Consider the following 71,240-nt stretch of genomic DNA (forward strand, 5'->3'; position numbering starts at 1 on the left):
ACTGGCAGGAGTGAGCGCTCTCGGTGCTGTGGGGCAGCCTTGTGTTGGAGATGAAGGTCCGTGGGCAGGTTTGAGATATATTAAGGTGGAAGCTACAGGCCCTGCTGATGGATAAAGGCGGGGTGTGTGTGTAGGGGGGATGGAGATGAAATACCACAGTTTGATTTCTAGATTTTGGCATAAGTGGGCAGATAGAAGATGGTTCCCTGTTTTGAGATGATGATGAAAACTGGATTTCAGGACATGCCAGTTACCTTCCTCTCCTATTGGCACCCCCTCCTCACCCCATGGGTCCCCATCTAGAATATTCGATGAGGACAAGCTTTAAAGAGGTGCTCCAAATGTTATGTGACCCATGTAATTTATTTTTCTTCTAGTTTTATTGTGATATATTCAACGCACAGCATTGTGTAAGGTTAAGGTGTATAGTGTAATGGTTGACTTAGAAAACGATCATGAAGTGATCATAGTAAGTTTAGTGAACACCCATCATCTCATACGGACACACACACACAGGCAGATTTTCTCTTGTGACCAGTACTCAGGATTTACTGTTTTGCTTTCATAGATAACATTAACTACATCAGTCATGTTAATTGTATCAGTCGTGTTAATTAGATCAATCGTGGTGCATACTACATCCCTCGTACCTGTTTATATATATATGTCAATACCTATATTTGAGGTATGGCTGATGTACCGTATTGTATGTTTCAGGCATACAAAGTGACTCAAAGCTTTTAAGCCCGTTTATGGTGGGTGGAGAATGCCGGCCCTGTCCTCTGGCTTGTACACTACATGCTTGTACCTTGTTTACTTCCCGGTGGAGTACTTTGCAGCCCTCATCTTCCTCCCCCGTCTTGCCCCTCCCCCTCTCCCCTGCCCCTCCCCGTCCCGCACTGATAACCACCAGCTCCTTGTCTGTATCTGAGTGTTTCTTTTTTTTTGCTATATCCTCTAGTTTGTTTTATTTGTGACCCGTGTAATTTGTCAAGAAAGTTTAATTGACACTTTGAGTGGAGACCTCCATGGACCAATCGTGCAGGATAGTGGAGGGGGCTGTGGATAAGTTGTGCTTGTAGGGTGGGGGAGGGTCCTCAGTCAAGTTACCAGTCATGATTGGTTAGTCAAGTCGGGATTGCATCTAACCTCTATTTATATTGAGCCTTATTCGTGGCTCCTCCCTTTTTTGGTTTGCTTATAAAAACCAGCAATCACATCTCTTCCAGCATTGTTCCGAGTCAGGTGGACGGGGCCAACTCAGGGAGAAAGAGGCCCCCCCTGGTTCCAGACCCTGTCTACCCTTCTCAAAGGTAATGTCTGCTATTTGTTTTCTATCATGTACTGCTGTGAGGTTTTACACAGCATTTAGAATTGTGAGATGACTTCAGGGGATCAAGAAACTTCATAGAAAAGAGAAGTTTCGTGTTCCCTGGAGTGGTTGGTGATCCCTGCTTCCTTTAGGGCTTCAGTCTTGTTAAAAGAGCTGCCCCGGCTTCCTTCTCAAATGTCGCTTGTAGTTTGCAGAGCTGGCAAGGGTTTGCCTAACTTTTTCATTTTCTTTTCCTGCTAACTCCTCATTGCAGTTTTTCAGGTTTTCCTGCTCTGAACACTGAATTCTTTTAAGTCTGTCTTGGCACCGTTTCAGCCCCTGGATTTACATACAGTTTCCAAATCGCTTCTCTATAATAGTTCCACAGTAAAACAAATACTTGCGAAAGTAAGATAGTACTGGCATTCTCTTCTTCTCATTAAGGCTAACTCAAATGGTGATTCCAATGGATGTTAAACATAGCAAATCAGAAGGGGTTTGGTTTTGTTTTGTTAGAAAGCTGAGAATGCGGTGGCAGGCAGGAGGAGCTGGAGAGAAAATCAGAAGTTAGCTAAAGGCAGAGGGCTCCTATCACGAGGATTAGATCAGAGATAATGGTGCGATTTTATAAGCATACATTGGGAAATAGATCTTAAGGAGGGCTGGTCTGCTTGGATAATTGTGAAAAATGAGGTGTAGCTGATGTGTGTGGCATTAAGAAGGGGTGAAGTGGGGTCTTCCCTCTCTCCCCGAATAACGCGTGAGCAGGAGCATCAGCTCACATTGGAAGGGACATTTCTGGCTCCATTGTTTGTGTCGCCTGCGTCTCTGCAGCACCTGACTCGTTTAGAGAGAGTCTAGCTGGGGGGTGGTGATGGCAAAACAGGATTACGCGTGGGCGGAGCTAAGTATATGGAGCCAACGCTCGATTTTCGATTTTCATTTCATAAGATAATAATGAGTTCTTAGCTTTACTACAAAACCGAGTGTTCCCAGTGTCCTCCTGTTGCTTCTGGAGTTTTCATTCTTAATTGTTTTAACCATACATGCTTTCCAAGGAAATCTGAAGTGTGGGTCTCCGCCTTCTATAAGGGACGAATGTGGCTCACGAGACGCCCTTACGGCGCATTCAGCTCACTCTGTTGTCCATTTAAAAACACAGTACGTGTTTGCAACCCAGCTCTCAGACACTGGCAGAATTTTGCAACGACTTCCCAGTTTTGTTGGCACGTCTCCAGGAACAAGGTTCTTTGTAATTCTTTGCTCAAACATAAGGATCGCCTATAAAACTCTTAGCGGACAGTTTAGTTAATACAATTATCTTTCAATTTAAAAGCCACAGCATAATAAGGTTTTTTGTTGTTGTTTTGGCCAGGCCGGAGTGTGGGGAGGGGAGAGTAACAACCATATGATGTAACTAACAAACCAGTAACTAACAAACCATATGATGCTATTAGGCTCACAAAGTAGCAGCTCTGTGAGGGAATAGGAAAAAGCACCATTTTTTTTTTTTTGCTCAGAAAATAATTCAGTAGCAACAAGGTCTGAGAGCCGAGAGCCTCATTGTTCTTAGTGAAACGATGATTTGTCCAACATTTTGATCGTTTCCCTATTCCTCCTGAAAAGTTTGGACTTTTCTTTTTGCTGCATTTGACACTAGGAGTTTTAACTCTCAGTGCTATTGTGTTTACAGCATTCAAGGTTTCGGAGTTCAAAGGTTATCCATTAACATGTAGAGTGAGGCTACACTTCGGTGAGGACTCAATTTGGTTTCACTTGCTCATTGTTTCTTTGTTTTGTAGTTCTGCCCAGAGTCATTTGTTTTGATAAGTTAAATGAAGGTTCTGGTTTAGGAAGAGTGTGTCTTTGGACTGTGTTTTGGGACGTGACTATCAAGACTTTAAAAAATTTTTTAAGAATGATATTCATCTTTCCTGAGAAAAGGAACTCTAGTACTGGAAGTGATGAAGTGATCAATATCAGTGTACTTGAGCGAAAAAAAGTTCTGGCTTAAGACTACTTCTGGCACTGCTAATTAACGAAGAATGAGAAAGTAATTGGTTCACTTCCTTTTAAAAAAAGACTAACCAGACCATATGTGGGGTTAGTAGTTATATATAAAATGACAGCAAAACATCACACTTGGGCAAATTTGTCCCCTTTGCTAAGAAACTGTCTCTCAAATTCCATTTCCTATTTTATTAAGGATTGCACTGCTCACCAGCGGAGCATTTAGGTAGGGCTTTTTGGGGTACTGACTTATTAAATATATACTTGAAGGGCCTTTCTTGATACGTTTTAAGTTTTTCCATTTTGGATACATTGAAGGCCAATAAAAAAACACACTTAGCTATTCGTTTGTGGGGACTTGCATAGCTTTTACTTTTGCATTCGTTTGCATCTTGAGGCAGAGAACTTGGTGAATGTGATTACTGCTTCTGTGGTTCCTCCTTGGGATTTACGTAAACTGGGGGGGAATATCCCTGGCCTTCGGAATCATAACCTTTGTGCGTGTGTGTGAACAAATAAAAAGAATAGTTGGGAAACGCTTTCAGTTAAGGGGAGGGAGAAGGCTTATTTTGCTTTTGGTCGCCAGCTTTAAGTCTGATTTCACCCATGTGGATTTCTATCAAAGCCAAGATGATTCTTGGAACCTAGGCCAAGTTTAGAAATTTCAAGTTGGACCAGCGCAAGCTCAGCCCTTTCAGAAAAACAGTGACAGTTAAAAGAAAGTTGTGTGCAGATGCACATTTGAGAGACATTTAATCATCTCATCTCATGGACCTTTCTCATGCCTGAGGAAGACCTGAACAAAACGTGCACAGCTGCCTCCTGACCCCCCCGATGGGCGTCAAGGCCCGTCCTGGCCGGGGGCAGCGCCGCTGACCCGGCGTCCGGGCACACCTTGCGGGGGCGGGGCGGCGGCACTGCGCCTGCGCGCGGCCCTAGCGGCCCCCGCCCCGCGTACCTGTCACTGAACCGCCGGCGCGCGGGCCGCGTGAGGCCGGATGGCGGGAGCGGAGGGGGGCGGGGCGGGCAAGGGCGCGCGCGTGCGCCGGCGGCGCGGGGTCCGCGGGCGCGCGCCCGCGCCCACGTCCGGGGCGGGCGGGGGCGCGCCGCGCGCGTCACGTGGCCCGGGGGCGGGCTTGTGGGCGGGACCGGCGGCCGGCGGGGCGGGGCGGGGCGTAGCGGAGCCGCGGGGCCGAGGGCGGGCGCAACAGCTGCTCCGCGAGCACTTTCTGACCCAACAGTCCCCGTGCGCCGGACGCGCCGCGGCCCTGCGGCCCTGGGGACCCCCGCGCCTGCACTGTCCCCGCGCGGACGAGTAGGGGGCGCCCGTGCCTCGGCCCCCCGTGAGCACCCCCGCCCCGCTCACCTTAGCCCCGCGCCCGAGGTGAGCCCGGCCCCCAAATTCTCCGGGCGGGGGTGGGCTGGGGTGGGGGCCGCCGCCTTCGGTGGGGGGGGCTCCCCGGTGCGGGGTCCCCAGGCGGTCTCGCCCGCGGGCTCTGGCCCGGCGAGGGGCCCCGTGCGGGCGCGGGGCCCGGAGGTACCGGCACAAAAGGCCGAGGGGGGGCTCGCCGTGGCCCCCGCCCCGGCCTCCCCGCCCCTGCTCCCGCGGACCCCGGCCGCCGCAGGTAGAGGGGCGCCGCGCCCCCGAGCCCGCCCCCTACCCCTGCCTTCCACCCCGCCCCTCTCGGGCGCCCCCTCCCCGCCCGGCTGCGCGCGATCCCACCGGCGCGGTGCCGGGGAGCCCCGGGTGTGCACCGGCGGTGTGGACGTCGCGCTCACTCCGGGGGACCTCAGCACGGCCGGGGTCGCGGGCGAGCCCGGGGCCCTGCGGGGGGCTGGGCGGGGGCTCCTCTGAAAAGTTGGGTGGCTCCGCCCGGCGGGTCCCCACGGTGGCTGGCCTGGCCGTGGGGGGCGGGCGGGCGGGCGGGGGGAGGCGGGCCGGCGCGGGGTCCCCGGCGATGGCCCGGGAGGGGCCGGCGCAAGTTGGAAACGGGCAAAACAGTGCGTCCTAACAGGCGTCCCCCGCAGACAATGGCCGGGACCGAGCGCACGGGCCGGCGGAGGGCGCGTCTACCGGGCCGAGGGAGGGGCTTGGCCGCGCCGCAGACCCGGGCGCGCACCCCGGCCAGCCCCCGGGGGCCCCCAGACCCGTCTCCGGGAGTCCCGGCTTTTGCCCATCCCAGAGCAGGCGGTGCACCGGGCCGCGTTTCCTGGATGTGTGTGATACGGTTTTTTTTTTTTTTTCCCTTTTTAATTTTAAGAGATTAAAAAAAAAGCAGCTTAAAAAAAGTAACCCTTAAACGTTTTAAGATTGTATCACTCAATTCTAGTGGGACGCGAAAAGCCAGCTGGAAGCAGAAGTAGGAACTCTAAAGGGCAGGAGGGATTGAAATGTTAGCCTAAAAGTGTTTCTTTCTTTTTTTTAAAAGGGAAGTTTCTGCCAGGAGGCGCTGAGTGGCGAAACCGCTCAGTTTCAGATGTAGAGCCCTCTTCACTCTTGATTTGGCCCCAAAAGGCGAGCCCCAGGGGGTGGGCAGGGGGCCAGAGAGGAGGGCGCTGCTGGGGTCTCCGGGAGGCTGCTGGATTTGGGGCGGCCCGGGCGGTCTTGCTCGGAGGGGGCCAGACCTGGCCTGCGGGGTGCACAGGCCGGGACCGGCGCCCCGGGGTCGGGATAGATGTCCAGGTCCGGGGTTGAAACCCACGTTTTAGGATTCAGGGTAGGGCCACCGAGGACGGGAAGCCGCATTCTTGGGCGGGTGGGTGGGGGTGGGGTGGGCCGGGGCTGGGGAGGGGAAGTTTTCGAGCAAGGCTTATTAACAGGAGCAGGAAAAGGCCATCACTGGCCACTTCTGGGCCCCCAAGTCTGTTCACACTTGGAGCAGTGTAAACTTTTCTTCTCTTTTTGTTGTGTTTTCCAAGAAAAGAATCGTCACTTCAGAGTGTGAGGCTTTGGTGCGCTGGTTCTCCTTTGAAATTCCTTGAGCCTCAATTTATCTTTCTGGATCAGCCTATAGGCCTTGGAGTGTTGAGCTTGAACATTCCTTAACGTGTATTGAAGACATGGCGGGTCCAGTGATCCTTTGGCAGGTCTGGGGGCCTGTGTTACTGAGCCCCGTGCAAGCTAGCTGGTTTCCTAGTTTTCTAGATCGTTTGGAAACATTAAGCTGTATGTTTTAAGAACCCTAGGTCTGATTTAGTTCAGGTTGATTCAATTAATGTCTTCATCGCTTTTGAGTTGGTTGAATGAGTTGACATGAGATTAAGCTCAACAAAAGAAAAGGCAGGGGGACAGCAGCTGCCCGCCGGGCCTGGCCACTAGGTAGGGGTCTGGAAGGAAGCCTTTCACCTTCTCTTTTGTATGTGTCAAGAAGTACGTTTAAAATGTTCCGTACTGTACTTTTTCCCCCTCCTGGGACTGATGGACTGCCTTGATTGATTGAAATCAAATAAGATTTAAAATAATGAATTTGGTAATACTTTGAGAATGAGTAATAGACCTAGGTTTTCCATAAAGCCTTTAGAGCCCTAGTGACATGAGCAGAGTGGTAACCTAATTGCTTTTTGTCTGAAAAATATAACAGTCAAACCCCTAGTTTGTGCCTGCTTAGTTAATGTGTGCTAAGGACTTCTTAAGGTGTGTCCTTAATGGTAGATGACTTTTTCTGAGAAGTCCTATTTATTTTAAATAGTGTTTTGTTTCATATTCTAAAGACTGTAGTGATGTGTGTGTGTGTGTTTGTGTTTAATCCTGGTGTTTTAGTGGAAGTCGACCCCCACCCCAAATTGCTGCCATTTTGAATCAGTTATGTAAGTATTGAAATCAAGAGGCAGTGACTTATTTAAAAATGCAGTGGTTGTTAGTTACAAGCCAGATTGACCATTTTTTGGCTTGTTTGGTAGAAGAGGGTTTATAATTTCATTGTCTGGAATTTTAATTATTTGGTGAGAAGGGGGAGGCTGCTCCTTTAGAACTGCACGTTCATTTGCGTGCTGCAGGAGGAAGTGGGGGAGAGCATGGCTTTTCTAGGTAAAGGACACATACTTTTTTCTTTCATGTCCAACCTCAGTGCTTTTCTCTTCACAACACCATCAAACACTGCTGTTTGACCTTTGCTGGTTTTTTTTTTAATTTGTGAGACCTAGGTTTAGTACTTGGGTTCATATTATTCCCTTTCACTTCTTAATCAAAAAAAGGAACTGATAACACCATTCAGATAAAGCTTGCAGAAAATATTGCCCCGGTCACCCTGAAGAATTGATTTAGATAACAGCTTGATCCCCCGCCTCCCAGGTAAGGGAGGAAGACGGAGGGTTAGGGTTAGCTTTTGCCAGTAAAGGTTTAAGCAGAGGCTGGTCAGAGTTCTCTTCCTAATCCTCCATTTTTGGCCTGTTTTAATAAAAGCCCAGTGGTCCTTTTCAGAGGAAATCTGAAAATAGAACTCAGTCATCAAGTCACTTACAAAGTGATGAAATAATTAAGGAATATAATGGCCTGGCAAGGCCAGGGTCCCTCTGTCTCCTCATTCCAGATAAATGCTAATCACTTCTCTGTCTTTTAACAACATTTATGATGAAATGGCCTGTTTTTGCCACAGCAGGGTTGCCTGCCCAACCCTGGAGCACTCTTAATTCTGCTGTGCTTGATTAGAGCCTCGGGGGTCCCAAAAGATGTGCTGTTTTCCCACTTTGTAAAATTATATTCTCTTCTCACAGTTGTTCCAGACATGATATTGGTTGGAAAGAACTTTCGAGTAGTTTTAATGACTCTTGACTGCTTAAAATCTACTACTTAAAAAAAAAAGGCCTTTTCTTAGGACTGTAAAGGATTGGACCTTTTTTTTTTTTTTTTTTTTTTTTGTTCTACATGAAGCTTTGTTTCCATTTGGTTAAAAAAAAAACTCAGATTGTTCCAGCTCACAGATGCCACTACTGCCTGTGTTTTAAATTGTTCGTTTCTAATTTCTTATTTTAGCTTAATTGTGTAGTGGTGTGTTTAATAGATGAATTGGAAAGGTGCTGTCAAAGAACTGAACAATGGCTGTGTATTTTCAGGCTAAGAATTACACAGCAAGAGTGAAACACAGGAGACAGTGTTATCAACTGATGAGTATTTGTTCCACTAGAATAAAATAAATGTAAGGAGACTTTAAGTTAAATGACTTCATGTGGAATACACTGAGTAGTTTTCAAATTACTGAGATGTGTTACAAAATGAAAAAAAACAGCCTGGAAGATATTTACAGAACAGCCACTGAAGTGGAATTGAAGGAATCCCAATCATATTAAATATTCTAACTAGTGAAGGGTTTGGTTACAGCATGTAAATGGAAGTGGTGGCCGTGGAAGGGTCCTGATTCGCCGCCTCCTCTCCAGGTCTTTGGGGGAGGGGTGCTGACTGGCTTAAATGCACGTGGAAGAAAGGATGAGTTGCACAAAGACTGCAGGAAATTTCTTAAATTTGGGGGAGGGAAGCTTGAGCCTTACAGCTGAAGAGCCTGACTTTGAGGGGGCAGTGTTAACCCTTCCGACATGCTGGTGGAATGGTGACTTTGGGGAGGAAGGTGATGTGGATTCTTTGCTCCAGCTTTTTCCTATAGTTAGGCAAATTTGCAGTGGTATGTAGGGCGGAGGATTTGGAATGGAGGCCGTGAGGGCAGATAGAAATCTGACTTTGAGGAAGTGGGAGGGCTGTGGGGGGGTGGGTAGAGAACCATCCTTTCCTAAAATCTGCAGCTCATGGTGAGTAAGCTCAATTCTTACAGAAATCTTCCCAACACACGGAGGGGCACCCCTGCCGGCCAGGTGCCACAACGCACCCCTCCTTTACACCGGAACGCCCATCAGAACCCCTTAGAAAGTTAGAGCGTTGTTGGCGGGCTGTTCTGAACAGCCTCATTACTTCCTGCCCAGGGTCACAGCATAACTGAGTTACTGGAAATCTGGGGCCAGTTTGGTAATTTTATGATAAAGTTGAGAAATAAAATTACCAAACCCGAAAAGACAGCTGAATAAGTTGTGTACGAGAGAAGGAGTTTAATCCTGTGGCCTTTGGCCTGCAGGGTCCCCTGCTTCTGCAGGAGAGCAGGCCTGCAGTCAGCTGCCAGGGTCTCGGGGGCTCCCAGAGAGCCGGCCGTGCTCTCTCTCGCTGCCAGGGTCAGGGAGCCTCAGTTTAGCATACGGGTCTATGGGCTGGAGAGGGAGAGTCCAGGTATGTTTTGTTCCCCAGTCAGCATTTAGGAGAAACGCTTGTTTCTTGCTGTATTTCCTGCCTGTAACAAATCAGGATAACCTCAGAACTGTTCAGTTACACCAGAAGAAGTATTTTTGTGTTTTTTAGGTCGGCGGATAAGTTCAGTTCAGTGTGTAAGTCTACTGAGCAGTGATTATATTAACTGAATGAAGGTAGACTTTTTTTCTTCTTCTTTTTGAAAGCAAATAGGTGATTTGAAAGAGCCAGACGTACAGCTTTAGTATTTACTCAACAGATAGGGAGGGGAATATTTAAATGTGGCTAAAGAAAGGTCTTGTGCCTTAAAAGGCATTGCCCTTGTTTATATATAATCTGAAGTTGGGTTAAATTGGGTGTAATTAAGAACACTCATCACTTGGCTCTGTGGAAAAAGAGGTGTGTGTAGGGGGTAATGGGTAATATAATGGTTATGGTGATTTGTTTATGTGTGTATACATGTACATACAGAAATACAAATATATATATATTTATATACACAGTTATCTGTGTGTGCAGCATTTTCTCTGTATAGTTAAAAATACACTTTTTTTTGTTGTTGTTGTTGAAATTATCTTTAGTCCTCTTCAAAATCTTTTCTAAATACTTAAGGTAATACTGGTTAAGTGGTAATAATAGAAACTCACTGATAGCAATGCTTCTTGCTTAATTAAAAATAAAAAAATTAATTTCCCTTACAGTTCTCTTTCACATCAAGATGGAATTTTTAAAAGCCAGTTTACAGGCCACAGTATCTGTTAATGTTGATATTACTGAAACTAAAGCTAATACGTGGTGCTTTTAAGTTTATAGTAAGATCCTTTATTGATCTTAATTGATTTAGGAGGAATCAGGCTGAGTTCGTCATCATAACCTGCAAATGTGCTAGCAGGATTATATTTCTATCCTATCTTGGTCTCCCATGTAGAACTGAGCACCTACACTGAATTTCAACAGTGAGACTGTCTTGTCACAGCTTCTCAGGCTCTGCCTTTAAATAATCATTCACTTTCGAATAGGTTGTGGTGTTGAATATAAGCTGAATATTTTAATCTTTCTCTTTAACTTTTAAACATCCTTCCACAGCTATATTAGGAAAGTCAGGTTGACCATCTGCTCAGTGGGTGTGACCTTGGTGATTTCCTTGAAATAGTGTTGAAGGATTTAGTCGGTGGGTTTTATCACCACTGTAGGTTGCTATGAAGAGTTCTCTTCACTTGTCAGACTAAGGAAAAAATAGTGTGTGTCAAATAGACAAGGAAAATCCTGGAAAAATTGTCAGTTTCCTAACCAGATCTTGGAGATAATTTTGAAGTTTAAAGGATACAAATGAATCGGCCAGAGACTAGCAGTTTGTTTAGACTGAATGTTTCAACATCTATTTAGATACCTTAGTAGCTTGGATGACTTGCTGTAATACTGCAAATTACTTGGCTATAAATAGAATTTTTATGTGTTTTTAACAGGTTTTGAGGACTTTGAATACTTGATTGCTGCACACCATGCTAGATTTTCCATGTCAGATAACCTGTTCAGTTGGGGTGTGCTGTCTTTGAGGTCACTGGTTTGAGAACAACTGTACATAAAGAACGGTATTTCCAAGTCACTTGGTCAGCAGGGTGGCATTCACCTGTAATTTCTATGAGTATGTGCGTAAGCACAAAGTATGTGCTTCTCATTGAGCGTTACAGAGTGGGTAGTAGTTGCTAATTTCCAGGTCTGTAGGCATTGGCAGAATTCATAGTAACTTTACTCACAGATGAGTATCTGCTTTTTAAAAAAATAAATGGCTTAAAGAACACCAGACTTGCATTTTATTTTAGGTGGTTACAGCAGTATGGTTCTTTCTTTTCAAAGCTTGTGTTGTGGTAAATTAAAAAAAAAAGTATCTACTGAAGTGATCACAATATAACTTGGTTAGTTTTCTCTCCAAGTAGAAAGTTATACTGAATAACCTGTTGCTTCAGGTGCCTGAGGAGTAAATGGCTGACAGTTGAGTGCTGTCGTTTAACCTGAGGAAAAGTTAAAAAAAATTTAGATACTGGAAAACTTTTTTGCTGAGCACCTTTCGCTCAGCTTAGCGTGTTCAGAAGGCTACCTCTTCTGCAAACTAGCGTTTAGAGTGAGCCTGTTGGTTCATGACGTCTCCCCCTGCACCATCTCCTGTTCTTTGTTGAGACAGACAGGTCTCTTCAGCCCCATCGGTTACTGTTGGATTCTGGGAGTCTGTGCGCTCACACTTCCCTCAGGTGGGCTGGGGCTCTGTCACCATGAGCAGGAGGGAGGTTAGAATGTCTGTTTTTCATAAGTTGTTATTCAGGTCTTTGGGAGTACGGGCACTCTATATAAAGATTTTTGTTTTTTGGTGAGCAGTCTAGTCTTGGAAGTTACTGGTTTATAGTTTAAGGAAGTGTTTTGTCTGCATCGAGTGTCTGTCAAGAGTTGAGGGCAGGGACTTCCTGGGGGTCCAGGGCTTAAGACCCCGCACTCCTGAGGCGGGGGCCCAGGTTCCGTCCCTGGTCAGGGAGCTAAGGTCCCACGTGCTGCCGCCGCACGACTTAGGCAAAAGTAAATAAGTAAGTAAAATGGAAAGGAGTTGACAGCGTTTGCTGTGAGAGATGGCCCTGGGAGGCCTTGCATTTTAGGCTTGGCAGGTCAGTGAGAAAAGTGGTTATAAGTCCAAGTGATGCAGTTTTGCTTCTACTCGTCAACTTTATGGTACGATTATATACGATTCGCTTTTTATTATCCTCTTAACAATGTAGAAAATGGTCATTAGGTGGCAGCCACAGACAGCCATGTAGAAGGCTTGATGAACATTCAAGTTAATCTTAGTGTCAAGTCCGTTACGGTTGGTGAGTGGCCAGAGACCGGCACAGTCCTTCTGCACACCTGTCCTGCTGAGCCCGTTTCCTGAGAGGCTGACCCTGTGGCCCTTTCTGGGCACTGGGGGGCAGCAGTGAGCCAGCAGGCAGGAGGTCTGCCCCTGGGGGCTGGAGGCACGGTGCCTTCTGAGAGGACAGAAAGGACTGCTGTGACCCTGGGCCGCGGGCAGTTGGGCGCAGCTAGTGACTGTCAGGCTCTGTCCCTTGGCTGGAAGTTTTGCCACCAGAAGACCCCCGGCCTGGGACGTCCATCCCCCAGCTTCCCGCCCCATCCTGTTCACCCTCTCGGGCAAAACCGAAGCCCTTCTTTCTCTGAAGACTTTTTTCCAGCGTCCTCCTGTACCACTCCTTTGGGACTTGTGTTGGAAGCTGATGACGACTTACTTAACCCAGATATTTGAACATTTCAAAGATAAAAGTTGAAACTAAATTGTCAGAAGACAGGAATTTCCAGTATATGCCGTTACCCCGTGAGGGAAGTGCACCCACATCGCTGTCTTCCATCCAGAGTTGTTGGGAGTTTAGGATTGGTGTCTTTGGGGAGAGATTATTTACAGAAAAGTGGAGTTCCCCAAAGCTGACAAATGTCAGATTATTGTCAGATTTAAAAAAAAAGTTGAGGTCTGACATGCAGGACTTTGATTTTTGTCAAATTGGGACATTAAAAAAAAACACCCCAAAACCCTTTCCTATTGCCACTCTTTTCATTTTATAAGAGGGGTACTTTGGCACCCAAAAAGTAGAAAGGGTCTTAAATAAAGGGCAGGCTTTATTCAAATGGAGATGAATTCCTGTAGCTGTGCGTACTGCTCATGGAGTCACCTCTCTCACTTCTCACTCAGCTGTCGGCCAGTGAAAAGTGTCGTCAGGGTTTGAGAGCTGCTTTTCCAGAGTGTGTGCTATGACTTTCTTCAGTTACAGTATTACCTGGGACACTCACGTTCAGTAAATATTTGCTGAATGAGTAAATGACTACACGGAAACCTGAAGAATCACTCAACAAATCCAAGTATCATCTCACATCTTGATCAGCGTGATCACAGAGTTACGTCTACCCATGAAGTGTGTCTAACCCCAGGACATGGATATTTTGAACTCTGCAAGTGGTCCTGTAATTTAACCACCTGCATTGAGTAGACGGAGGAAGATGGGGTATGTGGTGGTGACAGCTTCAAGGCTGTAACTCAGCCAGGACTGGAACTCGGGCCTCTGGAGTGCTCTGTGCTGCCCAGCAGCTGGCAGCCCAGTCTGCATGTTTCTCCTCCATTGTGACTGCAACAAAAGGCTAAGAAACTAAAGATAAAACACTTCAGTCCATTCTTTCTTTACCCTAAACTTTGATCTGCAGGCTTGGGTAGAAAACCTTAACGTTAAAGATCTAGTTTACTCCTAACTAAAAGATAACAGGGAGTAGGAGGATTTTCTTTTTCTGGGTGTGAAGAAGGGGAAGAAATGTTTCCTCCTGTTCTGAGCCCACTGCTCCTGCTCTTTGAGGAAGTGGAGAGAAGGAAAGGAGAGGTGTGTGTGTGTGTGTGTCTGTTAACTGTTGACTCTGGTGGGAGCGGCTTGCATGTCTTTGTGTTTTCTTGGGTGGACTTGACTGACTTCAGTTAAAGTAGCTGGGACTGTGTAAAAACAGTTCCTGTGCTCACCTTGAAGGTGGAGGGTGTTGGCTTCACAGGTTAATCCTTCTGCAAGTGTGAAAATTCGCTTCCAGCTCAGAGCCTGCAGTTCAATCAGGTCATCCATTTTGCACCTGGCCAATGCATACGTGAATTAGAAATGAGAAAGTCTGTTTTCTGATGGAAGCCTAGGCCATGTTGAACCAGCCGTGTTGAGGATCTTACTTAAAATGTGTGCATTCACAGAGTAGCTTTGTGTCTGTATTTCCTTATTTGTAGTCTGGGCAAGGAAGTCCTACCCTGGTGCCCACTGAAGGCAGAAGGTTGTTAAAAGCAAACGGGTTTGGGCAGTGGAATGAGGGGCACAGTGTCCAGTGGTTCAAAATATATTAAGGTTCTGCGTGGCTAGGATGAGAAACTGTTCCAAAATGGGTTTCTTGAGTGGGGATTTTAGGAGAGGTTCCTGTTTTTCAGTGATGTTGGTGATTAGGGTATGTGTAATCGCAGTGTGCTTTTAAGCATTTGCGTTTCTTGTGTATTTGTCTATAAGAAAATGTGAAGCTCTGGCTTTTAAAGTTTTGCCTCAGATGCTTTCATGGTTGTTCTTTTTTTTTTTTACAAGTCTGTAGACTCGTAGAGATTGTAAGGATACACATCATGCACTTTAGTGGCAGTTAAAACATACTAAGCTGAATTTGATCATTTCTGTTCTGAAACTTGACATTTTTGATTTAAATCATCGAAGCACCAGGTTTTCAGTTTAACTGTGCACTTCTTGTGGTTTGATAAGGTTTATTGGATAAAACGCTAATGGTCTAATTAATGAGCATGCGTAGCAGGATGCTCTGTACACAGTAATACTAGCTAAAAGGAAAGCCACTGAATCGGGGACCTTCTCTGCTTCGTGGGGAAGACCAGTGAGTCATCGGCCCGCCTTCTCTCCTTTCTGACGGAGCTCACCTTTTTTTTTCTCCTCTAGGTTTTGGAAGTCCCTTGTCTCCAGGTTGCTGGAAGTGACTTCTTGCTCAGCTGGATCAGCCACTCGGTGAAGACAACTCATGCTTTGTGCTGGCTCGGCTCTGCATCCACCGCCGGGCAGTCTCTGTGCCTGGTCCTAGAGAGACCCAGCGATCGGCGTTGTGACTGAGCTTCCTGGACTTGTGAAGAGACGACGGTAGAGGAATACACACTTTCTTTTGAATTTTTACAACAAATATTTGCTCTAGTTTTGAAGCCTCGGGCTGCTGGGTGTGTAAGTGACAAGTCTTTTATAAGTGGCCTTATTCCAACTCCAGAGATTCCTCAAGCAGATTCTAATTTTATATACAATCCTCAGGAGACAGGAAACATGCCAACCCAATCCCTCTTGGTGTATATGGATGGACCGGAAGTGATCGGCAATTCCCTTGGCACCCAAATGGAGCTTGATGACGCCATGACGATCAAAGGGGCCGCCGCGGTCCCCTTCCGAGCGGCGCAGGAGAAGAGCATCACCCAGATGGAGGGGTGCATGCCCCTGGACTGCATGTTCTGCAGTCAGAGCTTCACGCGCTCCGAGGACCTCAGCAAGCACGTCCTCCTGCAGCACCGGCCCACCCTCTGTGAGCCTGCCGTCCTGCGCGTCGAGGCGGAGTATCTCAGCCCTCTGGATAAAGTCCAGGTGCGCAGCGAGCCTCCCAAGGACAAGAGCTGCAAGGAGAACGAAGAGCTGAGCTGTGAAGTGTGCGGGCAGACGTTCCGCGTGGCTTTCGACGTCGAGATCCACATGAAGAAACACAAGGACTCGTTCACGTACGGGTGTCACATGTGCGGCCGGCGGTTCAAGGAGCCCTGGTTTCTGAAGAATCACATGCGGACGCACACGGGCAAGTCGGGGGCGAAGAGCAGGCTGCAGCCCGGCCTGGAGAGCCCGGCGACCATCAACGAGGTGGTGCAGGAGCCCGCGGCCGAGGGCGTCTCCTCGCCGTATAAGATATGCATGGTCTGCGGCTTTCTGTTTCCAAATAAAGAAAGTCTCATCGATCACCGGAAGATGCACACCAAAGAAGCTGCTTCCGGGCCCCGTGGCCCGCAGATCGAAGCCCCACAGGAAGGCATGCTGTCGCCGGGGGCGGAGCTGCTGCAGTTCCTGAATCTGAGACCCACGTCCCCCGCCGAGATCGCCAAGAAGCCGGCCAAGTGGATACCTCAGCTGGACCCGTTCACCACCTACCAGGCCTGGCAGCTGGCCACCAAGGGCAAGGTGGCTGTGTGCCGAGAGGTGAAGGAGCAGCAGCCGGGCCAGGAGGGCAGCACCGACAATGATGAGTCATGCTCCGACAAGGAGGAGCCGGGGGAGATCTGGAGCGGTAGCAAGAGCCAGCCCGAAGGTTCTGGAAAGCCCAGGACAAGTAAAAGCGGTTGCCCCGGCCTCTCCCAAGACAAGGAGAAGTCCAGACACCCCCATGGTGAAGTGCCTTCTGTGGACGCGGACCCCAAGTTGGCCAGTAGTAAGGACAAGCCGACGCACTGCGCCGAGTGTGGCAAAGCCTTCCGGACCTACCACCAGCTGGTGCTGCACTCGCGCGTGCACAAGAAGGAGCGCAGGCCCGACGCCGGCTCGCCCCCCGCCGCCGCGGACGGCAGGCAGCCCAGGACGTGCTCCCCGGAGCTGCCGCCCGCCCTGGAGGACAGCGGGGCCCTGGACCGGGAAGCTGGCTCCGAAGACGGTTCCGAGGACGGGCTCCCGGACGGGCTGCACCTGGGTGAGCTGCCCCCCGACCCCCGACCCCCGCCTGGTCCTGCAGGGAGGACATGGCCCACTGAGGGCGGGTCTGGGTGCTGGCTCCTGGTCTCACCCTGTTGTAAAAGTCCCTAAGCTCTCAGGGCCTTCGTCTCCTTTCTGTAACAGTAGGGTGGCCTTAAAAGGCCTGTCGCGGTTTCTTCCTGCTCTGAGAGTGACGTGATGTCATATTTTGCTAACAGAAGCCCCACGTTAGCTCACCTGGCTCATGTGCTGTGTCACAGCGGGGCAGAGGCCTGGGGTGCTGCTGCATGCCCCCGGGCCCAGGGCGGCCCCCAATGTCTGCAAGGGGAGAGACGGGGCCTCCATTTACATCCCAGCATCCCAGTCCTAGTCTGTAAAAGCAGGGTTCCCTGAAAGGCAGTACACTTGCCTTTCTGTCAAGAGCCAGCTCGCACACACGTACTCCACGTGTGTATCTGCGGGCAGAGATCAGGATGGGAGTGACCGTCCATGAGAAAGGGTGTGACCGGGAGGCCCCTGGGTGCTGCCTGGCCCCCAATCTGTGCGTCTGGGGGCAGGTACTTGTTAACTCAGTCACTCCAGCACCTGGTAAAGTATAGAGAATGAACACATCAAAGCTAATTGAAAGATCTAATCTGCTCAGTCACAATTCTAGTGTTTTGATGGCACTTTGAGGAAACGGCGGGGAAGGTGATGGCACCCCACTCCAGTACTCTTGCCTGGAAAATCCCATGGACAGAGGGGGCTGGTGGGCTGCAGTCCATGGGGTCGCTAGGAGTCGGACGTGACTGAGCGACTTCACTTTCACTTTTCACTTTCATGCATTGGAGAAGGAAATGGCAACCCACTCCAGTGTTTTTGCCTGGAGAATTCCAGGGATGGGGGAGCCTGGTGGGCTGCTGTCTATGGGGTTGCACAGAGTCGGACACGACTGAAGTGACTTAGCAGCAGCAGCAGAGGAAACGGAGGCCGTTGCGGAGGGCCTGTTGGTGGGTCTCTCCGGTCCAGGGGGCACCGTCCACGGCAGAGCGTCCCACCTGTGCTTCAGGTCGTGCCCCTCTTCACACAGCTTTTCTCTCCGTTTAGTAATCTTTTATTGACTAGAGGATTCTGCTGTTGGAGCTCAGCTGATAAACCCCTGCCAAATCAGCCGGGGAATGATGAGAACATGACTTAGTCTTAGAAAAACAGTATCCTTTACAGAGATGGTCTTGGTTTAAACATACACTGGCGTCTTGTGTTGTGAGTTGGCCGTGTTGATGTCTCTTAAGAGCCCCCTGTATGACACCCAGGGGGAATGTGACCGGATAATACGTCTTCTCTCAAGCTGGTGCCCAGTTTCTGTCCTGATCACATGATGGGGGTGAGGGTGGTAGTTTTCATAGCAAATATTTAGTGTGTTTTGAGTTTCCTTGGAGACAGGAAACGTAGCACTTGGCATGCTTATAATCTTCAGGTTTTAGAAATCTAGAAAATGCATTAGATGTCTTAATGACATCATAAAAATGACTTTAAACATAGCCTTCTAGTCTTCTAAGTGATTCCTTCGAAACAGTGGCAGTGCTGTGCTGTTTGTGGTGAGAGAGCTGCCCCGATGCCCAAGAGCTGTGAGCGGACAGTCGCATTTGCTCGTAGGTGGCGTGGGCAGGACCGAGTGGAAAACCTGGGCCCCGTTGGCAGACGGCTAGGATGGCCCGTAATAGCTGGGAGCACCAAGATTTGCGATGGGTCTGGTTATATCTTGCTTAACCTTTCTTTGCCCTGATTTCCTTGTTTACACAATTGGTTCATCGACCCTTATCTTCCACCTCCCAAGGATGATTTTAGCTGCCTATTTATTAAAAAAAAAATCCTTTATAAAGGACAGCACAACAGAACCATGGGTGAAGCTGGAGGAGCAGGAACCTGGTAGACTGGACATTTCACGTCCTTTGTGTTGGAGGAAAGGCATTTCGTAACTCTGGATGTGACGCAACACACCCTAAATCCCGACACAGCTGGAAGTAGTAAACTGCCGTAACACGCAAGCTCAGCTGAAGTCTTGGCGAGCTGGGTGTGAGTGTCAGAGGAAGAGCGGGGCGCTCTGTGAGAGGTTGGATCCCCTGAACCCACACTGTGATGGGCCTTCTGGTCTAGACTTAGCTTACTGTCATCTACTGCCAGCCTGGCTTTCCTTTTTTTTTTCCAGCCTGGCTTTCTTTAGATTTACTTTCACGATCAAAAAGCGAAGTAAATGATTTATTGTTTTCAACTTTTATAAACTGGATTAATAATAGTGATTCATGTAAGTTGATTTTTTAAGTCCTCTTGACACCTTTTTAGACCAAAGGTTGTCTCTCCTGTCTTCCAGTATTTGGAGGTGGCTATACTGTCTTCTGGAGAAGGCAATGGCAACCCACTCCAGTACTCTTGCTTGGAAAATCCCATGGATGGAGGCGCCTGGTGGGCTGTGGTCCATGGGGTCGCACAGAGTCGGACATGACTAAAGTGACTTAGCAGCAGCAGCAGCATCATGCTGTCTTCATGGAAGTTCAGGGGTGACAGAAATTATATGGTCCTGTCTCTTTTGTTTTTAAGTCATGCCCCAAGGCTTGTGGGATTTTAGTTCCCCCATCAGGGATTGAACCTGGTCCCTGGGCCATGATAGTGTGGGGTCCTGACCACTGGACCATTGGGGAATTCTCTTTACTCCCGTCTTTATGGTACCTGGGAGCTCACCAAGGTTTCTTATAAGCTGCTTTTTAAAATCAGTGAAGTCTATAAATCTAGACTTAGGAATGTGGACAGAGCCAGGCAGAGGCCCTTCCGTTGGAAATTCCAGTTTCCAGGCAAAAGGATGAGTTATGCTGAATTTACAAATGCCCCGTCTTCTGCTTCAGCCACACTGGTGGGTGTGACGTGACCAGCGGTGACAGGAGGTTCACCCTGAGCTCGGGGTCCTGCTGGACAAGCCGGGGCGTGACCAGGGCCTGTGCCCGCCTCAGGGGGCCTGTGTCTGCTCCATTGTCCTGATTGTGGACAGAGGGGCTTAAAGTCTAACCCGCTGTTCCTTGGGGACAGATTGTGATTCGTCAAGGTTGCCCATGTGAGCACAAATAATATGATCTGCTTTCCAAAATCTGCTTTGCTAAATTTTGACGAACTTTCCTAGGTGTTTGCCCAGGGCCAAACTTTTAAAGATTAAGTTGTGCCTGCTGCCCTCTAGTGGTAACGGGCTTAATCTTAAACCAGTTAGTCTTCCTTCTGCTGGTTGGGAAGCCGGCATTTGTGTTGGCTGGGTTTTCTAAATTACTTATTCTGAAGAAGCTGGTTATTCCAGCCCGTGTGCAGGTCCAGCTCAAGTTTGCCAGATTCTGTGTGTCTCAGGCCTGGGAGCGCAGAAAGCGCTCTGTTCATTTCAGTCTATTAAATGGTCTTGTGACCGAAACCATGAAGAAGGCAGTCATCAACAGTGAGCTCTGCTGTGCTCAGAAAACAAAACTGTTGCACACCGGCTTTGATGCTGCACACAGCCTCAAAGCAGCAGTTGGCTGTTTTTAGCCAATACCTAATATAAAAAGTATTTTAGATTCTCCAAAAATGTTCTACCAAGAATCTTTAAGTCAGCTTGCCCTGTTCACATCCTTGAACTGTCTTCTTAAGTGAATATTTTTGTTTCTGTTTTAAGATAAAAATGATGATGGAGGGAAAATGAAGCATCTTACATCCTCAAGAGAATGTAGTTATTGTGGAAAGTTTTTCCGTTCAAATTATTACCTCAATATTCATCTCAGAACGCATACAGGTAAGGAACTCCTTACATTTGTTTACTGCATGTATTAGCTCTGAGGATTGTGATGTAGTTGTGTGTCTGATTTTTGTTGTTGTCCAGATACTCTTCTAGATCCATGGGACATCTTAAGAATATACGTGTAGCCTGTTGATTTGTAGCTGTTGTTTTGCTTCCTTTAGTGTTATTGTAACTTCAACTGTTTTCTTGTGAAGTTGGTCTCTTGTTTAATGTCTGATTCCTTTATCCTTACTCTCATTTTATTAAAATCTCTAATATTTTTAAATGTCACAGCTTTATTAATTTTTATGATTTAGAATGAAATTAATATTTAATCATCTTTGTTTATTACTATTATTACACCTATGTTTATTACTATTACTTTTTGGCCACTCTGCCTGGCTTGGGGGATCTTAGTTCCCGCGGCAGGTGATTAAAAGCATGATGTTGGCACTGAGAGCTTGAAGCCCTAACCACTGGACCCCCGGAGAATTCTGTCACCTTTTCTTGAGGTTGTGGAGCAGCGGTAACAGTGGTTTGGGAGGCCCTGTGCACTTGGACTTGCTTCTCTTCCACTCACTGGCTGTGTGACCATAGGCAGATTAACTTTTCTGCGCTCTCATTTTCTTAGCTGTAAAGGTGGGATAATATTGACTGGTGTAGGGCTGTAATGAAGATTAAATTAGATCATTTTAAGGTGTGCTTTTAAATTTTTAAATGGAAGACACATGTTCACATTTTCAAATATTTGGGGTAGAAAGAGTGATAAAGCCACAACTCCTGAGAGCTTCTGGATGAGAAGATTCACAGACCAGAAGGGAAGAGGGAAGAACTGTTCTCTGCGTGTGTTGACGCTTTCCGTGAGCGTGTGTAGTAAAGTGACCCTTCTCGTTGTAGGTGAAAAGCCATACAAATGTGAATTCTGTGATTATGCTGCAGCGCAGAAGACCTCCTTGCGGTATCACCTGGAGAGACACCACAGGGACAAGCAGATGGACGCTGCCGCAGACGCCAAGAGCGACGGGAGGCCCCCGGAGGCCGAAGATGCACTGCTAACCGCCGACGGTGCGCAAACCAAAAATTTGAAAAGATGTTTCGACGGTGCCAAAGATGTTAAAGGCAGCCCACCCGCAAAGCAACTGAAGGGGATGGCCCCCGCCTCTCAGAGCGTCCTGGGCGGCGCCGTGCTCGCGCCAGTGCACAGGGAAACTCAGGATTTCAGCAAGGATGCAGTGGACGACGGTGCCGAGAAGCTGAGCAAGGCCCCCGGCCCCGCTTACTTGGACGCCTTGAAGAAGAGGCCGCCCGCGGACCCTCAGGCCAGCCCCCTGGTGTGCAGGACAGAGGCGGCCACGGCAGCCCGCCACGCGCAGCTCGGGCCCCGGGAGAAGCGGGCGGCGGACGCAGGCTGCCAGGAGAAGCCCCTGAACCTGTCCCTCGCCCCGCACGGGGGCGCGGGGGCGCCTCTGGGCAGGAGCGTGACCGCCAGCAGCACCTGCCCGTTCTGCACCTTCAAGACCTTCTACCCGGAGGTGCTGACCATGCACCAGCGGCTGGAGCACAAGTACCACCCTGACGCGCACAAGAGCTGCCGGGGCAGGGCTGCGCTGCGCAGCCGGCGGACGGGCTGCCCGCCGGCCCTGCTGGGCAAGGACGTGCCCCCGCTGCCCGGCGCCTTCAGGCCCAAACCGCGGCCGGCCGCCCCGGCGCAGCCAAGCCTGCGCCGCCGAAGCGGCTCGCGCCCGGCGCCTGGGCCCAGCAGAGCCCGCCGCCCCCGCCGCCCGCGGGCGCCGACAGCACTTTAGCCCCCAGCAACCTCAAGGCGCTGCGCCCGCTGCCACCGCCCGGCCTCGGGGTTTCGGGGCCCGGTCCCGCCCGCACGCCGCCCGAAGCACCGCCCTGCAAGGCGGGCCCGGAGAAGGTGCGGCGGCCCGAGCCGCAGCCCCCCGCCGATGCCGCCAGGAGCGACGGCCCCTGGGTGCCCACCAGGGACTACGCGTGCGGCCGCGGCGGCGCTGAGCCGGGGGAGCCGCTGCCCAAGCGGCCGCGGGTCCCGCCTGAGCCGCCCTGTGCGCCGTGCCGCCGGCCGCCGAGCTGCCGCGGTACCCGCGTGGTGCGCGGGCTGGCGTCCTGCTGCCGCCTGAGTGCGCCTCGCGCCCCGCGCCCCAGCGCCCGCGCGCCGCGCCCGGGCCCGCCTTCGCCGCGCTGCTACCCTGCGCGCCCGCCGCTGCGCTGGAAGGTGGGCGTCCTCGGGGGGCCCTAGAGGGGCGGGGGGGCCCTGGAGCAGCGGCCCCTTTTCCAGCTTCTCCCGGGCTGGGCTGAAGGCAGCGGGGCCCAGGGGCTGCACCCCCTCGCAGTGCTGAGTCAGGTGTCCTTGACGGCTAGCCCACGTGCATTGCGGGGCGCTCAGCCTGCCCGACCCGTGCGCGCCGGGCCCCTCCCAGGCTGCTGGGTCCCTTCGGTCTCCAGACCTAGGGAACTGCGCTGCCACCTTCGGCCGGGGCTCAGCCTTCAGTGAATCTTAATGCACAGTCTCCCCCGTGTTGCCCCCCTCGATGCCCACAGGTACCTTGAAGGTCCTTGTCCCCGTGGAGGTGGCTTTAAAGCCCCTGCTGCCTCGGACGTGTCTAGCACACACCCGAGCCTGTGAGAGTAGGTGAGACAGGCGTGGGTGGGGACCTGTCCCACTTGGTGAAACCTCAGTGCCTTCCCTGGTTATAAGCTCTGCAGGTTTCTGTGCCCAAAGGGACACATCCATTTTAAACATCCCTGTTTGTATTAATTTGAAATGAAAGGTTCTGGGTGGTGATAGTTCTGTATCAAAGACGGCTTGATGCCAGTTGATCGGGGGATAGCTAATTAAAAAACAGTCGCTTTCACACAGTCCAGTGACTTTTATAAAAATTTTGATGAAAAAATAATTTCTGCACCCTTACGATTGAAGTACCCCCCCCCGCACTTAAAATGGACCATGAGTCATAACTGTCTTTTACTTGAAGAGAAAAGACTTTGTGTTGCGAGTAAATTGGTCTTTTTTTCCCCCTCCTCCACACAGTTTTGGTTCATGATACACAAAGGCTTAAAATCTTTATGTTGCTATTTTGGCTTTTAATTTTTATTAGCACTTAGATATGGAGAAGGCGATGGCACCCCACTCCCAATACTTTTGCCTGGAAAATCCCATGGACGGAGGAGCCTGGTGGGCTGTAGTCCATGGGGTCGGGAAGAGTCAGACAGGACTGAGCGACTTTCCTTTCCCTTCTCACTTTCATGCATTGGAGAAGGAAATGGCAAGCCACTCCAATGTTTTTGCCTGGAGAATCCCAGAGACGGGAGCCTGGTGGGCTGCCATCTATGGGGTCGCACAGAGTCAGACACGACTGAAGTGGCTTAGCAGCAGCAGCACTTAGATAATTTTACCATTTAGTGACTTAAAATTCTAGGCTAAGAAATGTCTTCCTGGCAATTAAAGGTATTTTACCTTGTACCTGTAATACATATGCGTCTTATGTGTTGTGGTCACATTATCAGGGATTTTGGAAATTGACTTCTGACAACCACACACATCTTAGCTAATTGTTGAGCTTAATTCTAAATGCTCATTTATTTTTTTTTCCCCAATCAGGAAAAAGGCCTGTATCCTATCAACACTTATCTAGCAGCATGCTGCAAAAGAGGAACTATGAGAATTTTATTGGGAACGCACATTATCGACCAAATGACAAAAAAACTTGATTTCCTATTTTGGGAATGAAAGGTGAGCACATACACTGTATTGATTTTACCTAATTGAAAACAAACCATCTAATGTATCCAGTATAATATTACAAAGTAAAATTGCTTTTAACTTGAATTTTGAAGTGTGTTTAAAACAGCCCTCAGGGTCTCTGGATATCAGTGGTGATGATCATGGTAAAGTAGCAAAAGCAACTCAAAGTTAACTGTGGGTTTATTTCATGCTAGGGGTTGAATGAATTGTTTATCATCATGAGCTAGTTTAATCCTTCTTAGAGCCTTAGGCCAACTGCCTGCCATCAGTTTTTGTTAATAAAGTTTTATTGGCACACAGCCACTTTGTTTCCTTTACAGATGGTCTGTGGCTGCCTGGGGCCGCAAAAGCAGAAGTGGGTAGTTGTGACAGGGACTTCATGGTCTGCAAAGCCGAGAGCTGTCTAGCCAGTTATAGGAAAAGTATGCCGATCCCTGAGTTAGGAGACTCTGTGCCCACTTTACAGATGTGGAGACTGAGATTTGGCTTATGTAATTTGACTAGCACCTTCCTCTGCCTGCTTTTTGGTCCTCGGTCTGCAAAATCCAAGGCCTGTGCTGCAACCCTCCAGTTTAAGTGCTTGTTCAAAGCCTTTATAAATCCTTATCAGAGTAGGAGCAGGAGCGGGACAGAGCAGGGAGGTTTATTTTGACTTTCTGGTTCACACGGCAGATGTATCTAGTGGTGGGTACCCAAAAGCTTCAGGTGGTGCTCTTGGAGTCGTGCACATGTTGATTTAGTTACTTCCAAGTTTGGGCTGAGGGCATGGCATCTATGTGAGAGTTAACAATAAAGTGACTGGAAAGTCCCGGGCTCATGGGCAGATTTCATCCCCTCCCAGACAGCTCTTGTTCTGCTAAACACTACCGTATCCTCGAGGAGCAGACTCTTGACTCAGTGCCTGCTAGATCTGGATTCAGAGATAGAGACCCATGGACCAGAGCAGAGTCTCTCCTTCTGGTTTTCCCTGGGGCACACGGGCCTGTCCGTCTGCATCCTTCTCTCCCGCTCAGGTGATGCCAGTGGTATGAGGCTGGCATCATCGCAGAAATGGGATTAGATGCACTCTGCCTTGAGACACAAACACGGTTCATGGGTGTGTGTGCACTGTGGAGCGGCAGGTGGGGACTGCGTGTGTGTCCCGCTGCCGCCTCTGCCTGCAGCCTCTGGGCTTCTCTGCTTGCCTTTCTCTCTACCCTGGAACGTCCTTTCCACACCCTCCCGTTCTGGTGCTTAAGCTCATGTATTCTGCAGCACGTTTGCGGGGAGCTGGGCCTTCGCTGTCTGTGTTCCCGCTGCCCTGTGGCTCATGCCTTTATGCCCACCTGAGCTCTGCCCCCGACTTCCACCCTGAGCGGTGCTGACGTGGTGCCTGGCCCAGGGCTGGGAATTTCAGCTGTAAAACTCCATAGACGTTGGCCAAACAGTGTTAGCCGTGTTTTATGCCCTGTCCTTTCTCGTGGAGGAGGGTATTCTATTCTGAGTCTTATCTTAAATACCCATGGTCTTGTGCCATATATTTTCCTTTCATTAGGTATAAATTTCCAGAGTTTCCTATAGGTGGCAGTTGACTTGACACCTGTATCTGATGTAAATTCTGGTTGTTGGTTAAATCATCTTCATTAAATCACTGTTCATTGTACATGAGCATCTCCTAAATGGTGCAGCTTATTTATTCAGACTCCCGAGACTTGGTTAAAAATTTAAGCTTAAGTGGAATCCATTGCATTTCTAGACCCTTTTAGTTCTGTGTATTTATTACACTTTTAAAAAATTTTGTAAACTGTATTTAGTTTTATTCTAATCATGTTTTAAACCTTTTTTTCCCCCCTTAGGTCTTGATGGATATAAATGTGTACTCTCCATGAAATTAAATTAGTTCATCCTTTGAAAAAGCAAATGTTGAAAGCTACTGAAATAAGCTGTGATTGTACTGTGTATATAACAGAGGAACACTACGGTTTTGTAAAGTTGTTAACTTTTGTACCAAATAGCAATAAAAACTACAGTTGCAAGATTTGGGTTGTGCACAAATGGAGACTGGACATCATCTCTATTTTGCCCCGAATAATACGATTTTTAGAATTGACCAAATAACAAATGGAGGGTTTTTTTTTTTTTTTGCATACTTGAGCGCTGCTGAAAAGAAATCATTTGGGTTGGGGGGTGGGGTGGGGAGAAAGTCTATAACGCTTGCACCTCAGGTAAAAAATTTGTAAATACATGTTGTAAACCTGCTTGTTTAAATACTGTGTGTATTCTTTTCCTCTCATGTTGCTCATCACTTTGAGCTCTTTTCTGCTATTTGTCCTCTTTCATCTAAAATGTACGGTTTTTTTTTTTAATTTCAATGATTTGTATTATGTTAAATCTTCCGCAGTCTATTGTCTTAATGGAATTGTTAACGGAAACATTGACCCTTTATGAATATGTGCTGCGTGTACCAAGATCAGCCTTTCTGTAGTTGGTACCCTTTTATTGCAAATTTTGGTAGGTCGTCTGAGGAAGACCCAGACCCATATAATCCTCTTCTCAGGGGATTGGTGGGGGGATTTTTAAGTGTGTTTATCTATAGAGAAGCATTTCCTCTAGGCCAGCCACACACTCAGTAAACATACCAAATTGTGGAGTTACTTAGTTTTCTATCCAGTGAATCATTTTTGTTGGAAAATTCTGGCGTTTGCCTGAATTATTTATATAAAAATACAAAGACTAAATTATACATGTGAATTACATATATTGGAAGCAGTTTTTAAAAGAAATGAAAGTTGAGGGGTAAATTTCAGGTTTGCCTCTGGTAGTCTTGGTGTGTCTGGCGCTTCGCTTGGGTTAACTGTGGACACACTCAGGTTAATTACAGACACACGAATTGTGCAGGAGTGCCGACTGAGGCTCCTGGTGCTCCGGGGACGTCACTGGTCTTGAGACCTTGGTTGTCTTCCCGTTTTTGGTGGTTTGGAGGCAGCACCATTTTCTCAGTGTACATGACAAGTTAGGTTTTAAAAAGAGACTAGCCACCAGCTGGCTTACTAAATGTTTTATTACACTTGTGTTCCCTTAATCCACTGTCCATGGCTGATTGTTTTCAGCAGTACCTAGGTTTAGTGACCACAACACACTTTATTAAGAAAACTGTTTCAGAAATAAATTTGCACTGTTAATTTTTTTTGCCTTGCCCTTCTCCATTAGAACAAGGGTAGTGTCCTCAAAGAATCCTGATTTTTTTGTTTGTTCTCATTATGCAACACGACGCTGACTTGATAGAAAAGTCTTAACTCCCAGGTGAAAAGGGAGACCTCTCTGAGCTGACTCTGCTGGCATCGTGATGAAGTGCTTTGTATCAGGAAAGTGTACACTATTGACCTTTCTTTCTGTTCACAAGCTGAGCCATATGTACATAATCTAGAGTTTTGTTTTCCTAGTTTTGCACTTTTATAGCCTATTTTTGAAGATTAACACATTGACAAAGATGATTGACCTGATCCTTACCTAATCCAATGAGTGTTACAGAAAGCTTGCTGTGACGATAAATATAAATCTTAAAAGGGGATATACACGATGATAGAGGGCTGAAATTTAAATCTGTATTTAAAAAAAAATCACCAAATCTATTTGAAAACAAGTCAATTCATGTTATGCTGAAATCTGGGGGCCTTTCAGATTTCTCCTTTTTAACCACATTTCTGAACCCTTAAAAGTACAGTTTTGTTTTCCTTTCCACAGCCCTTGTACTCCAAAATGTTGTGTTTTTTTCCTTTTTTTGTCCATCAGTATTAATTATTGGGATACTACTGGTTTTGTATGTTTTTTCCCTTTGAGACAACAGTACATATACTAGAGGTACAATCTGTTGGATTTTTGTTTATGTATTTATTTCATTCCAGTTTGATTTATTTTAATTGTTGATACTTAAGTTGTCAAACAGTAGACATTACTTGTTTTATTTATGATGTATTTCAGCTTGAAGTTATGTTATTATATGTGGATGTAAATATAGATTTGGTGTTTTGCAGTCTCGGCTCTGGTCTTCATTGTGTCCCTGGTTTCTGACGTTAACTGTTTGTAAACATACGCAGTGACAGAGAGATGCACGTACTGGATCCCCGTGGGCTCGCCAGCAGCACTTTGTCAGGCTCTCTGTGACTCCCCAGCCCTCCTTCCTTTTTAAAGCAAATCTTCAACATGTTTTAATTTCGTTCCTCAAATGCTTCAGCGAGTATCTGTAACGGATAAGGGCTTTTTCCGATCACATCTAACTAAACGGACAAGGATTTCTCATAACTGGTCTCCATTGCTGCATTTCCGGTGTCAGAAACGCCTTCTAAAGACTGTGAAGTTGCAGTCAGGATCCAAACAAGACCCACTCACTCAGATCCACTTCAGTCCTAACCTCCTCCCCCTAGACACCCACATGCACACTTGCTGCTGCTGCTAAGTCGCTTCAGTCATGTCTGACTCTGTGCGACCCCATAGACGGCAGCCCACCAGGCTCCCCCGTCCCTGGGATTCTCCAGGCAAGAACACTGGAGTGGGTTGCCATTTCCTTCTCCAGTGCATGAAAGTGAAAAGTGAAAGTGAAGTCGCTCAGTCATGTCTGATTCTCAGTGACCCCATGGACTGCAGCCCACCAGGCTCCCCCGTCCCTGGGATTCTCCAGGCAAGAATACTGGAGTGGGGTGCCATGCGTTTTATTTATTGAAGAAACTGGGTCATTTGTCCTGTAGAAATTCTCACTTCGTGTTTGGGTTTATTGGATCTTGCGGTTTCATCTAACCTGTTTTTCCATCCTCTGTATGTGGTCCTATAAGCGGGTAAATAGTCGGAGGTCTGGTTTTGAGCTCAGTTTTGGGGAGATGGGGGCTTCCTCCTCCCCCATCTCCCCTGGACACGTACAGTGTGTGACTGTAGCTACTTCCGTGTAGTCAAGCCTTTTTTTCTGTACAGTTTCTCAGTGGGCTAGAGTTCAGAATTTTTTGTGTGGGTAGAGTGACCATATTTTACCCCAGCTCAGACAAGTGCTGAAAAAGAAATAAGGCAAGGGCCCTCCCCACCCCATGGCTGTGAAATGTCAAGAGGGTGAGAGAGCCGAACTTGGCAGCGACTGCACCCTCTCCTTGGACAGAAGAGGAGCCCAAGGTCCCCAGAAGGCCATGTGCGTCCCCAAGGCCAGACAGCTCTGCCGGGCGTTAGAGGGAGCAGCTGGGTCTCCTGTCCCAGTCTGCGCTCCTTCTCAGGGTCAGAGAGAAGCACAGCATCTTGGGTGCGTTTTCAGACTTGGCAAGACCTGAGTCTGCTCCTTGCTCAGCACTGGGCAGACTGGTGCCCGGGGGGTTGACGTCTGTGCCAGTGTCTGGGATTGGGGCCCCTGGTGGCGATCCAGTTATATGGCCATTCAGTGAGACTCTGCTTATCACTTATATGCATATATATATATATATATATGCTTAGATTTCTGTTTTTAATTGGATGTGGGCTTGTTGATTTTGTTGAATTTGTTTTTGTTTTTTGAATTTGTTGCAATACTGTTTTCAGTTTTATGTTTTGGTTTTTTGGCCTTGAGGCATGTGGGATCTTGGCTCCCTGACCAGGGTTTGAATCCACACTCCCTGCATTGAAGTTCAGTTCAGTCACTCAGTCGTGTCTGACTTCGACTCGGTGGACTGCAGCACACCAGGCCTCCCTGTCCTTCACCAACTCCTGGAGTTTACTCAAACTTAATGTCCATTGAGCATCAGTGATGCCATCCAACCATCTCATCCTCTGTCGTCCCCTTCTCCTCCTGCCCTCAATCTTTCCCAGCATCAGGGTCTTCTCCAGTGAGTCAGTTCTTCGCATCAGGTGGCCAAAGGATTGGAGTTTCAGCCTCAGCATCAGTCCTTCCAATGAATATTCAGGACTGATTTCCTTTTGGATGGACTGGTTGGATCTCCTTGCAGTCCAAGGGACTCTCAAGAGTCTTCTCCAACACCACACTTCAAAAGCATCAATTCTTTGGCACTCAGCTTTCTTCACAGTCCAACTCTTATATCCACACATGACTACTGGAAAAACCATGGCTTTGACTAGACAGACCTTTGTTGGCAAAGTAATGTCTCTGCTTTTTAATATGCTGTGTAGGTTGGTCATAGCTTTTCTTCCAAGGAGCAAGAGTCTTTTAATTTCATGGCTGCAGTCACCACCTGCAGTGATTCTGGAGCCCCCCAAAATAAAGTCAGCCACTGTTTCCACTGTTTCCCCATCTATTTGCCATGAAGTGATGGCATTGAAAGGCAAAGTCTTAACCACTGGACCTCCAGGGAAGGTCCCTACTTCTCAGTATGAATGGGACATACTCATGTGACAAAAGATTTCCAACCTCTTGAGTTTGTGAAAAGTCATACCAAAGAAGGAAAAAAAAAATCACATCTCTTTTCTGCCGTTTAGCCTTATTTGTCACCGAAATTTCATCGTGACCTTTGTACACACATCAAACTCCCGCACGACTGTGGCCCCCACAGGCAGAATCGTCTGACACGGCCCCAGCCCCCTGTCCTGCAGGCTCGGTGGGCAGTCTGGAGAAGAAGGGAGAAAGGTGAGTGCCTCCTGAGTACACCAGGTGGCTCTTGAAAGAGCGAGAAGTCAGCTAAGGCTCCTAGACACTCTGTTTGGAATTCTGAGGGACCAAAAAGAGCCTCAAAAGGGCAGCAGGGATCCCATCACAGGCTCCTCAGTCGTGTCCGAATCTGTGACCCCGTGGACCACAGCCCACCAGGCTCCTCTGTCCGTGGAATTTTCCAGGCAGGAACACTGGAGTGGGTTGCCGTTTCCTACTCCAGGGGATCTTAGGACCCGGGGATGGAACCCACGGCTCCTGCATTGGCAGGCGGATTCTTAACTGCAGAGCTACCTGGGAAGCCCTAAAACAGTGGGCAGCCTCCTTGCATAGGTGACCAAAGAGTGGCCCACATGGGGATCGAACGCTTGACCTTGTCGCTAACTGAGACAACGCCATGATCCCATCATGACGATTGTTAGAAAGCTCTGAGCTTCCTGCTTCACAGGCGGCATGCCCAGTGGACTGATTACATTCTCAGCATCCCAGGGCTTTTTACTTGGACCCCCAGCAAGAGCAGGTGGATCTTCTAGTTCCATGCCTCCGACCCGGTAGGAGGCAGCAGGATCCCCGGGTTCAGGCCTCGGTCCACGCTGGCCCCGCCCCGGCCCCGCCCCGGCCCCGCCCCGGCCCCGCCCCGGCCCCGCCCCGGCCCCGCCCCGGCCCCGCCCCGGCCCCGCCCCGGCCCCGCCCCGGCCCTGCCCCGGCCCCTGCCCCGGCCCCGGTGTGTCCGTCCCCACCGCCTCTGCACGTCTGCACCGGAGCCCCCAGCTGGCATCTGAGCGCAGCACGCACCCCATGATGGCGGCCCGTCGCGGCCTGTGTCCCCCCCGCCCCCGCCCCCAGGGATGTCCCCCCAGTCCCCCTGTGCCCCTCTTTCATTCCCCGTCCAATCGAAGAGCAAACCTGCTCCTTCTGTTCCCTTCAGAACACACCGGACGCGGGGCCGGCTCCAGGCACCCCCATCACCGCCGCACCCGGACGAAGCCATCCTTCCAGCCGCCCCCTCCCCGCTCTAACTTCTCCCCTTCAGCCTCGCCTCCATGTGCCGCCACACCCGTCTTTTCCCAAGAGAGACAGTGCTGCCTCTGTCCTTGCTCGAACCACCAGTGACCTCACATGACTCAGAATGAAACCCAAGCCTGCCCGCCGCTCTGCTCTCTTCCTGAGCGGCTTTCCCAGCCCTTCCCGTTGGTTACGGCAGCCACAGGGGACTCGGGTTCCCTTCTGGAGCCTCCCAGACTCCGCAGTGGTCCGGGTAGTCCACACTCACCTGCTCATACGTCCCTGACCCCCAGGTCTCCAGCCCCTCCGTCTCTGGATCTGGTGCTGGTTTTCTTCGCAGCACTCAGCACTGCCTCCCATCTCACTGTGCATGTTTGATAGGTCTTCCCCATCTGAAGGTGAACCCCGGGAGGGCACTGGGCTTCTGCAGAGCTTGGGATATTTGTTGGTAGGATGGATGGATGGATGGATGGATGGATGAATAATATATGTGGTTTATTCTAACCCAGCAAGTCATGAAAGACAGGTGGGTGTTTGGAATTATCTCAATAACCTTATGCCTTTAAAATTATTTGGAGTTTCTCAACGTAAGCATTTCCATGGCGACAAATGTGCTGCGCACTCACTGCTGGCTAGTTTTCTTTTCCTTATGTGTGTGCTTAGTTGCTCAGTCGTGTCCCACTCTCTGTGACCCCATGGACTGTAGCCCATGAGCCTCCTCTGTCCATGGGATTCTCCAGGCCAGAATCCTGGAGGGGGTTGCCTTTTCTTTTTCCAGGGGATTTTCCTGACCCAGGATTTGAACCCGGGTCTCCCGTATTGCAGGGGGATTCTTTACTGCTGAGCACCAGGGAAGCTCCCCGCCCCCCTTATTTTCCTTATATAGCAATATATTGAGTGAGAGGAGTTTTACATAGAGGATAATTGTGGGTGGTACAGGTACTTTTGGAGAAGGAAATGGCAACCCACTCCAGTATTCTTGCCTGGAAAATCCCACGGACGGAGGAACCTGGTTAGGCTACAGTCCATGGGGTCGCAAAGAGTCAGACACGACTGAGTGACTTGACTTCACTCACTCACTTCATTCACAGGTACTTTAGAGGAATAAAAGGTAGTCAGGATTGAGAGAGGTTTGGTATGGACTACTTAAATGATGAAAGTGAAAGAGGAGAGGGAAAAAGTGGGCTTAAAGCTCAACATTCAGAAAACGAAGATCATGGCATCTGGTCCCATCACTTCATGGGAAATAGATGGGGAAACAGTGGAAACAGTGTCAGACTTTATTTTTGGGGGCTCCAAAATCACTGCAGGTGGTGACTGCAGCCATGAAATTAAAAGAGGCTTACTCCTTGGAAGAAAAGTTATGACCAACCTAGACAGCATATTGAAAAGCAGAGACATTACTTTGCCAACAAAGGTCTGTCTAGTCAAGGCTATGGTTTTTCCAGTGGTCATGTGTGGATGTGAGAGTTGGAGTGTGAAGAAAGCTGAGCGCCAAAGAATTGATGCTTTTGAAGTGTGGTGTTGGAGAAGACTCTTGAGAGTCCCTTGGACTGCAAGGAGATCCAACCAGTCCATTCTGAAGGAGATCAGCCCTGGGATTTCTTTGGAAGGAATGATGCTAAAGCTGAAACTCCAGTACTTTGGCCACCTGATGCAAAGAGTTGACTCATTGGAAAAGACTCTGAAGCTGGGAGGGATTGGGGGCAGAAGGAAGAGGGGACGACAGAGGATGATATGGCTGGATGGCATCACTGATGCTCAATGGACATTAAGTTTGAGTAAACTCCAGGAGTTGGTGATGGACAGGGAGGCCTGGTGTGCTGCGATTCATGGGGTCGCAAAGAGTCGGACACAACTGAGCGACTGAACTGAACTTAAATGATTGTTTCTTTTACTGGGTGTGCATGTGGGTGGGGGTGGAGGGCGTGAAGATAGCCGGAGGGCAAGAATTTGATAAACAGATTATAGGAGATTATAGAGAAAAGAATATGCTTGGAAAAGGATATTCACATAGAGAGGCTTAGCGATTCACAAGTCACTGAGAACATGTGCAGAAAAAGCTGCCAATCCAAGCATCCTTTGTTGTAGGAAAGGTTGACATCATATGGTCATTTCTGTGGTAAGGAATCCACCTGCAATGCGAGAGACCTGGCTTCTATCCCTGGGTTGGGAAGATCCCCCGCAGAAGGGAGAAAGGCAACCCACTCCAGTATTCTGGCCTGGAGAATTCCATGGACAGTCCTTGGGGTCCCAAAGAATTGGACATGACTGATCGGCTTTCACTTTCACATCATAAAGAACCCACCTGCCAATGCAAGAGACGGGGGCTCGATCCCTGGGTCAGGAAGATTCCCTGGAGTAGGGAATGGCCACCCACTCCAGTATTCTTGCCTGGGAAATTCTAGGAACAGAGGAGCCTGGCGGGCTGCAGTCCATGGGGCCACAGAGTCAGACATGATGGGGTGACTGAGCGCGGCACAGCTCCATCTACATACAGTGTAGAAAGTGAAAGCCATGTGCCGCAAGGAAGATCCCGCATGCCGAAAGCTAAGACCCCAAACAATCAAATAAATATTAAAAAATACATATATTAATACATAAGAGGATTCCTTGAGTGTATATCTAGGAGTGGGATTGCTGAGTCAAAAACCATTTGAAAAGAAAACAAATTAAGGGACTTTACATGCATTGTCTTAACAGTGGTGTGGATGGGGAGGCTGAAGTGCAGAGAAGTCAGTAAGTTGCTCTTGGCTGGTAAAGGGACTGAGCCAGGTCTGTGCTTTTAACAGAAAACTAGGTAGCTGGCTACAGTTTATACAGAGTTTTGTGAAATGTCAATGTTTCTGTGAATTAAGCTAATGCCATTCCTGGAATTTGAGTATATTTGCAGCCAAACCAGCCTCTAGTCATGAGGAAGGTGATGAGCACATTTTGTCAAATTGTATGTGACAGGTGCATTCTTAAAGACAGTCAATGACTGAACACTTTGAATAATTACAGATTGTTCTCCCAGTGGAACTGGCCAAACCCCAGATATATTAACACTGAAGTGAAGGGAAAGTCGCTCAGTCGTGTCCGACTCTTTGTGACCCCATACCAGGCTTCTCCGTGCATGGGATTTTCCAGGCAAGCCTACTGGAGTGGGTTGACCATTTCCTTCTCCAGGGGAATCTTCCTGACCCAGGGATCGAACCCGGGACTCCCGCATTGTAGGCAGACGCTTTACCCACTGAACCACCAGGGAAGCCCACCAGACGACACTGGAAAGTGTTAAATAAGCTACGCCATCAGGTGGCGCTGTTTGTAAACAAACTTCATTTACTCGTCTAACCAGCTTTGCTATTCAACTATTTGGAACAAAATTTCTAAGAACAATAATGATCTGTGTTATTGCAAATGCTGTAGCAACTCTGAGACTCTATTAATGGGATTTAGTTGAAATACTTAACATTTCTGTAGTCCAACACCCCATGAGCTGGGCTTTACGTTCATTAGTTACTGACTGTAACCCGGAGCAGAATAACAACGCTTCTGTTTTAATGTTTGTTTTTTCCAGGAATGCCAAACTCAGTTTAATTTTTAAAAAAGTAAGAAAGAGACGGGTCCGCATCGTCTCCTCACTTTGCCTCAGAGCTGGCTTCTGAGAACCGGCACAGGAGCGCCTCTGCCTCCCGGGTTACGCGAGGGTGTGGGCAGGAGGGTCCAGGGTCGTCGGTCATCTCGGCAAGGGGGTGGGGGGTCAGTCCTCCACGCAGGGAGCCTCCGTCTCCTGTCCTCCCGCCTCCCCACTCCTCCTCCCCGAACCCCGCCTTCTCAGGTGACTCCGCCAGCAACCTCCGGAGGTAGATCTGGCCTAGTGTGGCCTGTGCAAAGGCCCTGGGTTCCTCCAGAACAGGGAGGAGGCGCGGGCGGCGGGCGGGCCCGGCAGCTGGGCTCTGGAAGGATCCGGCTTCCGCTCTGAGCGCGATGGGGAGTCACCGGGGGCTCTGAGCAGAGGATTGGCCTGCTTGGACTGATGTTCACGCCACACCCTCAGCTCCGAACTCGACGTCTGGCCATCCCGGTGCTTGGTCACTGAGTCACTGATGCGACCTCCTAGTGTGTCTTTCCGGGTGGCTCAGTGGTAAAGAATCCGCCTGCCCATGCAAAGACTCGGGTTCAATCCCAGGGTGGGGAAGATCTTCTGGAGGAGGAAATGACCCACTCCAGGATTCTTGCCTGGAAATTCCCATGGACAGAGGAGCCTGGCGGGCTACAGTCCTGAAGAGGGTCACAAAGGGTCAGATACGACTGAGCACGCACCTATGTGCCTCCGCGTGAGTTAAGACTCTGTGGGGCGGTTCATGCCGCTGTGTTGAACTTGAGTCCCAATTCCTGGAAGACCTCACTTATTGGCGCATCTGAGCCCCGTGAGGAGGGGGCGGGGCGGGGGGGGGGGCTTCCTGGAAGAAGGGTCATCCAATCTGAGACTCGTACATGGAGCTCAGAGGGTTTGCATCTGGTGTTACCTTCCAGCTACCTTCTGGAGGTTGAAGGCAGCAGGACCCATTTCAGGCACCATCAGTAGGTGGGATCCGCTTGACTAGGAGAATTTTCTGCCAGGGCAGGGACTGAAGAGGCTGCAGAGGTGCTGCTTAGCTAGTTAAGGAGTTTCCATCATCATGTGACCGACAGACGCGGGGCACAAAGCTGCAACACGACAAGATCCATGGTTTTATCAACCGGAAGCTGAAAGCGATGTCAGGAATCGACAGCAAGACTTGAACTTTTGGCTGAACTTGTGTTAACTCTCTCTTACTATCATCGGTTAGATTTTGAAGGTGAGCAGGCGAGTGTAGCGATTTGGAAAATGGAATCCTTTAATGACTCTTTTTATTGCTTTTTGCTGATCCTTAATATAAAACAAATAATCATAAATCACAGCCAGCTCATTGGCCTCCTTCCATCTGCAATATAAACCACGCCAGGGCTTGAGAAGTTTACAGATTTTCTGAAGTAGCATCCTCCTAGCTGGACCCCAGCAGACACGGCTAGGTCTTATTTTATGCAAATTTGAATCATGCAAATCCAACATTGTGATTTGGATACATGTTAAGAGTTCCCTTGTACACACCAAGTTTCCAATAGTGTGAACCCTGCAAAAGCAGAAATTCTACAATCTCACTTAGGGCGGCACGGATGGACAGTCAGGGAAACATTGCCACAAGGTGGCGCCCGTCCTCAGGTAAGCGGAAACGTGGGTGCTCCTTTGTTGGGATGAGACGTGAATTATGTGGCTTCAGATGATGCGTTTTCTTCCCATGAGAAGCAGGCAGCTGCTCTGTCGTTCCAAGCTGAATTTGCCTTTGAAACTGAAGGCCATGTGGCATTAGAAAATGGTAAAAATTCAAGTGAAAGATAGTAGCTGATAGCATGCCCTATGTCATAGCCGGTTCCCCACTTCGGACATGGCCATGTGGCCATGCGCGGGGGCGGCACCTGCTTCCGTTGAGAAGAGCGGCTCTCCTTGGACCTTCAGAACCCCGAGTAGTGATGATGTCTCGTTTTTATTTCCCCACACGTGGTTTTTCTTGCCTCCCTTCTTTGTAACATGACGATAATGAGATGCTGTTCCCCCGTCTGTCTCATCCCATCTCTCACTTCCGCTTCTCAGTTTATGCCATTTGTATGGTTTCTGTTCCATGTTCAAAACTGGCGACACTTAATCTTGGCTTTGGAACCGTAAGAACACTGTCCATCCTTATTTGTTGTTTACTCACTAAGTCGTGTCTCTTTGTGACCCCATGGACTGTAGCCCACCAGGCTCCTCTGTCCATGGGATTCTTCAGGCAAGAATACTGGAGTGGGTTGCCATTTCCTACTTCAGGGAATTTTCCTGACCCAGGGGTCGAACCTGTGTCTTCTGTGTTGGCAGGCAGAGTTTCACCACTGAGCCACCTGGAAGCCCCCCATCCTTATTTAGCTTGATCCCAAATGCTGAAAATCAGTAGTAATAACTCTACATATGTGTCTATGCATTTTCCTCTTCTGGATACTTCATACAAGTGGAATCATACGATATGAGACCTTCTTGTCTGGCTTCTTTCACTCACCATTACCTTTTTTTAAAAGAAGTTTTATTATAAAAAAGTAATTATTTTATTTATTTGACTGCACAGGGTCTTAGTGGCAGCACGTGGGATCAAGTGCCCTGATCAGGGATTCAACCCGGGCCCCCTGCATCGGGAGCCCTGGACCACCAGGGGAGTCTCAGCATCACGTTTTGAAGGTTTATCCATGTGGCAGCAGGAATCAGTGCTTCCTTCCTGTTTACAGCTGAATAATATCCCATTGAAAGGATAGAGCACACCTGCTTATCTTCCATCCTTTGATAGGTGTCTGGGGTGTTTCCGCCTTTCGGGTGCTGTGAATGGTGTTGCCAGGAACTTCTGTGTACATGTTTCTGTTTGAATATCTGTTTCCAGTTCTTTTGAGTGTGTATGTAATAGCAAGTGGAATTGTTGTGAGTCACTAGCTCTCACACTTATTTTTTCTTTTATTTTTCAGAAGGGAAACCCATTTTTACTGTGCTACTTTCCCCCAGACTTTAGGTCTAAATTATAGTAATTGAACTTTATGATTCAGTCACAAATGCTTGGAACAGTGATAAATAGGAGGCGATAAATATATTTTGATGGGAATTCCCTGGTGGACCAGTGGTTAGGACTTGACACTTTCATTGCGATGGCCCAGGGGTTCAACCCCTCCAGGGGGAACTAAGATCCCGCGAGTCAACATTTTTTTTTTTTAACTTTTTGGCTGCACCTCATGGCATGCGGGATCTTAGTTTATATATTTATATATATATATATATAGAGAGAGAGAGAGAGAGAGAGAATGAATAATAGTCCCTGAAGCAACTCTTCATGGCGCAGTGCACGAAGACTTCTGTCGTGCTAGTTGTGAACTAGTACTTTATTAGTTATAAGATTTGAAAAATTGTTTATATGTAATATATATTCTGGGTACATCATTCTCTACAAGAACTGACTGCAGTGAATGTTTGTTGACCTCTTTTTTTTTTTTTAATTCTGAGCTCAGATCAAGTGTAGAAACCTTCATAGTTATATAAAGTTCCGCAGTAAAATCTTTTCATCATTGCTCAGAACTGATCAGCCTTTCATACAAGCACACCCACCACCAACTGTCACCTACCCACCAATAAGCCCCATAATTATTGTCACCTATACACACACACACACATACACACACTCCTTCACACCCCTTATTTTGAATTATTCTTTTGCTTCTCAGAACTACAGAGATCATGCATCAGCTACACTGGGTGGTCTTCTGATGCTCAGATTTGGCTGCTTTCCTCACTGACTGTTGACCTCTTATTCACACCAAGGAGCGCAGGCTGTGTTTGGTTTTGTATCTCAGTCTCCCAGGTGTGGGGCCTGCGGGTCCATTGCATTGAAAACACTGAGCCTGGGAGGGTGTGTCCTCTCAGCAGTGGAGCCTACGTACCCACACCGTAGAGCAGGCTCTGCGCATTGGACTGCTTTCTCTGCAGCGCTCTGGGGCCCTCGGAACACGGATCCCGTAGAAAGAACTTGAGTTTCGTTCAGGAAAGCCCGTTGTTCCTTAAGCGGTGGCTCCAGGAAATTGCTTCCAGGCGAGGGTAATGCAGCTTCCGTCCACAGGGCGGCAGGCTTCTCCCAGAATAACAACTGGCCGGGAACAAAGGCCGCAGTCTCCCGCCGCGGCGCTGGCGGCCGGGTCTCTGGGCCAACTTTAGGGAATTAATCAGCAACTGGAGAGCGCTGGGGCATCAAGGACGGCAGGCCAGCCAGCCGCTCGGAAAAGCACAGCGAGGACCCTCACCTCGGCCACGGAAGGGGAAGGGCGCACAGCACACGCTCCCAAACGTCCGCCCAAATGCGGCCCCGCGCTGATGGCCGCAGACGGACAGACGGGACCCAAAAACAGGCCGCCGTTGCGGAGAAGAACCTTCTACCAGGAGGCAGCCGGGTGCGGGACTAGCAGCTCAAAAGCAGCTGACGGCAGCCATCCCAGGAGACCCGTCGGGTGGGGCAGGGTGCTCGGATTTTTGGAATCTCAGTAATCAATAAGATTGAAAAAAGCTGGTGTCATCATGGGGGTGGATATCAAATTTTGATCTTGCCAGTTACGAAAATTAAAAAAAAATACAGTTGGCCTTTACTATCACCGTCATAAAAGACAGGGAAAGATAGAAAAATATAATTGAAAACTAAAGGGTAATTGCTTAAACTGACAAAAAAAAAGCTTTCCTAAAAAACAAATTTATGAAAACTTCATTGGCTTCCTCAGTAGCTCCGCGGTAAAGACCCGGCCTGCAATGCAGGCGCCACAGGAGACCTGGGTTCCATCCCTGGGTGGGGAAGACCCCCTGGAGGAGGGCATGGCACCCCACTCCAGCATTCCTGCCTGGAGAACCCCATGGCCAGAGGAGCCTGGGGGGCTATAGTCCATGGTGTCGCAAGAGTCTGACACGACTGAGGCGACTGAGCACGCAGCAGGAGCAAACTTCATTAAGATTCCAGGAGGCATTATTCTAAAGGTGTGATTCTTTTAGTTTGGAAGGAACTTGTTAAGGAAATCAAGACTCGCAGAGCGAGTAACTCACCTGTATTTCCCGAAGTGCGCTTCCGTTTCCACCAGACAGGAGAGTTCGCCTTTCCTGAGCACTTGTAATAGCATGTTAATTTTCCTTCTTCTTTTTTTTTTAATTGCAGTATGGCTGACTTACAGTATGGTATCAGTTTCAGGTGTACAACACGGTCATTCCATATTTTCGTTTTTTTCTACGCCCTGATTAATGTAATTCTCAGGCCTCCCCTTTGAGAGAGGAACTTGATATCATTCCTGTTTTACGGGAAAGGAAACCAGACCTTGATGAGGTCTCAGCAGACAGCGGCTGAGGCCAGTGTCCCCTCCCCCCACCCCACCCAACCACTGGGCCACACGGCTTTGCTGTTCTCTGGTTGTTCCAGGTGGCTCTGCAAAGAAAAGATGAGGGTTTCCTAATTAAATTAAAAACAACTACCACCCCCGTAGACCATCAGAAAGGAAGATCATCCATATGTTCCCATTTTCGAGGCAGCTAACGTGTGAGCATGGCTGTCTTCATTATTTTTTTAAGGGCTATGTTTTTTTAAATTTATTTTTAATTGGAGCATAATTGCTTTACAGTGTTGTGTTGCTTTCTGCTGTACAACAACGAGAATCAGCCGTACGTGTGCATATGTCCCCTGCCTCTTGAACCTCCTCCCCACTCCCACAACGCAGCCCTCTAGGTCGTCACGGAGCACCGAGCTGAGCTCCCTGTGTTACAGAGCAGCTTCCCACCAGTTACCTGTTTTACGGCTCCCAAGGTGGTATAGAATCCGCCTGCCAGGCTGGAGATTCGGGTTTGATCCCTGGGCTGGGAAGATCGCCTGGTGGAGGAAATGGCCACCCACTCCAGTGTTCTTGCCTGGAGAATCCCATGGACGGAGGAGCCTGGCGGGCTCCAGTCCATGGGGTTGAAAAGAGTTGGACACGACTTAGCGACCGAGCAGCAACAGCAGCCTGGTTTCCTCACGGCGGTGTGCGTATGTCAGCGCTAGTCTCTCGGTTTGTCCCGCCCTCTCCTGTGTGCTGATGTAATAAAACACTGCAGCCTGGGTTAAACAACAGAACTTTATTTCCCGAGGTTCTGGAGTCGGAGGCCTGGGATCTAGAATCAGCGTGGCGGGGTGAGGGCACTCTCCTGGGTGGCAAACTTCTCACTGTGTTCCCATACGGTGGAAGGGCCTAGGATTTCCTTGATAATGTACCCTCCCACTCAGGAAGGCTCTACCCACGGGACAGACCACCTCCCAAGGACCCCACCTTCTCAGATCATCGCTGGGCGTCAGGATTGCCACACATGAGTTCTGGGAGAACACAGACAGCACTCTCAGTTGCTCTGAGTGTTCATCGTTTCCAGAAAAGATTGCTCTGGATGTCTTTGTCCGTTAAACTTTTTTTTTCATATTTCAGATTTACTTCTGGTTAGATTTTTCAGAATGAGATTATTGGCTCAAAGGTTAGACTTTTTATTAAAATTTTCCCCTAGTTTTGTTGAGAAATAATTGACATACGTCACTGTGTAAGTTTAAGGGCTAGAGTGTGATGGTTTGATTTGCATATATTGTAAGATGATTACACAGTAGGTTCTACTAACATCCATCTTGTCATGTAGATGCAATAGTTTCCTGAGAACACAGTATTCTCCTTTGTTTCCATGCTGTCTGTGGCTTTTGTGTTACAACAGCAGAGCTGAGCAGTGGCAACACGGACGTGCATTAACCCCATCAACTCCACCCCCAGCCCCCCTCCCCTGCCCCCAGCAAAACATTTACTATCTGGCTGTCACAGAAAGGTTTATTAATCCTGATCTCAGCTCTTTAATTAGTATTAATTAATTTTTACTGATGTACAGTTTGTTTATAATATTATATTAGTTCAGGTGTACAGCATAGTGATTTGACATTTTTATAAATTATACTCTATAGTTATTATAAAATACCAGCCATATTCCCTGTGGTGTACAATATATTCTCATAGCTTATTATACGTACTGTTCGCCTCTCTTAGTCCCTGACCTCTGCCTCGCCTCTCCCCGTCCCCGTCTCTCTTCCCACTGGCCTCTGCCTCGCCTCTCCCCGTCCCCGTCTCTCTTCCCACTGGTGCCCACTAGTTGGTTCCCGTATCTGTGAGCCTGTGTCTGTTTTGTTATAGTCATGCGTTTGTTTTATTTTTTAGACTCCATATGTTTTGTACATGATAGCACACATAAAGTATTTGTCATTGGACTTGTTTTACTAAGTATAATACCCTCCAGGTGCATCTACATTGTTGCAAATGGCAAAAATCTCCTTCTTTTTTATGGCTGAGTAGTATTCCATTGTATGTACACATATATCTTTATCCATTCATCTGCTGATGGACATGTGGGTTGCTTCCCAATCTTGGCAATTGTAAATAACCCTGCTATGAACATTGGGGTGCGTGTAGATTTCCAAATTACTCTTTTGCTTTTCTTCAGATATATCTAGCATCTCTTTAGTAGCCTGTGAGTTCCCCTAAAAGTATAATTCTCATGGAAACTCTCTGACTGTTAACAAACCAGAGTCTGAGTTAAATAATTATTTCCATAAAATATGTCCAAGTTTCTGTCTTAACTCCTTTGTGAAATGAGGCAGAACAGAAATTTTTAAATGTCACAATAAAAGACCATATGATTTAATCTAATATACATAGAAATATCATCTATAAATTTTGTTATGAAGGAAGACAAAGAATCTCTATTTAGTCATTTCTGGAGTCTGTTTAAGGAGGAACATTTTTTAAAATTTTGTTTCATTTTTGGCAAGAAATTCTGAAGGTAGAGAGGAGGCTTATCTCTCCAGGATGCCAAGGCAGGGACTGTCTTAGCCTGTTCAGGCTGCTATAACAAAAACACCATAGATCAAGGGGCTTAGACAACAAACATTATTTTCCCACAGTCCTGGAGGCTGGAAGTCCCACATTTATAAATATATTAGTGACAACAAGCAAGCTGGAAGCCCAGAGGCCCGGGGTCTGGTCCCAGCTACATGCAACTCGCCGTGTAACTTGGGTGGGCCGCCCAGCCTCTCTGAACGTCCCTGGGGAAATGGAGGGGTGGGATTAGAGCAGCGTGACAAGCACTGAGGCCATCATATCCAGTCCAGTGACTCAGGTGTGAGTGGGCCTGGCACCTGTGAGTGGAAGTGTGGTTAGGGGCAGGGGCGGGCTGCCCTGGCTCGCCTGCAATTCAGGAGACCCCAGTTCGATTCCTGGGTCGGGAAGATCCCTTGGAGAAGGGATAGGCTACCCACTCCAGTCTTCTTGCCTGGAGAATCTCATGGACAGAGGAGCCTGGTGGGCTACAGTCCATGGGGCTGCAAAGGGTCAGACACGACTGAGCGACTAGACCACCAAAGTGAACTCTCAATTTCCCCACCAATTCTCACTCCATCTTTGACCTCTCTCTCTCATCCCAAACCTCAGGTGCCTCCATGAGGCATGTGGAAGGGTCTCGCAGGAATGCTGACCCTTCAAAGCAACCTTCCACCAGCATCTCCACCTGCTGGTTCCTACCTCCTCTGCCCCTTCAGTCCTAATCAGTGAACAACACCTGGACCAGTGGCGTCCCCATCACCTCCTGCAGGGTCTCCCTGCCCCTGGGGGCCCTGCAGCCTGTCCTTTCCCCCAGCGACATCCCCGTCACCTCCTGCAGGGTCTCCCTGCCCCTGGGGGCCTGCAGCCTGTCCTTTCCCCCAGCGGCCTCCCTGTCACCTCCTGCAGGGTCTCCCTGCCGCATCCCTGTCACCTCCTGCAGGGTCTCCCTGCCCCCGGGGGCCCGCAGCCTGGCCTTTCCCGAAGCGATGCTGGTTTGGAGTCAGGCAGCCTGGGTTCACTTCTGGACTCTGCAACTACTCATCACGTGATTTTGGACACGCCTCTTCATGTCTGTGTGTCTGTCTCCTCATGGGATGAATGGAAATAATAATGGGACCCAGAACCATCTTAGGGGATTAAATAGGTTCATCCGTGTAAAGCCAATTAATGCTAAGCAGGAGCACTGTGGTTACTATGGTTTTGAAATGTATTGTCACTATTTGCATGTTTATCCATTTCAGACTGAAATGGTCCCTTAAGAATGGGGATCTGATCTAAACCAAACTCTCCTTTCCCCAGAGTCTGGCTTTATGCTTATTTAGTAGGTGATCAGTTAATGTTTGGGAAGGAAACAGGAGGGGAAGAAGGAAGGAAAGAAGGGAGGGAGGGAGGGAGGGAGGATTTTTCTCAGTGGAAAGTTAGGACGTACCTTAAGATATCAGATCTGAAAGCGGCTCCCTTCCCGGGGTCCCTGGATAGATGGGGTCTCCACTTTCACCCCAGATCATAGCAGAGCATCCCCTTTCTGTTTTTTCCAAGTAACAAACACCCTCAAACGTAGTGGCTTAACGCCACAGGCAGTGTGATGTTTCTTGATTTTGAGGACCAGGATTTGGGCCAGGCTCACCGGCAGTCTTCCTCGTGGGGCTGAACGCGGTCCCTTGAAGGGTGGGTGGTCTGGAGGTGAAACGGCTTCCCTCCGCGTCTGGTGTCCTGCCCAAGCTGGCTGCAACGTGCACCCCCGACACTGTCTGCTCCACACAGCCTCTGCCTCCGGGCGACGTCGGAGCCGAAGGCCTTACTGGAGGCTGGATTCCCCCAAAACCAGTGTCCACGGGCCGAGCTGCAAGCTAGGCTTCATAAGAGCAGCCTCGGAAGTCCCAGGCACCACTTTCATTGCCTCCTATTGGTTACAGAAATCACTGAGGCTTCTCAGATTCCAGGCAGGTAGAATCAGACCCCACATCTCCAGGAAGATGCAGCAAGGACCTATTGGCAGGTTCATCCACCATAAACTGTCCCTCCATCACAGGCCTGTTAAACCAGGTGTCACCTGGCCTCATGGACACTGTCCACTGAAACCCCCTGAATGCAGTTTTTTACGGGTGTGCAAAATGTACATTTTTTTTTTCCAGTGAGATGAGCTGTCAGGCAGATTATGAATCACTACATGGTGGTCTTCCTTTTTACTGAGGTTTATCTAATCCCAGTGCTCTGCAAAAATTTCTCAAGCAAACATGCATAGTCTTGTAAGCTATTCGAATAATGAAAAATCCTAGTCACTGCTAAGTTCTCTGCCCTCCCCACCTCACTCCCCTCCTCGGAGATAATCCCCACCAGCACTTTGATGAGCATTCTTCATGGGGTTTCCCGTGCGTAACGTGGACGTGGAAGGTTTTTAAAAATGCAGACAGCCTCGTTCTCCTTGTATGTTTTCAATAATTTGCTTATTTTTCACTCTTAAGATTATGGAGAGGAGGTTGCTCATGTCAGCAGCCTGGACTTAGTCTGTTGTTTGCCGCATGTGAATGGTTTTGCCTGATGGTGAAGGTGTGTGATTCGTGCTCCCTGGCGCGCAGTAGGTGCTCCCTCCATTGGACAGAATCCACTCCACCTCTGATCTGGGCAGGAGTCTGGGACTCAGGGTTTGGCGATCGGAAACTTGTGTCCCGCTGGCCACCGTCGCTGGTTGGGGACAAGCGTGTGACATCATGGGAACAACGGTCCAGGAGTGCTGTGCCCTGAACACCTGGGGTTGATCTCAGATTCCCCCAAGTCACCTGCACCCATGGGAGTGAATGACCCCTGCGCCAGGATCAGGGTTCTGTGGCTGAAAAAGAAAGGGCGACGGTTGGTGGGCTGATCACGAGTGGTGTCCAGCACAACGCTCTGCTCGCTTTCGGAGCTTGAGGTCTGAGGAGCAGGGAGAGGTGAGACTCGCCCGAGAGCAGCCAGCTGATGCCAGAGCCCGTGTTTGTGATCAGAACGCAGTCATTTGCATTTTAGTTGGAACCAGTTTGTTGTTGTTCAGTCGCTCAGTCGTGTCCGACTCTGCAACCCCGTGGACTGCAGCATGCCAGGCCTCCCTGTCCTTCGCCAACTCTCTGAGCTTGCTCAAACCCACGTGCATTGAGTCGGTGATGCCATCCAACCGTCTCATCCTCTGTCGTCCCCTCCTCCTCCTGTTCGAGTTGGATTTTTCTATCATTTTCAACAAAGAGGAGTCTCCATGAAGGCATGAATCATGGGGGATCGCTCTTCAGTTCATCCTCATGACCCAGCCGGGGCTTGGCACAGAGCCTGACAAAACAAATGTTTGATGAGTGCGTGAGAGAATGAACCGAGAATGCCACGGAGATCCTAGTGACCTTTAGGTCCCTGAGGAATCCCAGAGTGGCTTCTCAGACTCTGGTGTGCACACAAACCACCTGCTAATCTTGTGGAAGTCTCTCAGTCATGTCCAACTTCTATGCAGAGTACATCATGAGAAATGCTCGGCCGGAGGAAGCACAAGCTGGAATCAAGATTGCCGGGAGAAATATCAACAACCTCAGATATGCAGATGACACCACCCTTATGGCAGAAAGCAAAGAAGAACTAAAGAGGCTCTTGATGCAAGTGAAAGAGGAGAGTGAAAAAGTGGCTTAAAGCTCAACATTCAGGAAACTAAGATCATGGCAGCTGGTCCCATCACTTCATGGCAAATAGATGGGGAAACAGTGGAAACAGTGGCTGACTTTATTTTTCTGGGCTCCAAAATCACTGCAGATGGTGACTGCAGCCATGAAATTAAAAGACACTTACTCCTTGGAAGGAAAGTTATGATCAACTTAGACAGCATATTAAAAAGCAGAGACATTACTTTGTCAACAAAAGTCCATCTAGTCAAGGCTATGGTTTTTCCAGTAGTCACGTATGGATGTGAGAGTTGGACTATAAATAAAGCTGAGCATCGAAGAATTGATGCTTTTGAACTGTGGTGTTGGAGAAGACTCTTGAGAGTCCCTTGGACTGCAAAGAGATCCAACCAGTCCATCCTAAATGAGATCAGTCCTGGGTGTTCATTGGAAGGACTGATGTTGAAGCTGAAACTCCAATACTTTTGGCCACCTGATGCGAAGAGCTGACTCATTTGAAAAGACCCTGATGCTGGGAAAGATTGCGGGCAGGGGGAGAAGGGGACGACAGAGGATGAGATGGCTGGATGGCATCACTGACTCGATGGACGTGAGTCTGAGTGAACTCCGGGAGTTGGTGATGGACAGGGAGGCCTGGTGTGCTGCGGTTTATGGGGTTGCAAAGAGTCAGACATGACTGAGCGACTGAGCTGAACTGAACTGAATCTTGTGAAAACACAGATAAAACTTCAGCAGCTCCAGGGGGTGGCCTGAGAGTCAGACTTTCCTACAGGATTCCATGGAGAAGGAAATGGCAACCCACTCCAGTATTCTTGCCTAGACACTCCAATGTACAGAAGAGCCTGGTGGGCTGCTGTCCATAGGGTCGCACAGAGTCGGACACGACTGACTCGACTCAGCAGCAGCAGCAGCAGCAGCACAGGATCCCAGGCCGCACTTTGAGAGACAGAGTCTGGGTGGCTCTGTGTCCTCCTGTGGTCACCAGTCACGTGTGGCCACTGAGCATCTGAAATGTGACTCCGCTCAACTGGGACATGCTGGAAGTGTAAAATGCGTGCCAGATTTTGAAGATTTATTTTTAAAAAATCTGAAAAACATATTTGACATTTTTAAAATTTATTATGGGTTGAAATGACAATAATTATTATTGTTATATTATTATTATAATATAATTATTTTTATATTATTACTTTAATAATAAAGTTACATGTACTCTATGGGGTTTCCTAGTTGGAGCTCATGGTAAGGAATCTGCCGGCCAATGTAGGAGATTTAAGAGACGTAGGTTCGATCCCTGGGTTGGGAAGATCCCCTGGAGGAGGGCATGGCAACCCACTCCAGTATTGTTGCCTGGAGAATCTCATAGACAGAGGAGCCTGGCGGGCTGTAGTCCATGGAGTCACAAAGAATTGGACATGACTGAAGTGATTTAGCATGCACGCATTTACGCTGTATTATTAAGTAATAATCCTACAATAAATATGTTATTAAAACTCATTTTCACCTGGTTCTTCTTGTTTGAAATAGGGCTACTGGAAATTTTTTATTTTATTTTATTTAAAAAAAAAACCCGTTTATTTTTGGCCTCATAGCATGCAGGGTCTTAGTTCTCCCACCAGGGATCAAACCATCTCCCACGCACTGGAAGGCAGAGTCTTAACAACTGGACTGCCCGGAAAGTCCCAGGGCATCTAGAGATTTTAAAGTATGTGTGTCTTTCACACATTTTCTTGGACAAAACTGGTCTCAAGTGTGGGCTGCCCGTGGACAAGGAAATATGTCTTCAATTGCTGAGGTTTTTTCCCCACCAGACCGCAGGCCAAGAAGATCCAACAGGGCAGAGGAACCACGGAGGAGGAAGACTGAGCAGAGACGCGGGCGCTGGGGTTTTCTAGAAAGAGCCACGCGCTCACGACGCAGGAGAGGAGTGAGTGAGGCCGGGGCGGGCAGAGGCAAAGACTTCCTGCTAAGCAATTTGATGAGATTTTGGTTCCAGGTCTGAAAAAAAAACTGTCAAAAATTTTAATTTTTATTAGCAAGAATTAGTTGGGATGGGAACAAAGGGAATTTTCACGGACATGCTCCAAGACTCAGTGATTTCACTCCGGGGTGGATACCTAGGAAAGCACATGTGTGGATGAGGCGTTGACTGCAAAAACGTCTGTGTTTCCAAACATTGGAGACAGCATAAGGGTCAACACTGAGATGGAATGAATGGACTGTGCTCTGAGATGGGGAGCCACGCGTCCCTGGAAGGAAGGAGCGAGGGCTGCACGAACCAGAGGCTGCATGTCAGGCAGTGACAGAGCGTGGGGAAGCAAGGTACAGGATAAGTACAGATTGACACCCTCGGTATGAAGTTTAAAAAAGTGTGGAAAGCTGTATGTAATACAGGATGTTTATATGTAAAACATATAAAAAATATAAAACATCAAAGGAAGACATGAAACTCAGGATCATGGTTTTCTTAGGGGAGAAGGAGGGAAATATGATCAGAGAGACAAGACATTCACAGGGGTCTATTATAAAAAAATGGATGTAATTATTTATTCATTAAAGAAAAACAGCTACTTAAAGACACAGTCCATTGTCAGCACATAGGATGCTGCCACTGTAATTTTATTCTTAAATTTTCTTCTATTACTCTGTCTACTGTTTGTTTCATTTTTTAAGAACTTGTTTTCATTTTTTATGTTTATCATGGCCAGAGTTTAAAGACTCCTGTCATGCTATATGGTTTGTTAGTTATAGAAAGCTTTTTTTTTTTTTTTTAAAGCTGGATGGTAGAAACAAAGGTGTTTGCATTATTACTTTCCAACACCTTTTTATAAATCTGAAACATGTCATTAAAATGTACCAAGGCATTCATAAAATCATTATAAAAATGATTCAGAATACCTCTGCATACAAATTTAGTGATCTTACTAAACTTTTCTAAAACTGGGATTCATGCTTCTCTTATCCCACTAGTTTCTTGGTTTTCTTTTTGGCCATGCCTAGAGGTATGCACCCAGAGAAGGCAATGGCACCCCACTCCAGTACTCTTGCCTGGAAAATCCCATGGACGGAGGAGCCTGGTGGGCTGCAGTCCATGGGGTCGCTAGGAGTCGGACATGACTGAGCGACTTCGCTTTCACTTTTCACTTTCATGCATTGGAGAAGGAAATGGCAACCCACTCCAGGGTTCTTGCCTGGAGAATCCCAGGGATGGGGGAGCCTGGTGGGCTGCCGTCTTCGGGGTCACACAGAGACGGACACGACTGAAGCGACTTAGCAGCAGCAGCAGCAGAGGTATGCAGGGTCTTACGTCCCCAACCAGGGATCGAAACTGCGCCCCTTGCATTGGAAGTAGAGTCCTAACCACTGGACCACCAAGGGAAGTCCCGGTTTCTTTGTTTTCTTGGAGTCAGTCATCATCCTGACTTTTCTTGCCCTGTTCCCACCCGCTGGATCTGAATACCATCGTGAATTTTCCTAATCTCTGTTAGGTGTGGTGGTGGAAACAGCGTGAAAATCATGATCAATACTAATATGGCAGCTTGGATGGCAGCTAGCTGGAGAACTCCTTGCCCCTTGATATCTGGGTAGAAACGCCTGGAAGCCCTCATTCTCTGAGCTCGCGCCATCCCGAAGCTTCCCCACAGACGTCTGCTGCTTCCTGTGGGGTGTAGGGGGCGTAGGGCAGCTCTCTCTCTGGATCCTGAGCACGCTGCCTTTCTCCTCCCTGCTTCCCTGAAACTCAGGCTTTCCTTGTTCAAAACTTTAAAAATCCACTCGGACCGATCACTTCAAAAGCTCTCTTGGCCGTTGCTTAGGACAAAGAAGGGTTTTACATCCCAACATGTAAGCGTCTTTTAAAGGGTTGGCATTGCTCTATTTGAGACGTCTGGAGGGGCATCTTTTGGTTTTGTCTAGATTCCTTCCTCTTTACCCTGTGGCCACAATTTGTATTTTCTTTGGGAAACCCCCTACCTCACTTTCATGTTTTTGAATGTGAATTTCATTATGGACCAAAATTCATTACGGACCAAAGCTCCCTGGGGAGAAGACGGGGTGGGTATTCTTATTCCCATTTTATAAAAAGGAGAGTGAGATGGCAAGAGGTTTGCATATGGCAGTCAAGGTCGAAAAGCCAGTGAGTGCGTGGTTTGGAATTTGAACTCAGATCTAACACCAAAGCTTGTGCTCACAACTGCTATAATATAAGAATATAATAATAATTATAATAACCCTGTACTATCAATTCCCAGACTATATCTCCATTTAAGACCCCTCTACTGAGCTCCAGATTTGTATAACCAGCTGCATGTACAATAGCTCCACTTGAATATCTAATAGGCATTTATGAAGGTTTAAGAAAAATGCTCATGAAATCTTTGATACAATGTCCTCCAGGAATGAAGTTTGATTTCTGTCTCCTTGAGTGTGAGTTGAATTGATAACTTCCTTCGAACAGTGTATGACAGTGTATGATTTTCAAGGCTAGGTCACAAAAGGCATTGTGACTTCTGCCTTAGTCTTTTGAGTTGTTCATTCTGGGGGCAGCCAGATGCCATGATGGGTGAACACTCGACAAGTCCCAAGAAAAGTTCTGTGTGGTGAGGAAGTGAGGACTCCTGGAACGGTCACTAAGAAATCGGAACCTCTTGCCAATAGCCATGTTGAGTGCGCCATCTTGAAACTGGCTCATTCAGCTCTCGTCAAGCCTTCAAACAACAGCAGCCCTGACTGACATCCCAACGGCCACCTCATGAGAGACCCTGAGCCAGAACTCCCCCACTGAGCCGCTCCTGAATTCCCGACTCACAGAAACTGTGACATAATAAATACTTGTCATTTTAAGATGCTAAGTTTGGGGAAAACTCATTATGCAACAATAGACAATCAATACGGCCTCCCAGACGCGGCGTGTGAGAAGCGGAACTCCTCCTCTTCATCCTGCAAACATAATTTTCCCTCTGTCTTCTTAGTTCAGAAAGTGGCCATGTCATGATCCTTGTTACTAAGGCTCTCCTCAGACACGTCCTCCTCAAAACATCCTCAGAACCCGTCTCCACATCACATCCCAAATCTAATCTGAGAGCAATTCCCATTGTTGTAACTGTGACCTGTAACCCAAACCCCACCAAGTCTTCTCAGAGCCTCGGTCCACCCCACCCTCTCTCACTAGCTTGGCTGCAGTTGGATCTGCCTAAATGCTCCTTATCCCTCACTTTCCTAGAGTCAGTTCGGTCTACAACAGCCAGAAGGATGCTTTAAAAAATGTAAGCTGGACAATTCCTCTGCTCCGGACCCATCATGATTACTCTCCCTCTAGACCTGTGAAGGAGAAGGAAATGGCAACCCACTCCAGTGTTCTTGCCTGGACAATCCCAGGGACGCGGGAGCCTGGTGGGCTGCCGTCTATGGGGTCGCACAGAGTCTGATACGACTGAAGCGACTTAGCAGACCTGTGAATAGCTCCCTCCCACCACTTTATTTAGATCTTTGCCAAAAAAGCACCTTCTTACTTAATGAGGAATTTTCTGACTTCTGAGCAGTCTCTATAGTGTTTGTATTTAAACGTCTATTTGCTTTCTCTCTCTGTTCTCAAAAGACAGCTCCTTAAAGAGTCCTTTTTTGTCTGGTTTGTTAACTGTTGTGTCCCCGGCATCTAGAATGATTCTTGCACACAGTAGGTGCCCTAAAATATTTCCACACATTGTAGTTTTCCTAAGAACTACTGACCTTGGTGTGTTTATCAGAACCACCTGGGAAGCCAGTGAAAAATAAAAATGCCCATTGAGCCTCCAGGGATCCAACGCAATCCTGGGTACTCAGAATCTGGTGAAAACCAGGTGATTGGAAGATGCATCCCTGGAAACGTCTGTTGCATTTGTCTCCTAATCTTTCAGCAAAATCTGTTATTTCTGCTTTAACAGAGGCAAGGAAAGTAGTAAAATATATTGAAATTGGTTTGTATTAAAAAAAAAAAACTCCTTTGTAGTTAGGGCAGTAAATTATAGGCATAGGATTCAATATAAGCCATAAATTGAATATTTTAGTGTGAGTAGAGTTGTATCGAGTGTTCCTTTGGGGATTAGAGTTTATTTCCTAAGCTTTTGTTCACTACATCATGAGTCTTTTCAATAAAACGATCTCATTGTCTGACAGCCAGACAGAGCTGTCTTTGATGCCGGAGGACTTTATTGGGTGTGGTTAGCTCAGAAAACGGTTCTCTGAAGATACTTTATGACCAAATATTTACTAACGTCCCTTAGCAGCCCTGGTTAATTTCAGAATACCTCAGAAAGTCAATAAATGTGGACAAACTAGGATGTGTACACACACATCCGCTGTGGCCCCCTGCTTCAAGTAGATAAAAGCCCAGAAATGTAACCGAAATAGGAAACTTGATGTTATCATGACCTTGCTATTAAAAGTTGTTAGGCAGATGAAGGGGGTTAAGACCGATGGGCATGTCCCTTAAAGATCCAAATCCATGTACGCATCCGTCACCCATCCATTTGGGAGGTAGGCATTTGTTTTACGATTGTTGGGCTGACGATTTAGTTGGGTTCAGGAACCTCTCTGCTGGTCCAGTGGTCAAGACCTCGCCTTCCAATGCAGGGGGCACAGCTTCCATCCCTGGTCAGGGAGGAAGATCTCACATGTCGCTCAGCCAAAAAAAAAAACACCAAAAACAAAACGGCCAACCAAAACATAAAGCAGAAGCTATATTGTAACAAATCCAATAAAGACTTTAAAAATGGCCCACACCAAAAAAATCTTTAAAAAATAGTTGGGCTCAAGGTTTATAATTCATTATGTTTTTCCAAATGATGGAAAAATAATTTCCTACTCTTTATCCATTAGAATTTTTAAAAAAATATGTTTGATCACTTTGTAAAGGTTGGGTCTGCCTTTTTAAAAACTCATTTATATGAATGTATTTTATCTTTGTCCTGGGTCTTGCTCGTGCTGTGTGATGCAAAGCTTCTCATTGTGGGGCATCTCCTGCTGTGGAGCACGGGCTCTGGGGCGCTCATGCTTCAGGAGTTGTGGCTCACCGGCTCAGTAGTGGCACACGGGCTTAGTTGCTCCAAGGCAAGTCGGATCTTCCCGGCCCAGGGATCGAACCCATGTCTCTTGCATCGGCAGACAGGTTCTTAGCCACTGAACCACCGGGGAAGCCCTGTCCTTTATAATTTGATGATGCAGGAAACAAAAACGACTCTTCTGAAATGGTACAGGGGAGCTGACTAGCCTCCAGCTGAAGGACTGGGCTTGAAGGGGCCTGGGGCCCCAGGGGTCAGAAGTGAGTTGTCTCTCCTGGATGAGAGAAAAAGCCGAAGGCCTGCACACCCGGCGTGGGAGAGGGTGGCAGGCAGCCTCTGAGATGACCCCACTGATACCCACCCCGTGGTGTTCATGACCTTGTGTGATCCCTTCCCTGTGAGCTTGGCTGGAGCAGATGGCTTGCTTCTGAAGGATAGAGTGAGGCAAGAATGAGGGGGCACAACACTGGTGATTAGGACACAAAGCAGTGTCCTAAGCACGTGCAAGAGGGGGCACGACATTTGTGATTAGGACACAAGCAGTCTGGCTTCTGTCTCCTTGCCATGTCCTCTTTGCTTGCTTCCCGTGATGGAGTAGCTGCCGCATGGGGACCAGGTAAAGAGTCCCCCGTGGCAATGAGCTGACTGAGGCATCTAGCCAACAACCGGTGAAGAACTGAAGTCCTCAGCCCCACTGCCCACGAGGAGCTGCAGTGGGCCCACGAGGAGCCCCACTGCCCAAGAGGAGCCTCAGCCACGGATTTTACCTGGAAGTGGACCCTGCTGCACTTGAACTTGTTTTAAAAAAATAACATCCCTTAAAAAAAATTATTTGCCTGTGGCCATGCTGCGTCTTCGCCACATTGCGGCGACCTCGGCTGCTCTCCGGCCGCGGTGTGCAGGCTTCTCAGGCAGCGGCGTTCCTGGCGGCTCCCGAGGTCCAGAGCACGGGCTCCGTGGTTGCAGCTCAGGGCTTAGTTGCCCTGCGGCGCGTGGGGTCTTCCAGGACCAGGGATCGAACCCGTGTCTCCTGCGCTGGCAGGTGGATTTGTTACCATGGAACCTCCAGGGAAGCCCTTTACTTGTTTTATGTGTGTTGTTTTTTTTTTTGGCTGTGCTTCTCCAAGTGTGGTCCTTAGGACAGAAGCATCACGTGGAAGTTTGGAAGACATGTACCTTCTCAGGCCCCCCTCCCCAGATTTCTGAGCCCAGGCAGGCAGCCATCTATGTTTTATTGAGCTCTGCAGGTGGTCAGATGCATGCTTGGGTTTGAAAACCCCTGGTCTGCGAGCGTGCAGGTCTCCTGTGTGCTGAAGGCCTGTCTCCCGCCTGCCGTCAGCCGCTTCACTGGATCACCAGACTCAAGCCACCCCATCCCACAAAGATGGGTCTTTACAGCGCTGGAGTCCCCAGCTTCCACGACCCGTGTTCAGAACCCTCTCCCCGCACCCCCCACCCCCCCCACTCGACAGGCACGCAGAATTCAGCCGCGATGACAGGTGGCTTCTCCCGAGATGAGCAGACGGGCCCTCTCCCCGGGGCGTGATTGACAGCCCCTAATCAGAGGGAAGAGAATGGCGTGCCTCTAGAATGATGTTTTCTCTGTAAATATTTGACATTATCCACCCTGCAAACCTGAAAGAGAACTTCATTTTTCTTTCTTTTCTGGGGAATACAGCAAGTCGGAGAACACCCTTAAATATAATTAGTCTGACAAGGGAGCTCCAGATCGGGCTGGGGACCGAGCCTGTGGGAACAACATGTGGATGTCTTCCTCTCTCTGCTGTTCGAGGTGCATGGGGGCCGCTCACCTGGCGTGCGGGAACCCCGCTCCCTTGGCTTCTGGACGTGCAGGCTGTCCTCCGGGTGAGCTCAGCAGGCAGGTGTGGGGCAGGGCCTGAGAATCTGCGTTCCTGCATTTTAAACAAGCCCCGGGTGATGCTACTACAGCCGGTTCAAGGACCACACTTCACTGAGTAGCAGGAGTCGCAGCACCTTCCTGGTGCCACCCGGAACCTAGTGTTTGGAGACAGCGTTCAGACGTCACTTAGGGCCTGGCTTCTGTGAGTAGACTTGGGCTTGCATCCTTGCTGCACAGAGCAGGAGCCGTGTGCCCGTGGGCAGGTTTACTCACCTCTCTGAGCCGGCACCACGTTCATGAGGACCTTGCCTTTTAGGGCAGTGTGACTCAACCTTGAAAAAAGAGCTGCCTCTTCGAGCAATGTTTTCAGACACGCCCCTCCCCATCCCCTCTCCATTAAAGTGTTGAAACTTTAATGCCGCAGACCCACAGATTCACATCTGTTTTTGTACTTTGCGGAGGACCACAAAGCACTGTAACAGCCTACGATTGCTCACCCCTCAAGATCTGATGGTTTCCCCAGTTGGGAGTGATGTCACCCTGTTGAGAATGCTTATTTTAGGGCAATAGTAAAGGCTAAGACAAGGTAATTTCTGTCAAGCACCCTATACAAAGTAAGTGCTCAATAATGGTTATGTATTTGTGTATATTATATAAGCTATGTTAGAGATCATATACTATCATTAATACAATATAATGTTGACCCTTGAACAACACAGATTCGAACTGCGTGGCTTCACTTACACACAGATTCTTTTTCAACAGTGAATATGACAGGACGCCGTGGTCCTTGGTCGCTTGAAGCCACAAACGTCTAGAACCTCAAATACAGACAGCCAGTGCCCAGAAGCCCTGGGCTGTTCAAGGGTCAGCTGTTCACTATATATTGCTGTGTTATATTACTGGTATGTTATTGCTGTTGCTTAGTTACTCAGTCGTGTCCAACTCTTTTGAGACCCCCATAGACTGTAGCTCACCAGGCTCCTCTGTCCGTGGCATTTCCCAGGCAAGAAAGTGGAGTGGGTTTCCATTTCCATCTCCAGGGAATCTTCCTGACCCAGGGCAAGTCTCCTGCATTGGCAGGCTGATTCTTTACCATGGAGCCACCAGGGAAGCTCATTGTATCATCCTGTATTATCCCTCAGTCTAGTACCTGCAGATGGGGTAGTAATCAAAGGTCAAGGTAGAAGAAGGTGGAGAAGCAGAAGGGAGCTGAGGTTTCTGCAAAACATCACAGCCTTCCGGGACCTGAGCCCAGGCCTGGGTCTCCCTCACCGGCCTGCTGATAGGCGCTGCTTAGCGCCTGGGTCCCTGCGTCTTCCTCCCTCCCTGGACACGACCCTCTCCCCCCGGAAGCAGGGACGGATCCATGCGGGGGCACCGAGGGGCCCACCACGTGGTTGGCTGTGTGGATTCGGCCTCCGGGCTCTCACAGGGCGAGGGCCCGGGGCTGGGCGGGCGGCGGGGCCAGGCGGCCGGGGGGGCAGTGTCGGTCCCCTCGAGAGCAGAAGGGCTGTCCAGCGGTGACTGCAGGGCAGGTGGGCTCGTCCCTCCTGGAGGGCCAGAGGGGAAGGCGGTTACCGCCGTGCAGAGGCCGACGCGGGGAGTTGGCTGGTGGGCGCAGGAGCCCGGCCTGGCGGCTGGGCCAGGCCTGGTTTCCCGGGGCCGAGGCGGGGAGCGGTCCACAGGGCCGCAGGGACCAAGGACAAGAATCAGTCAGGAGACGCGGCCGGCGGAGGGGCCGGGGCGCCGCTTGCTTTTACGCTCTGGATTCTTTGTGTGTTCCCGGACTCCTCCCACTTCCCTTGGCATGGGAGGAGCTTAGTTCTGGAGTCTGGGAAACAGACCCAGGGGCCCGGATAACCCAGGGAGCTAGTGAGGCACCAGCTCGTATTTCAACTATCTCTGCTGTCACGTTTGCGTTGGTGGCAAAGTGTCGCTTCTGTTCCTCAGCCTGCAGCTCCTAGGCCTCTGGCTGGTCCAGGAAGCCCAGAGACGCATACTGCTCAGACTCAGAACCTGGGCCCGGTGACCACTGTGGTGACCAAAGCATCAGCTTCTTTTTCTTTTAAACAAACAGAATTTTAATAGCATGCTTACTGCCTGATGAAAAAGGAAATGAACCCACCCTAGTATTCTTGCCTGGAAAATTCCATGGACAGAGGAGCCTGGCTGGCTACAGTCCATGGGGCTGTTGCAAGATTCAGACATGACTTAGCAACTAAACCACCACTACCATACCTCCTGAATATCTGGGACCTAGCCAGGAAAACTGAGTCATTCCCTGAAATGGCGCAGTTCAGTTCAGTCGCTCGGTCGTGTCCAACTCTTTGCGACCCCATGGACTGCAGCATGCCAGGCCTCCCTGTCCATCACCAACTTCTGGAGTTCACTCAAACTCGTACCCATTGAGTCAGTGATGCCATCCAACCATCTCATCCTCTGTCGTCCCCTTCTCCCCCTGCCCTCAATCTTTCCCAGCATCAGGGTCTTTTCAAATGAGTCAGCTCTTCACATCAGGTGGCCAAAGTATTGGAGTTTCAGCTTCAACATCAGTCCTTCCAATGAACACCCAGGACTGATTTCCTTTAGGATGGACTGGTTGGATCTCCTTGCAGTCCAAGGGACTCTCAAGAGTCTTCTCCACACCACAGTTCAAAGGCATCAATTCTTCAGGGCTCAGCTTTCTTTATAGTCCATCTCTTATATCCATAGATGACTACTGGAAAAACCATAGCCTCATCTAGATGGACCTTCATTGTCAAAGTAATGCCCAAGCCATCACCTTAAGTACCATCTTCAGCCAAAAATGAAAGAAAGACCTTAGGCGAGGGGGGAAGCCAGTTACGGCACGTTATCACACAAAGCCCCGTCAGCAAGGGTATAAACCGTCCACTCTAAAGGGCCTGCTGTTTGCCAAGCCTCATGCCAGAAGCAGGCATGTGGCTTCCCCGGGTCACAGCTCAGGTTTGAATCTCGGGCCCACTGTGTTGAGTGGAGTGTGGGGACGTTTCTTCGCTTCCTGTCTGGCTACCAGGTGGGCATCTGTACACATGACGTGTTGAGGTGTCAGTGAGGGCTGGTTCATGCAATCACTGGCTGTTTTCACGAATATTGTCTTGAGCAAGTGTGCTGTGCGAGGCGAGATGGGCTGTCCTAGAACCTGGGGGCGTGATGGTGAAGCCAGCAGGCTCTGGTCCAGCCCTCACTGGTCAGCTGTCTAGGGACAGGGCAGCAGGGGCTGGCAGAGGCTTTTCGTAAAAGAACAGATAGCACATCTTTTCGGTTTTGGGTTGGGGGGGGTCAGTGCCAAGGAAAAAATTGCGTTATAACCACGTCACTCCGACTTGAAGGGTATGGGCAGTCCTGTGGAATGAAGAGGCTCCACAGACATCTCCGACAGAGCTCCTGAACTTGGCTGTTTTATCATGAGAGCAGCCACACAGTAAGTACACAGGTGATTGTGGCTGTGTTCCAATAAAACTTTATTTAAAAAAGAAAAAGAACAGGTGAGCGGAGGATTTGTTCTGTGGGCTGCAATCTGCTGGCTGCTGCAAGAGAACATCCAAGGACACAGATGTTGGAGCCAGTCTGCCTGGCTGAATCCCAGCGATCCCACTTCTTAGCGGGTCCGTCTTGAGCAGCTTTCCCTCTCTGCTCTCAGTTTCTTCCTCTGTAAAATGGGTGACAATTGTGGTTACCTCCTAGGGTTGTTTGTTGAGATTACATGAAATAATATATGTAGAGTGCTTAGTACAACATTTGAAATGTGGTGCCTGCTATGGTAAATGCTAGCTCTTCATTTTTATATCAGTGAGAAGGTAGGCGTTAATCAATTATGGTCACAGATTAGTGATGAGTCAAATTACCACTGTCAGAAGTGTTGCTTGACCAGGTCCTGGGGGACTTTAGCTAACTGGGGGCAACTGCTGAGTTATACCCTGAGAAATTCTCCCCGTTTCCTGAGTAGAACAGTTACCGTGGCTACTTCATTGAAATGATTTTTTTAAATCACTTTTTTGTCTTCTTTTGCACATTGTAGTCATGCTACATTAAGATGTTGCCTGGTGGCTCAGATGGTAAAACGTCTGCCTGCAATGCGGGAGACCCGGGGTTTGATCCCTGGGTTGGGAAGATCTCCTGGAGAAGGAAATGGCAACCCACTCCAGTACTCTTGCCTGGAGAATCCCATGGACGGAGAAACCTGGTAGGCTACAGTCCTCGGGGTTGCAAAGAGTCGGACACGACTGAGCGAGTGCTTTGCTTTGCTTTAAAAATTAAAAAAGAAAGCTCAGCCCACATAAGTGAGATCCTGTAGTGTTTCTCTTTCTGATTTATTTCTCTTAGCGTAATATTCTCTAGGCCCATCCATGTTGCCACAAATGGCAAGATTTCCTTCTTTTTGAAGGCTGAATAATAATCTGTTGTCCCTGCATACCATGTTTTCTTTATCCGTTCACCTGCTGACGGACCTTTGGCTTGTTTCCGTATCTTAGCCGTGTTAAGTGATGCAGGAGTGTGCATGGGAGGGCAGATGTCTTTGAGGAACTGATTTTGTTCCCTTTGGATATACACCCAGAAGTGGGACTGCTGGCTGGTGAGGTAGCTCTTGGTTTTAACTTTTTGATCAGCCTCCACACTGTTTTCTACAATGGCTGTACCCGTTTACCGTCCTGCCGAAGTTCAGATGGTGCTAGTCGTAAAGAACCCGCCTGTCGGTGCAGGAGACATGAGATACTCGAGTTCCAGCTCTGGGTGGGGAAGATCCACTGGAGGAGGAGGGCACAGCAACCCACTGCAGTATTCTTTTTTTTTTGAATAATTTTCTTTATTTATTCTTGTCTGTGTGTAGTCTGTCGGGCGCGGGCTTTCTCCGGTTGCGGCGGGCGGGGTTGCTCTCTAGCCGTGGTGGAGGCTCCTCACCGAGTGGCACAGCGCTAGGGTGCCGGGGCTTCAGCACTTGTGGCCCGTGGGCTCCCCAGTTGCGGCCCCGGGGCTCCAGAGCTCAGGCTCAGTAGTTCCCACGGGCGTAGTTGCTCCGAGGCACGTGGGATCTTCCCGAAATCCGGGCTCCAACCCATGTCTCCTGCACTGGCAGGCAGATTCTTTACCACTGAGCCCCCAGGGAAGCCCCTCCAGTATTCTTGGCTGGAGAACCCCATGGACAGAGGAGCCTGGCAGGCCGTAGTCCCTGGCGTCGCACAGAGTCCGACAGGACTGAAGCGACTCAGGACACACGCGGCTGCTCCCTTCCCCTGTATGTTTCGCCTTTTGTGGCTGCCCGGTGGTCCTTGGGTGTTCTGTTCCTTTTTCAGTCTTTGTGCTTTTCAGTTTTCGAGGATTCTCATACATACCCGCTAGCTCAGGCGTGCCCTCCTCAGCCACGTCTAGTCTACTGAAAAGCCCATGATCCCGCATTTCTGTTCCTGGGCTTTTTTGTTGCTGCTGTTGTTGTCATCTTTTAAAATCTCTAGCATTTCTTTTTGGTTCTCTCTTAAAATTTTTGTCTTTTCACTTCCATTGCCCATGTGTTCTTGTCTCCTTCATCCATTAGAGCCCTTAGCGTATTAACTGTAGTTGTTTTAAATTCCACATCTGGTTCTGATGCTAACTCTGTCGTTTCAAATTATATTTTTTGCCCTTTCGTATGTCTTAATAGAGCTTCCCCTGTGGCTCAGCCATTAAGAACCCACCTGCAATTCATGAGTCACAGGAGACACAGGTTTGATCGCTGGGTCAGGAAGATCCCCTGGAGGAGGAAATGGAAACCCACTCCAGTGTTCTTACATGGAGAATCCCATGGACAGAGGAGCCTGGGGGGCTACAGTTCATAGGGTTGCAAACGGTTGGACATAACTGAAGCAACTTAGCACACATGCCTTAACAGCTGGATGGTTCGGAAGAAGACTCTTGAGAGTCCCTTGGACTAGAGATCAAACAAGTCCATCCTAAAGGAAATCAAGCCTGAATGTTCATTGGAAGGACTGATGCTGAAACTGAAGCTGCAATACTTTGGCCACCTGATACCATGAGCCGACACATTGGAAAAAACCCTGATGCTGGGAAAGATTGAGGGCAGGAGGAGAAGGGGGTGACAGAGGATGAGATGGTTGGATGGCGTCACCGACTTGGTGGACATCAGTTTGAACAAACTCTGTGAGATAGTGAAGGACAGGAAAGCCTGGCATGCTGCAGTCCATGGGGTCACAAAGAGTCAGACATGACTTGGCGACTGAACAACAGTGATGTATAGGGTAAAAGAAATGGCTGTAAATAGGGCTTCAGCAGAGGTGAGGAGTGGGCGAGGGGAGGTGTTCTAGAGTCTTATGATTTAGTCTCGGTTTTTTAGTGAGCCTGTGCTTTGGACTGTGAGTGGCGCAAGAGTTTCTTGGTTTTTCCCTCCCTGCTTAGGTGAGATAAGAGGCTGGGACAGGCTGCATGGAGTTGGGTGTCTCCCTTCCCCAGATCTGTGGAAGTGTGTTAGTTGCTCAGTCATGTCCAACTCTTTGCAGCCCCATGGCCTGTAACCTGCCAGGCTCCTCCAGTCCGTGGAATTCTCCTGTGTTTTGCCTTTTCTTTTCCCCTCCCAGGCCATATGGACAGCAAGTGGAATCTTAGTTCCCCCGCCAAGAATTGAACCTAGGCCTCCTGCATTGGGAGCTTGGAGTCTTAACCACTGGGCCACCAGGGAAGTCCCTCCCTGTTCTTGCCTGTCTGCCTCTTTAATCTTGGGGGCAGAGCTTTGCCCTCTTCAGGGCAGAGTCCTCCCCTCTCTTCTGGATCTCAGAGTTGATTTTCCTGTCTGTTCAAGCTTTTTACTCATCATTAGGATAGACTGGTGTCTGCCAAACTTACCTGCTAAACCAGGTGCAGCTGTTTTTAAGCACACACATTTTGTGGCTGTGTATTGTTCTACCACATAGATGTAATTTATTTCATCAATTACCTATTTTAGAACATTTGGTTCTTTCCAACTTTTCACGATTGCAGCAGTGATGATTGGACATTCTTATCAAATACATCTCAGTGAACACCTTCCGTTATTTTCTGAGGAAGACCCTTCAGAAGAGTAATTAATCAAAGCGCATCACATTTTGAAGGAAGTGATAGACACGGCTTGGCCTTTTTCTAGGAACCCCTGTCCATTTTAGCGCCCGGCAGCAATGAGCGTGGGCGTTTCTTCCTTGACCCTCTCCGGTAACGGGGATATTATGTTTTACTTTCGTCAGTCTGACAAGCGGGAATGGTTTCTCCCTGTTTTAATATATGTCGCTTTGGTTATTACTGTCACTTGGTATTGTCTTAAATGTTCACTAAGCATTTCTTTAGATGCATGTTGTCAGTTCATGAGGTTTGCCAACATTTTTCTATTTGGATATTTATCTATTTTTCTTATATATATACATATATATATAAAAACACTACATCATTAATTATGCTAGTCATCATTAATCATATAGTAATGTAATTTCCTCCTGTGTATGACTTCTCATCATACTTATGGTGAATTTTCTTTTCAAATTTTATTTCTTTTTGGTCTTGCTGCTTCGGTAGGGCTGCTCCCTAGTTGCGGTGCTCTGGTTTCTAACTGCTGTGGCTTCTCTTGTTTTGGGCTCGATAGTTCTGCACCGGCTTACTTGCTCTGCAGCGTGTGGGATCTTTCCAGATCAGGGGCTGAACCCGTCTTTTGCATTGGCAGGTGGATTTTTTTTTTACCATTGAGTCACAACGGAAGCCCCTTATAGTGTTTTGTTTTTTTTGACTCCTGGCATTTTCGTTTCTACGATTCTTTCTTAGTATTTATACCTGGAAATAACTTCCTTGACTGATAGCAGGTAACTGCTGACTTACATTTTCCTCTAGTTGTTTTATGTTTTCGTTTCTAGATTTAATTTTGATTCATCTGAAATATATATAGCATGAGATATTTAACTTTCCCCCCCCCTGAAAAATTTACCAGTCATCTGAGCACTATCTTTTTGTTTATTAATGTACTTTTTCTCTACAAACTTAAAAGTCTACTTTTATAATATGCTGCTGCTACTGCTGCTAAGTCGCTTCAGTCGTGTCCGACTCTGTGCTAAATTCTTCAAATGTTTAACATATTTCTGGGCATTATTTTGTTTTACATTGAATTGCTTTACTCTTGTGCCAATTCAGTATTTAAAAATCTTAACTTTATAGTATATTTTCATACCTAATAGGGATATTTCTTTACTATATACATGTGTGTGTGTGTGTGAGTCGCTCAGTGGTGTCTGACTCTTCTGGAACCCCATGGATTATAGCTGGCCAGACTCCTCTGACCATGGGATTTCCCAGGCGAGAATACTGGAGTGGATTGCAATTTTCTTTTCCAGGAGTTGCAGGAAGGAGGACCCCTTCCAGGGCCTGAAACTGAGCTCCTGTCTAACACTCAGAAATGAGTTGTCCGAGGAGACACATGTGCTGAGAAAGCAAGAGATTTTATTGGGAAGGGCGCCCGGGCAGAGAGCGGCAGGGTGAGGGAGCCCAGGAGGACCGCTGTGCCATGTGGCTCGCAGTCTCGGGTTTATGGATGGGATTAGTTCCCGGGTTGTCTGACCAGTCATTCTGACTCAGAGTCCTTCCCGGAGGTGCATGCGTTGCTCAGCCAAGATGGTTGCCAGTGAGGATCTGGGAGGTGGTCGGACGAGTGGTGTCACCTTGTGACCTGTCCTGACCTCTTCTGGTTGGTGCTGTCGTATTGGTTCCATGTTCCTCACCAGGACCTCCTGGTGTGAAACGGCTCATGCACATGGTTACTATGGCTCCTGGCCAGGGCGGGTGGTTTCAGTCAGTGTGCTTCCCCTAACCCAGAGAATCTTCTGGACCCAGGGATCGAATTCACGTCTCCTGCATTGGCAGGCTGGTTCTTTACCTTCTGAGCCATCAGGGATGCCCCATATATATATACACTATTTATCATTATTTTTTAATTTTGAAAAGTCAATACATATACTTACTAAAACATTCAATATGACTATAGTGTTTTTAAATGTTCAGTTTGTTGAATATTGTTTAAAAATTTCAAGCTGCATAACAAATTAGACACATTTGGAGCTTGTTGATGGACCTCTGTTTGTCCTGCCTGATCCTCTCATGTTGGGACCTGTGTCTTGGTCTCCTCGGGGCTTGTCTGTGTCTAGCTTCTGCACTTGAACTTCTGAGGTTCCATCTTGAGTCCACAGGCTTTAGAGGAAACACTCTCTTGGGCTCTTAGTTCAGCCTGCTGCTGAGGAGGCGGGGGGGTCTCATGCTCTTGATCCCTTCTTCTCTTAGTTCTTCCCTGAGACCACTCCCAGGAACTGAGGTGAAGCTCACCAAAGCCCCTGGCTGCTCAGAAAGTTAAGATGGCTCACCAGTGTATTCCTCAATCTAGTTGGTAGTGGTCTTTGATCCCATGAAATTCTTAAGAGATGCATTACTGCACCGCAGGCTGGATGGAAGAAGTGTATCTGGGAAGACTCAGGCAGTGGGTAGGCAGGGGTGAGGAAGGGAGCCTACCTCTTCCAGCCTTTGGGCTGCTTGGAAGTGCTGGGCGCTCAGCCATCTCCTCCCGACCCCCCAGCACCGCCCAGCAGCTGTCTGCTAATAACCGAGAGGAGGTGGTGTGTGAACACCCCAGCTCCCTACTCAGTAGGCAAGAACCCGAAGCCTGTCCTGCACCATCTCCCGGTGCCCAGGGGGACTGGGCCCCGTCACCCATTGTGGGCACTCTTCTCAAAGCCCCTGTTGGCATCCTCCGTCTCCCATTGCCCTCCCCCACCCCCATCTGTGTTTCTTGGTGTCACCTCCCGTCTGAACTATTTGTCCTCATCTCCAGACCTGTTTCCACAGAAAACCAGGCTAGTTCAGTTCATTCGCTCAGTCGTGTCCGACTCTTTGCAACCCCGTGAACCGCAGCACACCAGGCCTCCCTGTCCATCACCATCTCCCGGAGTTCACTCAAACTCACGTCCATTGAGTCGGTGATGCCATCCAGCCATCTCATCCTCTGTCGTCCTCTTCTCCTCCTGCCCCCAGTCCCTCCCAGCATCAGAGTCTTTTCCAATGAGTCAACTCTTCGCATGAGGTGGCCAAAGTACTGGAGTTTCGGCTTTAGCATCATTCCCTCCAAAAGAAATCCTAGGGCTGATCTCCTTCAGAATGGACTGGTTGGACCTCCTTGCAGTCCAAGGAACTCTCAAGAGTCTTCTCCAACACCACAGTAAACCAGTCTAAGACAAATGGAAACCTGAGTGTTGGAGGATCCTGAGCAGAAGTCAGAAAACTATAGCCCAAGGGCCAAATCTGGGCTGTTGCTTGTTTTTATAAGTGAAGTTTTATCCGCACACAGTCCTGACCATTGTTTACTATCGTCTATGGCTGCTTTTCACTATAATGGCAGAGTGGGGTTGTTGGGTCAGAGGCCAGACGGCCCGTAAAGCCAAACATATTCACTATCTGATTCTTCAGCGGTCTCTAACCGCTGGGATAAGTACCTTGGTAGCTCTGGTCTTGAGGAGCAAAGTGGCATGGTCTTATTTACTTTACTAACATTTCACTTCCATAGCTCTGTGGAGAGTGGATGTGAGTGGGCTCTCTGGGCCCAGTTAGAAACCTTCCATAGCCGCCTGCCAGTGCGGGAGATGTGAGAGGTTAGAAACCTTCCATAGCCGCCTGCCAGTGCGGGAGACGTGAGAGGTGCAGGCTCAGTCCCTGCGTCAGGAAGATCCCCTGGGGGAGCATGGCAGCCCACTCCAGTGTCCTTGCCTGGAGAATCCCGTGGACAGAGCACCCTAGTGGTGTTTGGTGTGTAGGGTTGGAAAGAGTTGGACATTGAAGTGATTTAGCAAGCATGGGTATTCAGGAGAGACAGAGAGTGAACAGGTAGGAGCTGTATCTTAAACCTAGAAAAAGGGAGCAGTTAAGGGGTGTGTTCTTGTGTATATTTGGTTCTTCTAATCCTCTACCTCGGAGAAGTAAACTTTGTCTTTTTTTTGACCTTGCCACGAGGCTTGTGGGATCTTAGTTCTCCAAGCAGGGACTGAACCTGGGCCCCAGCAGTGAAAGTGTAGAGTACCAACTGACAGCCAGCAAGTCCCAGAGATTATCTTGACCATCGCTTCCTTCAGGACTCCTTCCGTGGCTTCTCAGGGTGGCCGGGGGCCCTGTGTGTTCCCACACTCCCTTTACTCTTCCTCCTATAATGTTCTGTGCTTCCTTTAACCTCACCTTAGGTCACAGAGATAACGCAGGACAGAGCCCATATCTTCAACAGAATTTGAGTGCAGGCTCCGTTCTCGTCACCATCACTGCACTGACCCATCGATGGAATCCTCAGACCTCACCTAGAGTGGGTGCTCACCTCGCAGTCACAGAGAGAATGAAGACCAAGAACGTTATGGTTCAGTCCAGATAGCTTATCCCAGCCGTCTCCAACCTTTTTTTGCGCTAGGGATTAGTTTTGTGAAAGACAATTTTTCCATGGACTGGGAGAGGGTGAATGGTTTCAGGATGATTCCAGCACATCACACTTACCATGCATGTGTCTATTATTATTAGATCAGCTCCCGCTCAGCTCCTGAGGCATCGACCCTGGAGGTTAGGGGCTTCTTGAGCGCAGCCCTCTGCCTTCACTGCCTCTCCTTTCTGCAGCCTTGCTTCCTCTAGCCTGGCCTCTCATTTCTTGGCTCAGACACGGGCCCACGACGACGAGGTGGACGTCATCACTGGACGAGCACGGGCCTCCTGCAGCCCCGCCACAGGGCAGACGAGAGCGGCTGTGCAGCAATCGTTGTTGGTGGGGCGTCGGCCTCTGCCTGGGCAGCTTGGGTGTAAACCACGGTCTCTCTCCCCTGGGGCATTAAAGGAGAAGGAGGGGAGCAGACAGGGAAACTGCACAGCAGGGCCATGGCCCGAGGGGGAGGAGCCTGGGCCTCTCCGTCGTGTCTGTCTGCCCTGTTGCGTCCTTGAATTTGAGAGACAGCTGCCCACTGCCTCTGCTGAGATTCTACCGTAAATTACTCAGGCACAAGCTGACTGGATCTGAGAGTCTGCAAAGGCAGCCTAGGAACTAAGCAAGATGGCTGGCATTCGTTTACAAAAAAAAAAAGGATGAAAAAAAGAATCTGCTGGAGACAAGGGGAGATGCTAGAAGTGGGTCAGTGGGTCTGAGCAACAGAGAAGCCCACCAATAATCTCCTGGCGTGGCCTCCCGAGGCTCAGCGCAGCTCCCCACGCCCTCCTTCCCCTCTCCTCTCTTGCCATCTTAAAAAAACACACATAGGCAGAAATCAATCCATCAAATGTCATTACAGATTTATTAAGCCTGATGTAGAAAGACATTTAACAGTAACATCTTCAGAAAGCATAAAAAGAGCACTTCTATTCAGTCTTGTGCTTTGAAAATCTAAATATATTTTTATCATATAAATAATTCTTTTCATGTTTTAAGTGCATCTGTGTTTTTTTTTTTTTTCTTCTTCTTCTCTCCTTTAATTTTCATTTTTCAATTAGCCAAAGCGGAAGTCGTGGTTGACGGAAATGAAGCCATTTGCAAAGCTAATGGTGTCGGGAGGCCCGTCTGAGTTATACTGTATCAGCCCGATTTCCAAAAGGTGGTTCAATGTCTGCAGCATTCAAATGAGGGACAGCCTCCAGCAAAATCATAATTGAACACACCCAGGTCCTTAATGTCGGCAGTTGAACTTCCTGATGCAAATTATGGTAAGGTTTCAGATGGGGACAGTCTATTTCCAATAACTCCTGAGTGGGTGAGACAGAGATTTTTTTTTTGACACAAAGGAAAGAGTTACCATGCTTAAGGATGTAAATAGCACACGGATAGAAGCCTTTTTGATGGAATGAGGGGCTCGCATAAACCTTGCTGAGGGTGGCGTTATTTTTTCACAACAGCTAAAAGAAGTAGTGTCTATTATATAGGGCTTTAATTACAGTTCTCAAAGTGGAATGATTTTTCCTTAAAAAAAATCTTTAGAGGTAAAAAACAATGGCTTCTTTGATGTAATTTTCACCTCCACCATCAGAAGATATTTCTAGTGGTAAAATTGTACTTTTTAAAAAACCCCTCTCCTTTTAGAGATTATTTCATTGCTAGAGCATCACACATGTATCTCGAGTGTGCCCAGACCAAGTCATTTTCATTCAGCCGGCGGCTGCTCCAGGTGTTTCTTTTGGCTGATCTGAGTTCTATGGGGTATCGAGATCAAATTGTTTAGAATTAGGAGGAAGGACAGGAGGCTGGCGCCCGGGGACAAAAGGAGGAGCACCTTTCCTGAAAATCCCTGTGGGTTTTTTTTTTCCAAGCTGCAAAGCCATCATTTCCGGGGGGCATGGTGTGTCTTTAGGCAGTGACAGTGCAGCTGAGCCTTTGGAAAACTGCAAATAGTGACTGCATCGAGCACTAGTATTTGGGATGATCAGGCGCAAAGGAAAGCGTGGTCAGCCAGGGAAAGAACTTTCCAGATCCCAGAGATGAAGGCTTGGATGCCTCTCTGTGATGAATCTGTTTGGCCACAGGGTGGTATAATTTTCCTAGCAGAAAAAATCTTTTTTTTCATTGCAAGGACAATTTATAATCATCAAAAACAAGTGAAACATGGTTTTGATTAAAACAGCCTGTTGGCTCAATAATTTCTGTAATTTTAAAAACATCCTTAATGCAGAAGAAGAACACGCCGATGTCAGGAATGGCCTGGGGCCCCATTACAACAGCAACCGAATAAATAAGGAAAAGAATTGCGAGGTCATAAAAACAAAATTAAGCTAATGTTTCAAATTTTGACAATTATGAATTCTTCCTCTAAGAAGACATTAAAAAAATGTTCAGGCACTATTAGATAAAATACAAAGAGGATAATTCTTACATGGATGAGTTTGCAGTTTTCCCAAGGGGTAAAGCATGCCTTTAAAGGAAAACCCTGAATTAGGACATTGATTCCTCCTTAAATCCAACAACTGGATGGACTCATGCAGACAGACAAACTTGGTTCTTAATTGTTTCTTTGTAAACTCAGATCTAATTCTTTCGTAAGCTATTGAAAGAGAATGATCAGGAAAAAAAATTACAAGCATAATTTTTTTTTTCTATACAAAAGAATTCCCATTGTGGGCCAGTTTGGTAGGAAACAGAAACAAGCAAATATAACAAAATCTGTGTTCATACATGGTGATATAGTTAGTATATACAAATATGTACAGTATAAAAACGTACGGAAGGCTGCTGTTCTCAGCCATCCCAGCTGCATTTTACACAAGGAAAACAGCCTGGATTTTCCTCCTAGTATACAGGCAAATGCAGTATATACAGCATGCAGGTTATAGAAAATTAGTGCGCTCGCACGGAACATTCTACAGGTATGCTTGCCGTCATTTTTCTTTGAAAATGACTAGTCTGCTTTCCTAATACAAAAACGTGTTTGCCTTTCTTTGCTGGCAGACACTTTCCTTCAGAGCAAGGTTGAATTCTCCCAACTCACTATGCCCTACCTCCCCTACTGCCAATTCCAAAAGAAAAAAAAAATGTCTAGAAGTAACAGGGGATAAATATATAACACAAACATGGTTGATGCCAAATTTCTTAAAAACCCACGCGCGCTCTGCAGAGTAAGAACTGGTTGACCAGCGTGAAGGTTGTGTATGATCAACTACCCTCTTGATTTTTAAGGCGTTTGGAAGTTTCTGATTTACGCCGATGGTGCCTGGCTGTCAAAGTCAGAAGGGATTAGAAAGATACCAGCATATCAGAGACCAAAAAGTCGATTGTATCCCCAGATATTATGACATTTAAGAACCCTGAGCCAAACAAGAATGGTTGTGTATGTCAGCTTTTTCTGACTTGCATGCACATTCTAGCATCTGATGTATTATAAGACAAAACATTATACTGCAAAACTGGAATGTTTCTGTTGCGTTGATCTCCATGCAGAATGAAAATAGTTTTTACATCTTCTCCCCAGATTGGTTGAGCTTAGTGTATTTAAAACAAAACATACATACACATTTATAATTCCTGAATGTTATCTGGGTCATTTAGAAAGTGAATACATCGCTGTACCAAGTCTTCATATTTGAGATAGAATCGTATGATTGCTCAAGTTCTGTAAATATAAGCCTTTGCCTGGGGGCTGAGATACAAATGTAGGTTTCAAGTCCAAGATTTAGTAAATGCATTGAAATTCATTTTCCGGAGGGGTTGAAGGGAGTGGGAGGGTTTTCTATTTAAAAAAAATTTTTTTTAAAGTAATCCATTTGTTAGAATTTTTCAGCTT

The 71,240-nt window shown here is 48.2% G+C and overlaps 1 protein-coding gene and 2 non-coding genes across 3 annotated transcripts; 1 reads left to right on the forward strand and 2 right to left on the reverse strand.

Annotated features, from left to right (window-relative positions):
• Nucleotides 1-1,195: 1,195 nt before the first annotated feature.
• Nucleotides 1,196-22,713, forward strand: ZNF217 (zinc finger protein 217; the record flags this gene model as incomplete). The annotated part of the gene is given in 5 exon segments (XM_070382152.1): nt 1,196-1,313; nt 15,035-16,799; nt 20,469-20,585; nt 21,468-22,336; nt 22,339-22,713. Coding segments are annotated over 4 exon segments (2,757 nt in total), but the record flags the coding sequence as incomplete, so codon positions are not given.
• Nucleotides 22,714-39,010: 16,297 nt separating this feature from the next.
• On the reverse strand, nt 39,011-39,082 carry LOC138990563 (small nucleolar RNA U2-30). Its single transcript, XR_011466694.1, has one exon. It is a non-coding gene; the product is annotated as a small nucleolar RNA U2-30 (small nucleolar RNA).
• A 144-nt stretch (nt 39,083-39,226) lies between these two features.
• Nucleotides 39,227-39,306, reverse strand: LOC138990567 (small nucleolar RNA U2-19). Its single transcript, XR_011466697.1, has one exon. It is a non-coding gene; the product is annotated as a small nucleolar RNA U2-19 (small nucleolar RNA).
• Between the last annotated feature and the right edge of the window lie 31,934 nt (nt 39,307-71,240).

Source organism: Bos mutus, chromosome 13, assembly GCF_027580195.1.
Source record: "Bos mutus isolate GX-2022 chromosome 13, NWIPB_WYAK_1.1, whole genome shotgun sequence".
Taxonomy (NCBI): domain Eukaryota; kingdom Metazoa; phylum Chordata; class Mammalia; order Artiodactyla; family Bovidae; genus Bos; species Bos mutus.